At 40.4% G+C, this 70,740-nt stretch overlaps 2 protein-coding genes and 7 gene segments (V, D, J or C); all 9 read right to left on the minus strand.

The window, feature by feature from the left end:
• Positions 1–1,746: 1,746 nt before the first annotated feature.
• Positions 1,747–3,165, minus strand: LOC115078063 (olfactory receptor 1509-like). The gene is made up of 2 exons (XM_029580673.1): positions 3,046–3,165; positions 1,747–2,713 (listed from the first exon to the last, which is right to left on the minus strand). Exon 2 carries the CDS (start codon positions 2,696–2,698, stop codon positions 1,751–1,753), a length of 948 nt encoding a protein of 315 aa, XP_029436533.1. The 5' UTR covers positions 2,699–2,713; positions 3,046–3,165; the 3' UTR covers positions 1,747–1,750.
• Positions 3,166–20,853: 17,688 nt separating this feature from the next.
• Positions 20,854–21,801, minus strand: LOC115078074 (olfactory receptor 1509-like). The gene has a single exon (XM_029580695.1). It carries the CDS (start codon positions 21,799–21,801, stop codon positions 20,854–20,856), a length of 948 nt encoding a protein of 315 aa, XP_029436555.1.
• Positions 21,802–34,081: 12,280 nt separating this feature from the next.
• LOC115078540 lies at positions 34,082–34,876 on the minus strand. The segment is given in 2 exon segments: positions 34,082–34,440; positions 34,777–34,876. Coding segments are annotated over 2 exon segments (405 nt in total).
• Positions 34,877–38,034: 3,158 nt separating this feature from the next.
• LOC115078740 lies at positions 38,035–39,353 on the minus strand. The segment is given in 2 exon segments: positions 38,035–38,919; positions 39,219–39,353. Coding segments are annotated over 2 exon segments (393 nt in total).
• A 544-nt stretch (positions 39,354–39,897) lies between these two features.
• LOC115078773 lies at positions 39,898–41,031 on the minus strand. The segment is given in 2 exon segments: positions 39,898–40,394; positions 40,740–41,031. Coding segments are annotated over 2 exon segments (396 nt in total).
• Positions 41,032–47,182: 6,151 nt separating this feature from the next.
• On the minus strand, positions 47,183–47,993 carry LOC115078906. The segment is given in 2 exon segments: positions 47,183–47,607; positions 47,907–47,993. Coding segments are annotated over 2 exon segments (423 nt in total).
• An 856-nt stretch (positions 47,994–48,849) lies between these two features.
• Positions 48,850–49,871, minus strand: LOC115078851. The segment is given in 2 exon segments: positions 48,850–49,344; positions 49,685–49,871. Coding segments are annotated over 2 exon segments (396 nt in total).
• A 3,754-nt stretch (positions 49,872–53,625) lies between these two features.
• On the minus strand, positions 53,626–54,792 carry LOC115078802. The segment is given in 2 exon segments: positions 53,626–54,109; positions 54,409–54,792. Coding segments are annotated over 2 exon segments (387 nt in total).
• Positions 54,793–56,042: 1,250 nt separating this feature from the next.
• Positions 56,043–57,276, minus strand: LOC115077147. The segment is given in 2 exon segments: positions 56,043–56,869; positions 57,185–57,276. Coding segments are annotated over 2 exon segments (432 nt in total).
• Between the last annotated feature and the right edge of the window lie 13,464 nt (positions 57,277–70,740).

Consider the following 70,740-nt stretch of genomic DNA (forward strand, 5'->3'; position numbering starts at 1 on the left):
AAAACGCTAAGAAACTTAAGAGGCCCAGTTTTATAAATCCCATCCTAACTCCAAGAAGGCATTAGAGTGATTCACTGACTTTTTAAAGACTCAGCGACTCAGGTTAGACTTTGCAGTATCTTTACATCTGCATAGGCTCTTTATTGCGACACCACCGTTTGATGTGCCGGTCCCATTCTGCAGTACTTCTTTAACACATATGCAGTATATTCCATGCAGGGGGCATTGGGATAATTCTTATAGTGAAGGTTTCAAAAATCCTCCTTTGTCCCATGTCGCTAATAATGCAAGTCCGCATCCTTATTCTTCAAGCAAGGATATTGCTGCAGCTCTCCCAGCGCGTCAGCTTTACCTCAGCTGATACCAAGTCATCATTTTCTCAATTTACCAAGCTGTAACCAGGCAGCGCAAATATTTATTTTTTTAAAATAATTTGTTCCCGCTCTATCCAGCGTTCAGACGGGGTCACATAAAACACATGCATAATTCGGAAAATATAAAACCCACAAACATTATCAGCGCACACCAAACCTGCATCAATAACCAGGAGAATAAAAAGCATGATATGTGTGTGGAGCGATTTTGCCTCTCACATTTCAGAGCGTTGGACTGCCTCCTTCTAGTTATCAAAGCAACAAAAGTTCAACTCTGAAAAAAATAAGTTGTTCTTGTTATGATTACCCATCCTCATAACGCCTATCTTTTCGCTAATACAGCTAATAGGGAAGTATTTCTACCGGCATATGAGAGGGTTGTTTCTCGGGTCTCGCGATTCCCCTATCAAATTCTCATTTAATCACCTTTTGAAAGTGTCCTTTAAAATAAAATAAAAATAAAAAATCATTCACAATTTTGAAGGTTGCAAAAGCACCGAAAAAAACATTCACACATCTACAGAGAGAAAAACGGGTTGTTCATTCATTGAGGTAGCATTAGCAATCATTTGCCAAGCATAACGTTTGTGATATCAGGTTCTCAAATTGGCATATTTTCTATAAATCGCTGAGCAAAACTGAATGACAATAAAACAGGATTTTAGTTTATGGGTAGGACAAAATCCACAAAATGTTCTCTGCTGATAACACAATCGAGGTCAAGGATTCATTATAAGCAATAAACCAAAGAGGTCAGCTTTAGAAATTGATAAATAGGAAGGAATAAGGGGAGTTTGTGAGGCTGAGTAGGATTCACTTAAGGGTGGAGGGAAATCAAGTTCCAATAAAGGTCAAGTCTCACATCCAGAGAATGAAATTAAAGACACATTTGTTCAAGGGTTACCAAACTGGGATGATGGTGCCATATCTACACTATAATGCCACACAAAACCGGAAATTGCTTAAATACTGGAAATGAGAAAAGTTAATATGGAACAATAACAGCTTATTTACTCAAAAGATATTTAATGTCTCTCAGGAAAAAAAAAGGCTCCTGAGTCTCAAAAATGATTTTAAGGAATCAAGAAAAAAACTTTACAAAAGTCATATCTAATAGTGGTATAATATTTGCAAAATCAGAATTTGTGGATTCTGTGTGGCATGTGGCAAGAGATATAGCTCCCAGTTTGGGTGAATGATCAGGTAATTCACTCAGGTTTACTGTACCTTTCAAAGGAAATCCTATGAAGACAAGTTAATCAAGGGGAAAAGATCTTCAGAGCTTTACGCAGTAGAGTCAAGGACGGACATTAATCAGTCAGTGGGAGAAAGTGGTTTACACGATGCAGACTTTATTTACAAGACAAGAAATGAGTTTAGGTGCCTCCCTGGAAAAGAGACTTTCCTTTCAGCCTCCTCATGGCTTTTTTCACCTCCTCGTTTCTCAGGGTGTATATGAGGGGATTTAATAAAGGCGTGAGGAACGTGTAAAACACAGAGACCGTTTTATCTGCTGAAAACGTCACCGAGGGTCTCATGTAAATGAAGACACAGGGGCCAAAAAATAGAGTGACTACCAGGAGATGGGAGGCGCAGGTAGAGAAAGCTTTCTGCCTTCCCTCTGCAGAACGAATTTTTAAGATAGTGGAGATGATATATATGTAAGAAATGAATACCACCAAGAAACAACCCAGGGTTATCGATCCATTATTGGCCATAGCCACAGCTTCATTGAAATCGATGCTGGAGCAAGCCAACAGAGATAAGGGGTGGACGTCGCAAAAAAAATGGTTTATCTCTTTGGGACCACAGAAAGGTAACTGTAATGTAAGTAATGTCTGAGTTAGGGAATGAATGAAACCAGCTACCCACGTAGAGACTACTGAATAGAGACATGCTCTTCTGCTCATGATTGTGGTATAACGCAAAGGATTGCGTATGGCAACGTAGCGGTCATAAGCCATTAAACTCAGGTGAAAGCATTCTGTACCCCCAATGAAGTGGAAGAAAAACAACTGAGCCATGCATTCGTTGAAAGAGATGGTTTTGCTCTGCGAGAGAGAGTTAACAAGGGCTTTGGGGATAGTGACTGTTGAATGACCTAAATCTAAAAAAGACAGGTTGCTGAGGAAGAAGTACATTGGAGAGTGCAGATTTGAGTTCACATGTATGGTGACCATGATGAGAACATTCCCAGCTATGGTTAACAGGTAGACAATTAGAAACACCACAAAGAATACTATCTGTAACTCTGGAGTGTTGGAAAGTCCTAGAAGGATGAATTCCGAGACTCTGCTTTCATTCTTGACTGCCATATATTCCATTTCATTAAATTATACCTAAACAGAAACATAAGTGGGAATCAGGAGAATTAAAAAAAATGATAACGATGCAAACAGAACACCTTAACTAATATTCTGTATTAAGGTGCTAGATGATCTTGATCGGTCATGTTCGGCCTTCTATATGTTCAAGACACATTCATTAGCCCATATGAACCCGCTGAATCAAGTCCTTTCCAGGCCAACCCCTACAGATAAGACCTCTCTGCCCCTTACTTCCCGCCCTCCTATACAAAGTAGCTAAACTATGTCTATGTTTGATTTTGCAAGTAAAAGTGGAATCAAAATTCGAGCCATCTGCTAAGTAAAAGAAAACAAAAAGAACTTACCATTCTTTGCTTTCTCAAGTATAAGTCCAAATATTGCTTCTCACCAAACTCTGACATGTACTGGTGAAATGAAAAGGGTTCAGGAGGAAATAAAGTAGAACACATAGGCGAGGAGATGTGAGGCTTTCATTATTCCGCCTGATAACGCAGCTCCTTTTCCCTTAGCTGTGAAGGCTCCGTCACAGAATCCATTCTTTGCCTCTGGAACCCAGAAAGATTGATAGTCCTGGCTTCTAAGGATCACAGTACTCAACACGCTGACCTATTTATGCTGCTTCTGGGGTCCTCGGGGACTAACCTCTGAGATCCACACACCCACAGCTTCCTGCTCCAAGCATCCTCAGTCACAACACTGAAGCTTTCTTTGCAGACTCTGTGCCAGGTAGAAATGTAGAGCAAAGTCTGCTCCACTTCCACCCCAGCTCGACTCAACAGAGTCTGCAGCCTCCTACCCAGCATACCCCCAGCATAGTTTAGGACTCCCTTCCCCAACCCAACCCCAACACTTTGTACTCCCCCAGCACATTCTGGATCCCAGTACAGTCTGTTCTCCTTCCCCAACCACTAACCCCTAATTTAAAAAAAATGTTCCTGTTCCCAGCCTTCTCCACCTTCTGCCATGAAAACAAGTTTGAGCTGCCTGGGCAGTCCCTGCCCCTGTACATCCTTCCGCTTAATTTCTTTACCTACAGTAGAATTGGTTATATTAGGAGCAGGCAGTTGGGGTGCACATGCATAGAGACCAGCTGACAAAAAGAGAAGGACAGACTGTGCTGTAGTTGGGTTCAGGGGCGGATTGCTCTATCGGGGGATCGGGCATCTGCCGGTGGGCCGGTCGCTCTAGTCATGTGGTCTGCCGAGCACGGCTCTGTCACAGCCGCACTCAGCAGACCACATGACTAGAGCGACCGCACTCAGCAGACCACATGACTAGAGCGACCGGCCCACCGGCAGATGCCCGATCCCCCGATAGAGCAATCCACCCCTGAACCCGACTACAGCACAGTCTGTCCTTCCCTTTTTGCCAGCTGGTCTCTATGCATGTGCACCCCAACAGTTCCCTGCCTCTGAACCTGTGGTACCTGAAGTTGTTTGCTCATCAGTGTGTGCATGTGCCCTCCACCAGCCAGTGACAGACAGTCAGTTTCTGGCTAAGCACCAAGCTCAGATTTAGGCATAGGCGAGATAGGCAACTGCCTCCAGTACAAAAGTTTTATAGGCGATGGAGCGCCATTACCCCTGTCAATGTCTAAATCCTATGTGTGCTGCTGTCCCACCACTTCTGCTCTCCTGCAGTACCAGCTGTGATGGCTGCAGCAGCACAGAACATGAGGAAAAATCAGTGTGGGGCCTCCCATAGCCCTTTCACATTGACGGAGCCACGTGTCCAGGCTTCCCTGGTAACAGAAAGCCCATGTGGCTGACGGGGTCAGATCATTAGGGAGAAAGGGCACTAATTTTTTTTTCTTGGTCTGTGCTACTGCCATCGGAGTCAGCACCACAACTAAAAGATGAGGTGAAGGTTACATCCCAGGCAGAGGATTTGGGCAGGATTTCAGAGTGATCATATTAAGAGCTTCTCGCTGGCTTCCCTTTGAACAAAGAGTGAAATTGAAGATTTTAATCTTGGTTCACAAATCTGTCTATGGCATTGCTCCTTTGAGTTTATCAAATGTATGTATTCATCATGTCCCCTCTTTGGCACTTCAGTCAGTGACTCAAGGTCTGTTATTTGTACCGTCAGTAAGACAGCCTCACTTGCCCATGACTCTAAGTAGTCATTTTTCAGCCATAGGTCCTGTTTTTTTGGAATGCTTTAACCTCAGACCTTTGCACTCTTTCTGATTTTAAAGATTTTCAAAAGCTTTTGAAAGCACATCTTTTTAAGGAAGCATTAAATTAATTTTAAATTAAATTTAAATGTTAAAGTGCACTGTACAATGATTTATGTTGTTTTTAGAGATTTTTTTATATTTTAGAAATACATATTATTTATTTATTTATTTATTTGTTTCCTAATTTTTCTAAACCGATGTTGGTATAAACCTTCACACCGGTTTATATATATTAGTTTTGTCTGTCTGTCTATCTGGATGTTAATATTATTCGATTTTGGAATTTTCTGAGCACAGTCATCTATTATGTGAGGGATAGAACTATTTGAAATAAATAAAGGAATGGAGTAGCAGGCTATTGGTTAGAGAGGTAGGTTACAAACCAGAGTTCAAATCCCACTGATGCTCCTTGTGATCTTGGGGCAAATCATGTCAACTTCCACTGCCTCAGATACAAACTAACCCCTAGAGTCATCGTTCTGCTATCTTTATAGCAGAATAATGAGATGTGAAATAAAGGGGCAGGAGGGTGATAGTGGGCAGTGTGGTGCAGTTTTGTGCACTATCACCCCCATAGCGCCACAGGAAAAGGTGTAGTTATTGCCCGCAGCGCTGCCGGGCGATAACTCTACTCAAACCCCACCCCCACTCCTCCCCTTCCCCTAATTAGAATAATACTGCCGCGATGCAGCCGGTACCCTGCGCGATAAGGCTGTAGCACCCGTTATACCGGCACATTGCAGAATAAAGAATGACCCTGTTGGACTGTGAACCCTCTGGGGACAGTACCTGAATGTAATCCCACTTTGAGATGCTAAAAAAAAAGAGGAATGTAAATACATTTAAAAATAAATACCCTCCCCCTCCCCACCACAGGGACGAAGGGGAGGATAACGTCCCCTGCCCTCATTGCCAATGGGCAGACACTGGCTTAATCCAGCCCTGCTAAACACATTTTCTAGAGAGATAGAGACTGAAAAAGTGCCAGTAATGAAGTGATTCATGAACTCCATCTAAAAGAGAGAAACAGTTTTTGTTTTGATTATACATCGTTTAAAAATTGTTTATGTATGTTCCTTTGTCAGCCGCTTAGGGTCCTTGAGATAAGAGGCATAGAAATAAAGAATAATATTACATAATATTACATTTCATTTTGCCACTTTACACAAGCCAAGCGGAAAGGATTTTCCCAAGGAAAGATTAAAAGAATAGCAAAAAGAAAAGCCAGCCTGGTTTCCCTGTATAGAACTTTTTCTTTCACCTCAGATGCACCTGACATGACAAATTAAATTTTGACTGATTTTATTTTGCAATTCAAGTATGATTTGCAACAGAATAGCTTACAGCTAACCCTGGTGTGGCAGGCCATCTATTATTTTTTTTTAACACTAGAAGCCCTCCTGTTGAAATTTTACTCAAAAAATCCTAAAGCAAAGTAAAGTTTTAATATTTGACCTTGATATTCAAATAACTCCTTAAGAGTTTTCAGTCAGAATACCCAATCCTTTTTGAGCCTAACATGAAATGAGTTAGTGTAGCTTGTCACTTTAAAGAGATTTTTTCCAGTGGATTTTTGAAAAGTAATTAAATTATGAATGTGTAGGAAAAATGCACAGATCGGCAGCAGCCAGGGTGGATGTCATAAGATTTCCAAGCCCCAGAGAGCTTGAGTTGCAGTGGTTAGTGATCGCTGCCCTACCAGTGATGTCATCATCATGCACTTAGTACTCTGACCAGATTTCCGCATTTCATGTACTCCCTGGTGCACTTAAATCTCAAGGGGCATCATTAAAGGGAGACTATTTTTTTTCCACTTTTATACTCTTGGGAAATCCACTGTTCACAGAGAAGGGCAGGAAAGAAATCTAAGGCCACCTGTGCTCGCTTTACATGTGCTTATTTTAATTTCAGATGACAACATAGTAATGGGCAGGAAATTAAAAGTCTGGAGAGGAGAAAATACAGAAATGACAATCCCCACACTTTGAAACTTTTCTGAATGTTGAAGAAAGTTTTGTCTTTCCTCATGAATTTTATAGCTCAAATTGCAATATTAAGTAGGAGGAAAAACTAAAGTAATTTAATTTAAAAAAAAATTATAAAAAAAAAAAGTGCAGGCAGTCGTGCGCAGGAAACGGATGCTCAATCGAGAAGCGTCCATTTCCCGAACCCCTGGCTGTGAGATGTTTAGGAAATCTGACGCCGATAAACTCGGCGTCAGTTTCCCTAACCGGCAGAGGGCCGACACACTCAGGCTCTCCTTAGCAAGGAGGCGCTAGGGTGTTGGGGAGATACCTATTCCAGGAATGGTTTTCAAGGGTGAGGATTCAAATGAATTCAACCAAATCGTAGTGAATCTGGAAGCTGTAGTAGAGCAGATTGATGTACTGAAGAGTAGCGAATCACCCAGGCCAGAAAGTATACGCCTCAGGGTTCTGAAAGAACTAAAAAATGAAATATCCGATCTATTACTAGTAATTTATAACCTATCAGTACCGGAACACCGGAGCATGGCCAATAATTTAAAAAGGCTCTAGAAGTGATCCAGGAAGCTACAGACAAGTAGGCCTGATTTTAGTGCTGGGAAAAATCATGGAAACTATTCTAAAGAACAAAATCACAGAACATTTAAATAGTTTGGGGGTAATTTTCAAAAGGAGTTACATGCGTAAATGTAGCTACTATTGTAGCAATTTTCAAAAGCCATTTACTCAAGTAAAGTGCACTTATGTGAGTAAATCCTATAGACAAGTCAATGGCATATATTGTAGCAATTTTCAAAAACCCACTTACTCAAGTAAAGTGAATTTACTCCAGTAAACCTGGTTTTTACTCGAGTAAATGCTTTTTAAAATCAGGCCCATATTTTTTAATCGGACACAGACAGCATTAATTTACCTAAGGGAAGTCTTGACTCACAAATCTACTATTTTTTTTTTAAGGGATTAATAAACATTTGGATAAAGGTGGGCCACTAGATTTAGTGTATTTGAATTTTCAGGAGGTTTTTGACAAAATCCCCCATAAGAGACTCCTAAGAAAATTAAAAAGTTCATGGGATAGGAGGTAATGACTTTTGTGGATTCAGACTGGCTAAAAGAAAGGAAACAGAGAGTAGGATTAAATAATCATTTTTTTCAATGGAGAAGTTAAACAGTGGAGTGCCTTAGGGATCTGAACTGGGACCAGTGTTTTTTAATATATTTATAAATGATCTGGAAAGAAGATAATGAGTGAGGTAATCAAATTTGTAGATGACACAAAATTATTCAGAACTGTTAAATCACAAGCGGATTATGACAAATTGCAGGAGGACCTTGTTAGACTGGAAGACTGGGCATCCAAATGGCAGATGAAATTTCATGTGGACAAGTGTAATGTGATGCACATAAGGGAAAGTAACCCATGCTGTAGTTATATGATTACCACCCAGGAAAAAAATCTAACCCCTAGGGGTGGGGGACGATACTGGGCAGCCGGCTGCACCGTGGTGGTGTGGTATGGCCTGCGGTGATGCAGCTGCACTGCACACTATTGCCCCCATAGCACCATGGGAAATGGTGTAGTTATTTCTACCAACAATAATATGAAAAACATTATCGCCCGCAGCGCTGCCGGGAGATAACTCCGCCCAAACCCAACCTTCACTCCTCCCCTTCCCCTAATTAGAATAATACAATTGCGATGTGGCTGGTATTGAGTACAATACCGGCACATCACAGCATAAAAAATGATCCTGTTAGTTTCCTAATGGACAATACATTGAGGCCATCAGCTCAATGTGCTGCAGTGGACAAAAAGGCAAACAGAATGTTAGAAATTATTAGGAAAGGAATAGTAAATAAAATGGAGAATGTCATAATAACTGGTGAGAATGTCATAATACCATGGTGAGACCATAACTTAAGTACTGCATGCAATTCTGGTCCCCACATCTCAAAAATGATATAGTTGCACTGGAAATATTACAGAGAAGGTTGACCAAAATGATATGGCTCACTTATGAGGAAAGGCTAAAGAGATTAAGGCTGTTGAGCTTGGAGAAGAGATGGCTGAGGGGGGATATGATAGATGTCTATAAAATCATGAGAGTACAAGAATGGACAGATGTGAATCAGTTGTTTACTCTTTCAAATAATAGAAGGATTAGGGGGGCACTCCATGAAGTTAGCAAGTAGCACATTTAAAACAAATCAGAAAACATTCACTCAATGCACAATTAAATTCTGGAATTCATTGCCTTCCCTTCTCCTCAGCCCCTGACCAGCACACTCTGAACCACTTCCCAAGATACTCGGATCCCCTCCCACTTCACCAGCTGAGTCCCAGCACACTCTGCCCTCCCCCACCCCCACATATGCTGACCCCCTCTAACCCCTGCACTCTTTTCCTCCTCACCAGCCTGACCCAGCAATTTATGCCCCTCTCACCAGTCCAGCATCTGCACAATCTGACCCCTTCCACAGCCGAACTCCAGCACACTGACCCACCTTCCCCTGCTCCACCCATGCACATTGTGAACCCCCTCACTGACCTGATCTAGGATACAGTGACCACCACTCCCCCACTGGCCCAGCCTCAGCATTTTCTTTCCCAATCTGAACCTTGACCATAGCACACTGGGATCCACTCTCCTCAGCTCTGCCCAGCAAACTGTGGCCACCTGCACAGTCTAGCCCCTTCCTTCCCCAGCCTAACCTCAGCACTGTCTGCCTCCACTCCGCAGCTTGACCGCAACACAGTCAGTGCCACCCCCATGCCAGCTGGACTGAAGTACAGTAGGTTGGACCCCCTTCCCAAGCTCAAATCCAACACAGTCTTCTCTACTCCTATTGCAGCTTGACCCAGCACAGTTTGTCCCCCTGCTCCACCAGGGACCACTTCTGTGTTGTCACCCACAGTGAGGATGGGTCACTTGAATCATACCCTTCAACCCAACATTAAATCAGTTGCTAGTTCCCTCCACGTGGGCAGATGCATGGTTGGTGACACTGCTGCTCAGGCAGACTCACTTCAGGCTCAGTCTTGCAGGTAGACAACCTTTGTGAATGGCAGCTGGGATGTATCCTCCGCACCATGGACAGAATAACTGACCATATTGGATAAACCAGATTATTATCTAGTATGTTGCTGTAAATTTATTACATGTGTGGGGTTTTTTTATTTGTGTTTGTTTGTAACTCAATTAGGATGTAAGACAAGTTATTCATAAATAGAAATAAATATTTATTTAAAAGCATTTCCACCCCACCAATCTGAATGGCTTGTTCTCAGCAGGGTACAGCTTTGCAAACATAAATATAAGTGACTAGTAGTAAAATCCCATCCAAGGATGGGGAAATACTGTGACGTGTAGGAGATGCATAATTGAAATGTGGGACAGTAAAACTGCACCCCATTCCCTCTTTCCTTTATCTTTTTTTCCAAAACCCCTTTGATCCTCTCACTCTCCCTCTTTTATTTCCTCCCCTATCCAATCCCTTCACTTAGCCTGGTTCCCTCCCCTCCCATGAACTCTTTAGTCACCCTGGTTTCCCTCAGGAACTCCTCACTTACTCTGGTTTACTTCTCCCTTCCAATCCCTCACTCTCCCTGGTTCACTCCCTATCCCATTCACCCTGATTCACTCATTCCGGTTCATTCCCCTTCCCGTCCCCAGTTCACTTACTCACTCCCCCTGGTCCACTCCCCACCTCCAATCCCTTGTCAGTTCATTTTCTTTCCCCCAATTTGTGATCCCCGGCTCACTTTCCCTGACTCCACCTCCAGACCCCCTTAATCACAAGCTCCTATTGGCCAAACAGGAGGAGGAGGACGGAGCCCTGCAATGTCCTTAGCGTGTCCTCCCTTCTCCCGTTCCGGGGCCCAAGATTCATGATTTGAACAGGTAGTTCAAAGCATGGCATTCACGCCCTAGCAGGGAAAAAGGAAGATGCGTTGGAGGCTCTGCATTAACTCTACCTCCTCCACCTCCTCTTTGGTTGATTGGAGTCAGAGAGTGACAGGGTCCAGCTGGGAGGGTAAATTGCATGGTCCACTGCCCCTGAGGGCCAGCTCTAGGGCAAATGGTACCCTGGGTGGAAGTCATTGCTGGCTTTCCCTCCTCATTGTCTGTGTTTAGGCTATGGCAGGATATCATTCACGATGGCCATGCCAGGTCTCTCATTGGCCATGGTGTTATAGGGTTTGCCACTCCCTAACCCCATGGCAATCCATGGTGATCCATGTTTCATTAATTCCCACCCTCCCTTCATTTACTCCCTTACACATATGGTGCATTCTACTACTCCATGGGGAACATCTTTAGCTAAACTTGCAACCTGTTGAATGCATATGCCTTCTGAATTTCTCTAATTTCATTCTAATGGAGCGGTGTCTCAAGAAAGGTAGATTTGGTGCTATACAGATATCAGATACATGTATTAATCCAGGTAGGCCTTCATCTCTGAGGGGTAAGAAAGTGTTCTGTTCTTTTCATTGACCTCCGCAGCTTTTGGGACATTGGAGTGACTTTGTGGACCTGTCAATAAATATATTCTGCAGCTGTGAAAAACGAGTCTGAAGACATAGTCCAATGGCTTCCTCATATGAACGTTTCTAGTCAAACAAACCCTCTTTGTATAGAAGTAAAGAATTATAACATATGTCCTGCTAAATCCATAAGGGAATCCTCATTTTCAAAAGATTGAGATTTTAAAAATCCTACTTTCAAATAGAACCAGGACCTTTTTAAATTCCTTAAAAGTCCTAATATAATTTTATTAACTTTCTAAAGGTATTCCATGTGATCCACACAATATAAAGCCAACTATTGGGTTTTTGTTTTTTTTTTACAGATGATCAGCATTGCCACTAAACTGAAAATCAAACTAGGCAAACCAAACTCTATCTGTCTGTGTGTTTGTGTTCAGTGGATGCTTCTGCTTCCGGATATGAACTAGAGATGACTAAAGCACTGCGAATGCCCTCTAAAGGATATTTGCTGCTATGACTCGTTATAATATACAGGGCTGAAGAATTTGGAACCCTGTTTTAGAAAGTAGTTTAGACTGACAAATATTCTCTATCAGCTCATAGGCCCTTTGGTGCTATTTTTTATTGTCACTTAAAAGGCACACAGAGACAGAACCACACTTTAAGACATAAAACGTCATCAGCAATCATACCTCACTTTCTCAACTAGAATTTAAATATAGATAGATAGATCCAAATTCATGATAAATTATTTTCTTCTATTATCTTTATACTTCAGGTCTTCGTCTTGTTTTTAGTTTTCTTTTTATATTTCCTTTGAACTTATAAATGGAAAAAAAAGAATTTATCTTTTTTCTGGGTAAATATCATTTTTGTTCTTATTGCAATAAACAATACATTTCCAAGAAAATATAATAAAAACTGAAAAGGAAGTTCCCTATTTAAGCTGCTATGCTTAGATACTGCCAGTATAATTCTTTGATCCTTGTAATAAATTTTCTTGGTAATTAGGTCATGAATAACTGATTTCATTGCTTCCTCTATTATTAAAATATAATTTATTTTTGTGAGTTGACACATTGGTATTACTGCTTCCACCGGGTTAGCACATTCAAAAACCTGTTTTTAAACCCAACAAAGATTTAGATAAATCTCCTTTTTTCCCCTCCTACCTCTCATGCACGATATTCACAGAAGATGAGAGTAAAACCAGGTGACTTTTGATGTGTGTGCAAAGTGTCAATGGGAAATGTTGCACCATCAACTAGTTGCTTTACAGTAACTTGTGAGCATAAAAGTAAAGGCTATAAACTGAAACATTGTATATTTATAAAATTACTTTTAGAGGCCTGAGAGCATTAGGAAAGCAGGTAGGTTTTTGTTAAGCAGAGGAAGTCCTTCCAATCGCTGTGTCACTCAGAGCACAGTAATATTTAGCAGTGTCTGTTAATTGAGTCCTTTCCAGATGAAGACGACTTTCTTTTCCCGTGGTGTTCAAGAAGGATTTGAAGCCTCCAGCCTTTGAATTCCCTGGTCCATCTAGTGCTTGAAATGAAATAAACTGCAAGGTATCGCCAGGGAATTGCCTGTACCAATGTATACCATTAAAACCCACAGCTTTGTAGGTGCATGAAAGCTGGGCAGCATCTCCTTCTTTCACTGTGATTATGTTCCCAGACTGGAACACTTCGGTCTGAGCCAGGACGTCTGCAACAAGATAGAAACTATGAAATGTCTGTATTCTTACAAAGAAGCCCACTGAAGCGTCCGTGGCGTGGAAAACACAGCTTTTTATCCAACAGTGAAACAGTCCAAACACCGGGAGCGCATCTCAGACATCCCAAATTATTTGCTAACACTTGTGCATACAATTAAAATACATTGTGTAAAGAGACTACCAGTAAATACTACAAAATCATAATTAAGATCCTAACAAGTGTTTCTGTTACTGAGTCATTTAATATTCTGAACCAAAAGCATATCAATCCTGACAAATGAATCCCCTAACCCTATTATTTTCAAGACATCGATATTTATTCAAAAACAAATCACAGCATTTCTTTAATACTAACCCAAAGGAAATTCATTGATCAGTATTTTATTTACCTAATATCCCACAGATCCCCCAGATCATCCATAGTCTGATTATTCTACCCATTCTAACAGACGAATGGTTCAGTTACGAGTTAAACACAGAAGCAGCAAACAACCTTAAACCTTTTTAAAAATCAGGGGGCGTGGATTCAAATTCTGCATTTACATTCAAGGAGGTGAGGGCGGAGAAGGGAAGTATGAGTAAAACTTTGTGATATCACAGCTCCTGTTCGTGCACAGTGGGATCCATAAAATGATAAATTCTGTCTTTTACATCAAAGGAAATGTCCCAGCTTTCTCTGTTTCTAGCTCCTAAAACAGTTTGGTGTTTTGTTCTCTCTCTTGTTCTCAAGTTGTTGTAAGTGTTCCTTCTTGGTTTGTAAACAAATGTGTGTTCTAGTTATCTTAATTCCACTGATGTCCCTTTCTCACACATACAGGCAAATGACAGAAGATAAAAGGAAAAAAAAAGGAGGTAAAAAGAGGAAGGGCAAAGGAACTAGAAAAAAAAAGATAAAGTAGGTATGAAAGGCAGAGATTTTCTAATGAGACTACTTTCACTAAATCCAATCCAATTATTTCTTTTTAGGAATAAAGTCCATTTTTTTAGTAGCATTAAGTAATTTTCTCAGAGGAAGAAACAGCGATATCACAGGATGAGTCGGTATATATAACCCCCAGGCTGGCTAAATGGAACTACTAGTTTTTCTGGCAAAGATTTTGGGCGCCCTCTACTGGATGTAATGTTTTCATTCACAAAATAAGTGGTGCCTTTGAAGGAAAACACAGCAAGTAAAGCACCTCAAAGCACGCAGTATTTCTTAAAAAATTCTATCAAGCTCTGGAATTTGTTGCCTGAGGATGTGATTGGTGCAGTTAGTGTAGCTGGGTTCAAAAAAGGTTTGGATAAGTTCTTGGAGGAGAAGTCCATTAATGGCTATTAATCAAGTTGACTTAGGGAATAGCCACTGCTATTAATTGCATCAATAGTGTGGGATCTATTTAGTTTTTGGGTACTTGCCAGGTTCTTATGGCCTGGTTTGGTCTCTGTTGGAAACAGGATGCTGGGCTTGATGGACCCTTGCTCTGACCCAGCATGGCAATTTCTTATTTTCTTATGTTCTTATATGGGGTACACATTAAGATGCATTTACATGAACTACTTGAAATATTTTTGTCCTTAATCTTACCACTACTGCATAATGGGGCAGATTTTAAATGTTACGTGCGTGGGGTACATTTGTGCGCGCTACCCAGCACGCACAAATGTACACCCAATTTTATAACATGCGCACACTGCTGTGCGCATGTTATAAAATCTGGGGTCGGCGCACGCAAGGGGGTGCACACTTGTGCACCCCTTGCGTGCGCCGAGCCCAAGAGGAGCCCCGATGGCTTTCCCCATTCCATCCAAGGCCGCTCCGAAATTGGAGCGGCCTTGGAGGGAAATTTTTTTTCAATCCCCCCCTACCTTTCCCCCCCTTCCCCTATCTAACCCACCCCCCAGCCCTAACTAAATCCCCCTCTACCTTTCTTTCAGGAATTACGCCTGCCCAAGGCAGATGTAACTTGCCATGCCCCGGCACAACCGCTGTGCCAGAGCACTCGGGACCACCCCCAGACTGCCCATTTTGGAAAGCCCCAGGACAAACGCACGTCCCGGGGCTTGCACGCGCTGCCGAGCCTATGCAAAATAGGTTTGGCGTGTGCAGGGTAGGTTTTTGGGGGTTACGCACATAACCCTTTGAAAATGTACCCCAATCTGCATAGGCTTTTCCTAGTTTCATTCCCCTACTTTTCAATATATTTATAAATGATCTGAAAAGAAATACGACAAGTGAGTTAATCAAATTTGCGGATGATACAAAAACTGTTCAGAGTAGTTAAATCACAAGCAGATTGTGATAAATTGCAGGAAGACCTTGTGAGGCTGGAAAATTGGGCATCAAAATGGCAGATGAAATTTAATGTGGATAATGTGGATAAGTGCAAGGTGAGGCATATAGGGAAAAATAACCCATGCTATAGTTACACAATGTTAGGTTCCATATTAGAAGCTACTACCCAAGAAAGAGATCATAAGAACATAAGAACATAAGATCTAGGCATCATAGTGGATAACATTGAAATCGTCGGTTCAGTGTGCTGCGGCAGTCAAAAAAGCAAACAGAATGCTGGGAATTATTAGAAAGGGAATGGGGAATAAAACGGAAAATGTCATAATGCCTCTGTATCGCTCCATGGTGAGACCGCACCTTGAATATTGTGTACAATTCTGGTCGCCGCATCTCAAAAAAGATATAATTGCGATGAATAAGGTACAGAGAAGGGCAATCAAAATGATAAGGGGAATGGAACAGTTCTCCTATGAGGAAAGACTAAAGAGGTTAGGACTTTTCAGCTTGGAGAAGAGACAGCTGAGGGGCGATATGATAGAGGTGTTTAAAATCATGAGAGGTCTAGAACCTTATGTGAATCGGTTTTTTACTCTTTCAGATAATAGAAAGACTAGGGGGCACTCAATGAAGTTAGCATATGGCACATTTAAAACTAATCAGTGAAAATTCTTTTTCACTCAACGCACAATTAAACTCTGGAATTTGTTGCCAGAAGATGTGGTTAGTGCAGTTAGTATAGCTGTGTTTAAAAAAGGATTGGATAAGTTCTTTGAGGAGAAGTCCATTACCTGCTATTAATTAAGTTGACTTAGATAATAACCACCGCTATTACTAGCAACGGTAACATGGAATAGACTTAGTTTTTGGGTACTTGCCAGGTTCTTGTGGCCTGGATTGGCCACTGTTGGAAGCAGGATGCTGGGCTTGATGGACCCTTGGTCTGACCCGGTATGGAATGTTCTTATGTTCTTATTAAAATAATTAAACAGATGTGTAATAGCTGTGACATCTGGTGTACTAGTAATAATTTATTACTAGGACAAACGAGTAATGAATTCTTAAATTAACAATTAATTTCCTTGTTTTTGAGAAACATTATTGTTTATATGTACAATACCACATCCTAGAAGAGAGATCAAGTCAATGCTTTGACCCAATGAAAGGCACATAGCTCTCGAAAGCTAATGGCAAATGTATTGTTTGTCCAATATAAAAAAAATCATCAACTACAAAATTATTTCTTGACCTTTACATCTAGATATCACAGTGAAATAATAAAATAGCTGCTTAACAAAGGAACATAAGACTTGCCATACCAGGACAGACCAAGGGTCCATCAAGCCCAGTATCCTGATTCCAAAGGTGTCCAAATCCAGGTCACAAGTACCTGGCAGGATCCCAAGGGGTAGAGAGATTCCAAGCAGCTTATCCCAAGAATAAGCAGTAGATATCTGCAACTCCACCTAAATAATGGTTTATGGACTTTTCCTCCAGGAACTTATCCAAACTGGTTTTAAAGGCAGCTACAATAATAGCTTTCACCACATCCTCTGGCAACACATTCCAGAGTTTAATTATGCATTGAGTAAAACAATATTTTCTCTTATTAGTTTTAAATGTATTACCCAGTAACTTCATTTTGTGTCCCCTGGTCTTTGTACTTTTTGAAACTGTAAACAACTGATTAATGTTTCCCCATTCCATTCCATTCCACTCATTATTTTATAAGCCTCTATCATATCTCCCTTCAGCCATCTCTTCTTCAAGCTGGAATCCTAACCTCTTTAGCCTTTCCTCATAGGGGAGCCATTCCATCCCCTTTATCATTTTGGTCACTAATTCTGCTATATCTTTTTTTAAATGTGATGACCAGAAATTTATTTTATTTTTATTTCAAAACTCTTTTATACCGTCGTTAAGTTGGAAACCATCACAACGGTTTACATATAGGCACGATAAAATTATGAGTGGTATAGATTACAAATTAATCATGTGCCATCATAGTACGGTAACAGTAAAGTACAATAAGCTATTTGTTTAAGTTAAGCTAATCAGTTTGGTATGACATTTTATCAGCAGTACAAAATTAACATTATCATGAGTTTGTTCAGTGCATCCATATCACCTTGGAGCAATACAGAGGCATTATGATATTCTCTGTTTTATTCTCCAGTCTTTTCCTAATAATCCCTAGCATTCTATTTGCTTTCTTAGCTGTTGCTGCTGCTGCAAACTGAGCAAATGATTTCTATCTAGATCCTTTTTTGAATGGTGATTCCTAATGTGAAATCTTTCATTAAACAGCTATAATTTAGGTTACTCTTCCCTAAGTGCATCACTTTGCACTTGTCCACATTAAATTTCATTTTCCATTTGCATGCGCAGTCTCCCAGTTTTGCAAAGTCCTCTTGCAATTTCTCACAATCTTAATGTGATTTAATAACTTTGAATAATTTTATGTCATTGGCAGATTTGATCACCTCACTTATTGTTCCCATTTCCAGGTCATTTATGAATATATTAAAAAGCATTGGTCCCAGAACAGATCCCTGGTGCTCTCCACTATTCACCTTTCTCCATTGGGAAAATTTACCATTCAGCCTTACACTCTGTTTTCTATCTTTTAACCAGTTCCCAATCCACAATAGGACACTGCCCCATTCCATGTTTGGGTTTTTTTTAATTTCGTAAGAAGTCTCTCATGAGAGACTTTGTTAAATGCTTTCTGGAAATGCAGATTATACTATATCAACTGGCTTACCTTTATCCACATGTTTATTTATGCTCTCAAAAAAATGTAGCAAATTGGTGAGACAAGTCTTCCCTGGACTAAATCCATTTTGATTTTGTCCCATTAAACCATGCCTATCTATATCTTCAGCAATTTCATTCTTTAACATAGTTTCTACCATTTTGTTTGGCACAGACATCAGACTCACTGTTCTGTAGTTTCTGGCTCACCACTTGATCCCTTTTTAAAAATTGGCATTACATTGGCAACCCTCCAGTCTTCAGGTACTACAATGTTAATGACAGTTTACAAATTTCCAATAGCAGGCCTGAAATTTAATTTCTCAGTTCTTTTAGCACTCTGGAATGTATATCATCTGGTCCAGGTGATTTTCATAGTAACAAAGTAACATAGTAATGATGGCAGAAAAGGACCAAATGGTTCATCCAGTCTGCCCAGCAAGCTTCTCATGGTAATATCTACCACACCGTGTAGGTCACCTCAGGTTTCTCTTAAGGATGCTCCATTCAGTTACCCCCAATTCTTATGATAAGGGTAGAACTATTTACAATAAAAAAACTAAGCACCCATAAAACATTACTGCTAGCAACATTTTTAGAGGGTGAGGAGTCTTCCAGAAAATTGTAGCAATGCTGACTAGCTTTGCTTTTGGACTTGGCTGTAGAAGCAGTTCTGTGCTTTTCCCCTTATGTCTGCATATCAGTACCCCAGACTATAAAAGTCTGGGCCTTTGTATCAAATTCCCCTCCATACCCCCTGTCAAAATGGAGAGTGATATTGCAGTTGCTGGAAAGGATAATTTTCCAAGAAGGGGAATTATTGATCTTTGGGGAAGGAGAGAGATGGGGGGGGGATCAATAACCACTATGGATTGGGTGTGAGACATGGAGGCTCTAGGACCACATGGGGGGAGATGAGTATCACTGGAGAAATCAGAGGAAGGAGCTTGCTTGAGATAGAAAAAACAGGATCACCATAGCAGAGAAGAGGAGGAGAAAGGGGGCCACTCTCTCTACCCTCCATCCACAAAACCCAACAGTGTTTAACCTTCAGTTGTCATTCACCCGCCAGAGCTTACTGAGCACATGTGGGTTAAGAATGGCTGGGGGGGATTGAACACTGTTGGGGGCTGGATATGAAGAATCACTGGGATGATGAATAAAAGTGTGAAGAGTGTGTTTGTATATCTGTGTGTTTAGGAGAGAGATTTTACAACCTGTCCTGATCCTATTCCCCTCACACTCAGTTCCTTTTTGTCTACAGGTTAAGCATTCTTGTTATGTTTACCCATTCTCCTCATAAGAGACAACTCTCAGCTGATAATGCACCAAAAAGAACTGCACATGAGAAGGGAGAGAGAGACTTTTGGTGTCTTAGGGTTTGCTCTCCTTTACTTTTAACTAAAAGTAGCAAATTGAGTTCATGTTTTAAGAGGGAAACTACAAATTCTTCTAGAATTTTTTTTTTATTTTTCAATAAGAGCACAAATGATTTGCTTTGAGAAAGGTGATGCTTATATCCTACAAATAATATTTTCTGTGATCTCTTGAACGCTCTGTTAATTTATCATTTAATCACCTTTTGAAAGCTTCCTTTGAAATAAAAAAAAATCATCATTCACAATTTTGAAGGAAGCAAAAGCACAGAAAGAAACAAATTCACATCTTCAGAGAGAAAAACATGTTATTTATTCATTAGCGTAAAATTAGTAATCATTTGTCAAGCATAACGTTTGTGCTATTAGTTACTCTAAAATAGTCACACATTCTTTTTTGGATTGCTGATCAAACCTAAATGTCAATAAAACAGGATATTTTCATTTATAGGTAGGACAAAATGCACAAATGTTCAAAGTATTAGATTAAATATTATACAAAAGTAACCAAGAGGCCAACTTTAGAAAAAAATGAATAGGAGGGAGATGGTGCTTAGGAAGCAGTCAGAGAGAGTAAAAAGTGGTACTGGTAGCAGTAGGATTTACATAAGGATGAGGAGAAACCATGGTCCAGTAATAGTAAAGGTAAATTCTCACATCCAGAGACTGAAATTAAAGGCATATTTGTTTAAGGGTTATGAAATTATGATGACCATGCCATATTTACACTGTAATGCATTACATAACTTGAGCTTTCTTAAAGATTGGAAAATGACAAAAATTTACATGGGATAACACATTTTGTTTGCTTAATAGATATTTAATTTCTTTTAGGGACAAAATATGCTCTTAAATCTCCAAAAAACAAAAAAAAAGAGTATACTAAGCACATATTCGCATAAATCAGACTTCCTGCATTCTATGATGCATGAAACAAAATATGTAATTCCCAGTTTGGTTCAACGATCAGCTTATTCACTCAAGTCTGTTATATCTTTGAAAGGAAATCCTGTTTTAAAAAGAAATCAAAGAGAAAAAAATCACCAGAAATTTATATATCAGATTCAAGATCGAACACTAATCCCCTCTCCCTGACCAAGCACCATCACTGTTCCCTCTAAGCTTTATATGTGCCTGCAAGGACAGAAGTCATGAACCCACACACACAGCGAACATAGCATGCAGAAGATATCCCCACATTTGCACTATACAGGATCATAGCGCACACATTTGAACCTGGCTTATTAAAAGTTGCACAAAAAGAAAAATTTTGAAGACACAGTCTGTCAAAAAATGAGGGCTCATTGGACCCCAGTACTCAGCCCAATCAGTGAGAGAAGATGCTTTACACGATGGTGACTTTATTTGGAACTCAATACGTTATTTTATGTGCATCTCTGGAAGAGAGGTTTTCCTACCTCTCAGTCTCCTCATGGCTTTTTTCACTTCCTCGTTTCTCATAGTGTATATGATGGGATTTAACGAAGGGGTGAAAAGTGTGTAAAAGACGGAGACCGTTTTGTCCGCGGAAAATGCCACCGAGGGTCTCATGTAAATGAAGATACAGGGGCCAAAAAATAACGTGACTACCATTAGGTGGGAGGCACAGGTAGAGAAAGCTTTCTGCCTTCCCTCAGCTGAGCGAATCTTTAAAATGGTAAAGATGATGTAGATGTAAGATATGAACACCACCAAGAAACAAATCACAACGATCATTCCACTGTTGGCCATAACCAAGATTTCATTAATGAATACACTGGAGCAAGCCAACGCCGATACCGGATGGACGTCGCAAAAGAAGTGATTTATCTCATTGGGACCACAGAAGGGTAACTGAAGTGTAAGTAATGTTTGAGAGAGGGAATGAACGAAACCGGCTACCCACGTAGAGTTTATCAAAAGGAGACAGGTTCTTCTGCTCATGATGGCGGTATAACGCAGAGGATTGCAGATGGCAACGTAGCGGTCATAAGCCATTAAGGTCAGATTAAAGGCTTCTGCTCCCCCAAAGAAATGCAGGCAAAACACCTGAGCAAAGCAATCCTGGAAAGAGATGGCTTTGCTCTCCGAAAGGAAGTTAATAATGGCTTTGGGGATAATGACTGTTGAATGGCATAAGTCTAAGAAGGACAGGTTGCTGAGGAAGTAGTACATTGGAGAGTGCAGCTTTGAGTGCGTATGTATGGCTGCCATGATGAGAAGATTCCCAGCTATGGTGAACAGGTAGACAATTAGAAACACCACAAAGAATACTATCTCTAGCTCTGGAGTGTTGGAAAGTCCTAGAAGGATGAATTCCGTGACTCTACTTTCATTCCTGACCGCCATTTATTCCACTTCATGAAATTACACCTAAAGAGAAACACAAGAGACACGAGAATGAATGAAATGAGGGAGATGTAAGTAGAACAGGAATAACATTAATATTCTGTAGTAGGGACTTAAGGTGCCAGGCAACTTCGATCTGTCAGGTTCAGCCTTCTGTGCCAGCAAGAATCATTCCTTAGCGCATGAAACCTGCTGCCAATATTCATACAAACAACTCACAGTCATACTTCAGTTGTCCCTGAGAGCACATCATTCACGAGTTGGATTACAGTGTCATAAGGTACTTTTTTTATATTTTAAATTTACTTTTAATACCCAAATTGGATGGTTAAAGCTGTATCCAATCTGTTATCTAACTGATCCCCCTATCCCACTCCTACCCCTAGAGCTGGCTGTACAAAGTGATCCTGAAATTTGTGAATAAACACCTTCCCATCAGTAACTATTTTAAAAGAAATCCTAACTCCATGCATTTAAATCTTTATAAATCCTTGGATGGATACTTTTTCCACATGAAACCTATTCACACTTTGCTACCGCGTCAATGTTAGCAAGCGCTGCATCCTTACCCTGCAGGTGAGGCACAGAAGGACAGCAGGACAGCGAACCTCTGTCTCAGGTGTAAAACAAACCGAATATATTTTACATTTGCTGGGAAGCAATTTGCCTTCCCATAGTTTGACGTAGCTATAACTCATAAAGCCACTTGCAGACGGCTTTAGATATTTCATTCTTAGGCATCACATGGAGGGGGGAGGGGTGTATGAGGGCGTCCGCCCCGAATGTTCCCAAATAGTGGTGTTGAATTGGGCCCCTCTATCCCACCCCCATACCTTTAACATCTCCCTACCCTCCCCCCCCCAAACTAAGTAGGAAAACTGCCTATGCTCTGATTTTGCAAGTAAAGGAGGAATCCAAATGCAAACACAATCCGGCATATCTGCTAACTAAAAGCAAACAAAACGTATTTACCAGGCTGGGCTTTCTTAAGTATAAATATTGCTTCTCTCTAAACGCTGACGTGTACTGGTAAAATGAAAAGTGTTCAGATCAAAATAAAATACAACACATAGGCATGAATATGTATGGCTTGGCTTGCATCATTCAGGCCGATAACGCAGCTCCTTTTCCCTTAGCTGGGAAGGCTCCGTCACAGAATCCATTCTTTGCCTCTGGAACCCAGAAAGATTGATGGTCCTGGCTTCTAAGGATCACAGTACTCATCACGCTGACCTATTTATACTGCTTCTGGGGTCCTCGGGGACTAACCTCTGAGATCCACACCCACAGCTTCCTGCTCCAAGCATCCTCAGGCACAACACAGAAGCTTCCTTTACAGACTCTGTGCCAGGTAGAAATGTGCAGCAAAATCGCTAAAGATTCATTTTAGTAATCATTCAGGGCGTTTGTGCTCCATCATCTCTTTTATTTATTCGTTCAGCATCATAAGAAAGGTCATTCATATTAATGAGGTAGGTTAGAAGGGAGCAGACCCCTCACGCCTTTACCTTAGGTGCTATACAAACAGAATACAAATCTATATCAGTGCAGCATTTTATGCTAAAAGGTGTCTATTAGTGGAGAGTGATAATGTCTCATAATAACATTATTTTTTTTCACCATTATCCAGTAATTCCAAGAGGAGACCTGAGTGAGTGTGAGTGCATGAAGAAAGTAAAATGTGGCAAATAATATAGGGATACTGTGGCTGATACCCATTGATAATTCAAGGGAGGGCATGTACAGTCCAAATGAGAGTGTGCATTACTTACATTCTCTCTCTCTCTCCCTAGGCTCATCCCAGCACTCCCTGCCATGCCTCTTCATCTGAACCCTGGCACCCTTATCTCCCCCTCTTCCTGACCAATCACCAATCCCATCACTGTTCCCTCTAAGCTTTATATGAGCCTGCTAGGACAGAAGTCATGAACCCACACACACAGCAAACATAGCATGCACAAGATATCCCCATATTTGCACTATACAGGATCGTAGCGCACACATTTCAACCTGGCTTATTAAAAGCTGCACAAAAAGAAAACTTTTGAGCACACAGTCTCTCAGGAAACGAGGGCTCATTGGACACCAGTACTCTATCCCCCACCCAGCCCAATCCCAAGTCTCTATGACTACAAAACTGCCTGAACCTTCTCCCCAGTCTGTCCCAGGGTTCCCGCCCCTTCCCCCCTGGCTTGACCCCAGTACTCTGAACCTCCACTACTGCCCAGTCCATTCCTGACAGACTTCTTCTCCCCAATGTTTGCACATTCTGACCCCCACCTCTGTAGTATTCTCTGAAACCCAGGGAAATTCCTCTGAGGCCCATTTATTATTTCCAAATTTTTATAAACTGTACATCCAGTATAGGACTAACCAGAATGGTGTATAGCAAATAATCAAAATCACACAAAAGCAATCATACATAAAAATTAATACAATTAATACAATGAAATTTTAAAAAACAGTAAAACAATATAAAATAGCCAAGACTTGGAGAGTAGTGCTTGCTTATATCTGCAAGTGTTCCTGCTTTCCCCCTGCCAGCCCTCCGGCTGTTGTCACTATCCTTCTCCCCAGTCCAGACTCAGCACTGACTTCAATGCTCTTTAGCCTGACCCCAGAACATTCTACCCTTCTCCTTAACCCACAACTAGCACCCTCTATTCCTCCCCCTTTCAGTATTCCCTTCTCCCTTCACCAGACTGACTATAGCAGTTTATGCCCCCCTCACCAGCTCAGCCCCAACACACTCTGACCTTTTTTGCAGCCTGATCCCAGTATACTGAACCGAACTCCCCAGCTCCATGCCGATATACTGTGAACCCCTACACTAGCTCGATCCCCAAACATTGGAATCACTCCACCATCCCCACCATAGCAGTCCAGCATCAACACTCTGTGCCCCCCACTCGGCAGCCTGGGACCCACCTTTCCCAGTTCTATTCTGCAAATGGTGACCCCCCCCCCTCATTTGCATGATGTCACATAGCATGCCCCCACTCCCCAGCTTGACTGCAGCATGGTTTGCCTCCCCGTTTGCCAGCTAGATTTCAGCACAGTCTGCCCCCTTCCTATTCCATCATGCTCCACATTATCTGGGCCCCCTTCCCCAACCTGACCCCACACAAACCAGGCCCCTGGCCCCAGAACAACACCAGCACAATATGAGGTCCCTATAGCTGATTCAACCCCTTTTTTTTCAGTATTTGACTCAGAAATTAAACTTTCAATCAATAAAGACTTGGTAAAGTTTTAGCTTCGGCTTTTCAGTCATTACACTTCCAAGCCCTGGAGAGCTTGGGTTCCTGTCATTGGTGATTACTCTCCCGACGCTATAGTGTACCGTTGATGTCATCATCTTGGAAGTGCACACTGACCAGTTTTCTTCCTTACAGAGAGTCCCTGGTGTACATAAATCTCAAAAGGCATCATTAAAGGGAAGGTTTCTTTTACCACTCTTATACTCTTGGGAATGTTCACAGAGAAGCTCAGGGAAGAAATCTCAGGCCATCTGTGCTCTCTTTACTTGTACTTGTTTTAATTTCAGGTGACAACACACTAATAGGCAGGACACATTTTGGAGAGGAGAAAACAGAGAAGTGGGAGCCCCTACATTTTGAAACTTTTCAGAATCCCTAGTGTCTCCTTTTTGGCAGAAGCAGTGGCTGTCAGCGGGTCTGACAGCCGACGCTTAATTTTACCGGCGTCGGTTGTCAAATCCGCTGACAGCCACGGGTCCAGAAAACGGACGCCAGCAAAATTGAACGTCCATTTTGGAACCTGCCAACTGATGGGCAGATTTTTGTTTTTAAGAAGTTTTTTTTGCGGGAAGGCCTCCAACTTAATATCGCTATGATATTAAGTGGGAGGGTGTACAGAAAAGCAGTTGTTTCTGCTTTTCTGTACACTTACCCAGTGCCTTTGGGCAGGCATTAATTTCTGAGAGTAAAATGTGTGGCGTTCTGTATTTCAGGTGACTAACTAATAGGCTCAGCAACATGCATTTGCATGAAATGAGCACTATTAGCTTCAGGGGGGTTGGCTGCACGTTTTCCATGCGCTATTACCCCTTACGGTATCAGGGGTAATAATAGTGCATCTAAAACGCATGGCCAAACAGGGGCTAAATGGTGCACTCAGCCGAGCACACCATTCTGTATCAGCCTGTTGGTCAGCCAGCTCCGGGCCTTCCTAGGCAGGCCCGGGCACATGCACCACCAGCCTCTCCTATTAAGACCCAAGGGCGGGAACCTCAGGGGCGTCCCCAGCTGATGATGTCACCAGGCCCCTTGCTAGCCGACTTGGCAATGAGTTCCTTCACTACTGATACCTGCTCCTTGCTCCTCGGACCCGTGGTTCCTGTATCGGTTCTACCTGCCTCGGGACTCTGCTCGGGTACCCGCTCCTCGGGGGCCCTGCTGCACTCTTTGGTGAGACCTCATATCCTGGCTTCCCCCACTCCTCGAGGCAGGTGTAACTTGCGCGCGCCGGCTCGCCATCCCCCAGCACAGGCCGCTGTGCCGGAGGATTCGGCTCTGCCCCCGGACCACCCCCGAACCGCTGCCATGCCCCCGGACCGCCCATCTTTGAAAGCCCCAGGACATACGCGTATCCTGGGGCTTGCGTGTGCCGCCGAGCCTATGCAAGATAGGCTCGGTGGCACACGCACACAGAGGCAGGCAGGCAGGGGCAGCTTTTTGGGGGTTAAGCATGTAACCCTTTGAAAATCTGCCCCAGTGGGTTCCCCTTGAACTATGTCTTTCCCCCACTCCTCGGGATCCCCCACAGTACTCCCTTCACTGCACCTACGATCACGTGGCTGCGATGCAGGACGCTCCATTCCTCTACACTACTGAATCTCCTATCACAGCCGACCTCGCCTCCCAACGGTGGGGACCTGTGGGGCTCCTCCCTCACCTCGGGCCAAGGACCCACAAACCCATGAATCCTAACACCTATTAAGCACCACCAAGATTTATAAGACATAGGGGTAGATTTTAAAAATTTGCGCGATCGCATACTTTTGTTCGCACACCAGGTGTGAACAAAAGTACGCTGGATTTTATAAGATATGGGGTCAGCGCGCGCAAGGGGGTGCACATTTGTGCAACCTGCGCGTGCCGAGCCCAGCGCGCTGCCTGTTCCCTCCGAGGCCGCTCCGATTTCGGAGCAGCCTCGGAGGGAACTTTCCTTTGCCCTCCCCCCACCTTCCCCTCCCTTCCCCTACCTAACCCACCCCTCCGGCCCTATCTAAACACCCCCCCCCCTTACCTTTGTTGGCAGATTTACGCCTGCTAAAAGCAGACGTAAATCTGCGCGCACCAGCGGGCTGCTGGCGCGCCATCACCCGACCCCGGGGGCTGGTCCGGAGGCCTCGACCACGCCCCCAGGCCGGTGCCACACCCCCGGGCCCGCCCCCGAAACGCCACAGCACGCATTTCTTATATTCCGCAGATATCCACTTGTGTTTAACATGGAATACAAATAACACTCATGAAATACATTAAAACAAAACATAATACAGCAAAGGAATCAAACAAAACATTTACAAAAAAATTATATATATAAATAAAACAAAATTCTTCTAACACAAAACAAGGTAACTTAGCTAAATGCTTCATGAAAACATAATTATAAACAAGGCTGCTGAAAAGTCCATATGAAACACTTTTCTTATTTATTTATTTATTTTATTTATTTATTGTTTTTGTTATACCGAGTTTCATGACCCGGTTTACAATTAACAGAGTGTGTAAAGCATAACGTAACGTAAACAATGTTCTCAATAAGAACCTTGAACTTTAGATACAGTGAATCAGATAAAGGATGTTAGAAAGTTACAATAAAACAGGGAAATTAACTTGGAGCTGGAAGAAGGGAGAGATTGAGCAGAGCAATATTTACATTTCAGCCTATTAATGTAATAGAGTAGCAGAGTGAGTAAATAAAAATATGTGAGTAACTGTGGCAGTAAATCACTATGAAACGGTACATAAATAACCAAATGCATAAATACGACAATGGTATGATAAAAGCTCAGCAGGTATTGATGAGTGTCAATTTAAAGTTGGTTAATTCGTATTTAGGTCCAGTTATTGGATAAGAGTTTGTGCTATTGAGTGGAGGTTTTATTCAAAGCTTGGAAATGCTTTTTTGAAAAGCCAAGTTTTTAGTCTTTTCCTAAATGTTAGAGAGCATGGCTCCTGTCTCAAATCTGGTGGGATAGAGTTCCAGAGAGCTGGACCTGCTGAAGAGAAGGCTCTGAGACTCAATGATTTATGTTGGTAGGTTTTGGCCTTTGGAATTTGGAGTGACTCTTTGTAGTATTCCCTGATGGGTCTGTCGGAAGTGTATTTTTTAAGCGGTATTTGTAGGTCGAGGTGCGTGTGTTGGTTAATAGTTTTGTATATGATGTTGATGGTTTTGTACATGATTCTGTAGTGGATCGGTAGCCAATGGAGGTTTTTGAGGATAGGTGAAATGTGGTCCATTTTCCTGGAGTTTGTAAGGACTCTGGCTGCAGAGTTCTGAACCATTTGTAGAGGTTTGGTATAGGAAGCTGGGAGGCCTAATAGTAATGAGTTGCAATAATCTAATTTGGAAAAGATTATTGCTTGCAGTATTGTTCTAAAGTCCTGGGCATGGAAAAGTGGTTTAATTCTTTTCAGTGTTAATCAAGTCTATCTGGGTGCTGACACCATGTTTCAGACCAAATTATGTATTGCATGGGCCACCTGTGAAGAAAGAATAGGCCAATGACTGAGATCTCAATTTTTCTGGAATTGCATTGTTTCTTTAATATTAACTTAAACGGAAATACATTAAGTGGTATTTTATTTATCTATTATCCCATAGATCCCCCACATCACCCATCATTTTGGGAGACAAATGGTTTTGCTGTGAATTTCTCTAAGAGCAGAACTCATGAATGTAGCAAGAAAACTCCGTCCCCTCAGAAGGTGGGGATTAGGAGTGCGCAGGAAATTCAAGTGCAGGGGGTGGATAGATATAGCTTGGTGACATCACACCTCCATTCTGGTGCAGAGATCTAGCACAGTTATTCCTTTCTCATATTGGCAAATGGTGAGGAGGAAAGGGAAAACAAAGGAAATAAAAATGGATTTTGGGAAAGGCAGAGAAATGTTCTTAATAAGCTACCTTAATTCTGAATTCAATGAAATTATTTTTAGGTAGAATCTTCTTATGCTGTAGCATGAATTATTTTTATTGAGTAAAGATATTTCAAATAGTGGCATAGCTATCTAAATAACAGAACACTTCCAAAGGACAAATCACTGTGTAAATGTGTATAGTGTATGCACAAGACTGACCTTGCTACTGAGTTACTGATTCTTCACCTAAAAGCTTTGAGCAGTGTTGAGGGGTCATGATAAAAAGGAGGCGCTAGGGACAATTGCGCACCCCTGGCGCCTTCTTGGTAGCAGATGCCCAGGCGAGGTGGCTATCAGCATTTTAGGAAAATGGATGCTCAATTTTATGAGAATCTGTTTTCATAACCTGGTCATAGCCACAGGTTAGGAAATGGACGGTCATTAATTGAGCACCCCTTTTCCTAACCTGACTGCCAGCACACTTTTTTTGCCTTTTTTTTTTTTTTTTTTTTAATCTTTTGGTTCCTCTGACTTAATATCACCACGATATTAAGTCAGAGGAGGTACACAAAACTATTTTCTGCTTTTCTGTACACTTTTTTGGGTTGCTTAGAATTAACACCTGCTCTGGGCTGGCGTTAATTTCTGAGCATTAAAATGTGCAGATCGGGCCCACATTTTTTTTTTATCTGGGGCAAATAGCTAATAGCCTCCTCAATATGCATTTGCATGTGATGAGGCTAGTTTCGGGGGGGGGGGGGGGGGGGGTGGTATAAGGGGTTGTGGTTGTGCGTCCAAAAGGTGTGTTCAACCGCAGGTTAAACACTGCGCTCAGCTGAGCTCCCTGTATTGTATTGGCCTGAAAGTGATATAAGCACCACTGAAAAAAGGCATTGGGATATTCATTTACACTGTGAAACATGACCTGGGATTTCCCACAACTACAATTTGGATCATTAATATCTTGGCAGCAAGCTTGCTGATGGTCAACAAGGTCTGTATGGAGGGGTAAACTGATTTTAACAGACCTTTCTTATAAGTTTAACAGTAGCTTCTTTATGGTATAAATGAGAGGGAACTATGCTGCTGAGCACAGGCAGCCATGGTAATTGGGCTGGATGCAGTGTCCCAATATAATATGAATGGATATTAATCTCAACATCAAAAATAGATGTATCATCTGCCTTTGAATTATTGCTGCATAAGGCAGAATATAAATAGTTTAATTAATTAAGCTATTAGTGCATATAGAAAAACAAATGATTTCACAATTCAATTCAATATATTTCCTGTTTATTTTTAAATATTGTTGTTTATTATTATATTCAAAGAAATATTAATTTACACAATACTGCATATGAGAAGAGATGAAGTCAATGAATTGATCAGATGAAGGGAGCATTAATTTAAAAAATGTTACATAGTAGTAAAAATGTATCACTTATAATCTATTTGTGGCCTCTATATATTTGTATATATCCAAGTGGTAAATTGCGTTCTTGCATTTACCAGCATATGGGATCATATACTGAAGAGAAGAGCACTGGTTATTTAGAATTTATTTATTTTAGGTAGTGCATTAATAGTCATAGAACTCAGCGTTGTTTGGCATTTTTATAGTTATCTGCACTTCTAAAAATGTAATGGAGTTTTATTTCATATTTGCATTTTTAAAATAGTTACAGTTCTTCATATTGCCAACCTTTTAGTACTTGGATGTGAAAAAAATCATGATTCCAAGTGGCCATGCAGGATAAACACATCCACTGCATAGGAAATAAGAGTTGCAATCACTCCATTCTCAGAAGACAAGTGAAATCGGGAGAATGACTGCTGTCAGATCAAACCAAAAGCAATGTACTCTCAAATAACACAAAAATGCATCGTTTATTTCTGAAACAAATATATAGGCCTCAGCTTTATTAGTATTACAGCATAAATACAATTACCTGAGCCAATAATTTGTAAGCATACATTAGCATTGTACAGCTACTTGTTACCATTCTAACGCATTTGCCAATCACCAACCACTTCTTATCCTACCCCCAAATATTTTACCTCACTTAAACTACTAGAAAATCCTTCTCATGGTCCCCCCATGTACCACTGTTAAATGTGTCAGGCAAGATAAAGCTGCCTTAGTATTTAATTTTTTATCTTTCATAGAGACTATAAATCTGTTCCTGGTTTTCTCTTCTGAAATCTTTATGCTGTATACAATTTTGCTTCAAAACGTTTACTGTAAATTTGCAGACATTGATTTAATTCAGTTAAATAGTCTGTGATCCACTTTGACGTGACTAACCAGTCACCAAAGGCAGAACAGAAATCTTATATTCCAATTAAATTAATGTTATCTTCAAGTGAAAACGTAAATGCTACTGAAACTGCATGTCAATATTTTTCAATTAAAGTCAATTTCACAACAATTTTTTGATATCAACTCTGAAATTTGAAATTGGCCATCATAACTAAAGGGAAGGCAGTTTGCGGGCTTTTTCCTGTTCAAGGGAAGAATATTTTTTATTTTTTACAGAAAAATCTAATGTTCATTTGTATAATTATCCCACTCCCAAAGAATCACCCAGAGTGGTTTATAACACTCCAAATACTCAATTTTCAGAAATACATAAAACATAATTAATAAAAGTATAAGCAATTTTAAAAAATCATAAATAATACAACAACATTAATCTTTTACAAATAACACCAAGCAATCACCTTTAGGTCCTAGTGACTCAGAAAGACCAGAAATAGCCTATTTACATCACATAAGGAATCAAGAGCAAAATGATAGGAAGAATGGGTGGGAGGTTCTTGTGTGAGTGAGTAGAGGATGCAGTCACTGTGGGCCTTAGAGCACAGTAATACACTCCAGAGTCCGAGATCCTCACATCCCATATCCTCAGGGGAACCGTCTTATTATCCTTGTCCAGAACCGATGAATATCTCGATCCAGGTTCCTGCACTTCCTTGCTGAAGCTGTCCCTGCGAAGTAAGAGCTCTGGGGCTGTGTTGCCATACTGGACATACCAGAAGAGATAAGGAGCTCCGTATTTATTGTCATATTCATAGACACAGCTCAGTGTGACAGACTTCCCTTCAGAAATGAGCTCCTGCCGAGACAACTGGTCCACAGAATCCCCATGGGTGCTTTCTGATTTAAAAAAACAAACAAACAGGGCTAGCATTGAATAATGAGGAGTACAGAAGCTTCTCAAAAAGTTTGGTGACCCCATATTTAGTAGGGATTTAAGGATATTCATAAAGAATGTGCATTAGATACATTTACAGACATTTGAAATCCAGTATATTCAGTCTATCAGAAGAATATCCATTGCGGATATCAGGAAAAGCAGGACAGGGTCAGGAAGCTCTGCTCCACTTTTAGAAATGGACCCTTTCATGTTTACATTTAGAATTTTTTTTCTTCATGTTATAATGCCACAATCCCCCCCCATAGCAAAGTCTTACATGTTGTCCATAGAATAAAACTTGTTAAAATAAAAGCAACAAAGTAGCTGGGCGGAAATTCTCTTTCTATGTTTAAGGACCTGTTAAAGATGTAAGGAGCTGCTAAGGTCCATTTCCCCAGCAACCTCCGTTCCATCCATGGAGCAAACCTTATCCCTAAAAGCACAAACTCTTTATAATAAATAGGTTTGTTCTCAGTTCATTTATTATAACGTGGACCGCTCTATTTGCATTCTTATATCTCCAAAAATGTTTTCAAATGTTTCTTCTCATTTTGGACTTAGAATGGGATTTTAATTGTAATATTTGTAGACATGTCTACACTTTAAATTTGCTGTAACATGCATGCTTAATGCATAAAACAGTTTAACTTATCTTGCTTAGATCTTTAAGTTTTCAGTTTTTAATTGTGAACTCCTTAGTTCTGCGATAATATTTTATGAAGGCAGGCAAAGATGAAAACCATTATTTAGCAGTTTAAAGAGCTAGGGTCCTAAAGTCTGCAGATATTACTTACCCAGGAAAGGGCATAAAACGGCAAATAGGAACACACACCCAGTCTTCATGAGTCTTCCCGCTTTGGATATGAATAGCACAACTTTAACCTTCTGAACAGCCAGAGAGGAAACAAACTCGGACATAAAGAAAGTGGGAACGTGGAAGAGAAGCACCAGACAGCCATAAATGACTTATGGGACTGATGAGTTCATAAGATTATAGAAGGCAAAGCAGATATTGCACGTCAAATTTAACGCCACCTTGTGGGGAAAACTGGAAACATTAAAAAATGTTTGACAAAATGGAGGGAGAGATGTGCAGGCAGAATACAGAGTGTTTGTAAGTCTGAGCTCGTCTGGATGAATTAACTGATGGAGTGTGCAGCTTTCATTGAGGATAAGTATTTTTCGGTGGAAAAAATGTCATTCACGCAGCTGTACCACCGTTTTCTAGACGCAAATTATATTTCAACCCATTTTTTTTCGAGGGCAGGGGAAGGCAAATTCTGTACTGGAGTGCCACAGCAAGATTTAGTCTTCAGGATATCCACAAAAAAATATATATATTCATGATATGGATGCAACGTAGGCGAATATACCTCATGCATATTCATTCTGTTCCGGATATCCTGAAAACCACATTTAGTTCTGTTACTCCAGGACTGAGCTTGCCTACCCCTGTTCTAAGGTTAGAATTCCGATTTGAAATTTTAATTAGACAACAATTGCTGATCCATCTTGCTCTTGCTCTATCTTTGCTACAGTGAAAACAAATCTAGTAGAATTACTTACATAGTGATTACCAAAATGAGGGTGTAAGATGTTCTTGGTTAAGTCATTTTCACCATTAGCATCCACGCTCTGTGTCATAAAAGTTAGGCTTGAGATTTTTAAAAGATTTATATTTCACAGCTAATTAAACCCCTTGCACATCTCTTCCTGTAAAAAAATATATTTAGGGAAAGCAAAATTTGACAGTCAACTTACATGGACTAAAAAAACAATTCAGTCTGGAATTCATTTGAATTTCCTCATGAAGGATCTTTGCAATACTTTCTTAGCGCCTCATAGACATGGGGGGGGGGGGGGGAGAGGGAGAACATTTGACCCTTAGTTAGAAGATATGAAGTGGGAGCCCCCAGGATGCTTCATGTAATTCTCTGGAGGTAAAAGGTGCTGTCAGGGGCTTGTCTGCATTTAGAGAACGCGTCCGGTAAGTTTGTGTAGCAGGGGTGAGGGGCCCTGTGCCAGTGTGGGCCTCAGAGCGCAGTAATACCGAGCAGTGTCCTGAATAGAAACGCTGGAGATCCTCAGCAGAACGGTTTTCTTCTCTTTGCTTAAAGCAGCTGAAAACCTTCCCTTCTGGCTCTTCTCCCTGCCATAGCTATTAACTGCAAGAAGAAGCCGGAGCGACTGTTTCGGGCTCTGCTGGTACCAGAAGAGATCCAGCTGAGCACTGCTCGTAGTGGAAAAGTTACAGCTTAATGTTGTATCCTGTCCAGCAGCCACTGTCAGCTCAGAAGACGATTGAAACACGGAATCTCCATAAATCAGACCTGAAAAACCATAAAAACATTTTTGCAAACATCAGTGCAAGTTTAGTTTTTTTGTTGCAGGTTATTAAAAAAAAACAATTATTATTGGAAGGTATTCTTTTATTGATGAATAATCATTTACATTTATTCATCCGGTAATTAGCAGCTTTTGGTATAAAAGATTTTTATGTGCATTTGATCACTGACAAGGGCTCTCGCTACTCACTATTTCACTATTTTCCTTGTCTAAAGCACTGACGCTGATGTTTTCAACTGGCTCAGGTGTGTTTCCAGCAATTTTCAAGGAGGTTTTCTTAATTAGATTTCTCTTGACTGAATGTATGCACCGCTTCTCACCTAGCAATGTAAGTCCTATAGTGAGCTCTAGGGTAAAAAGGATCATTGTGCATTCCTCGAAAAGCTGCTTCTCAGGATCCTCAGAGGGTTCTCCTCTCCCTCTCCTGACAGCGAGCGTCTGAGGTTCTCCTTTTACGTATGAGGAGATGCCTTGCTGATTCTCCTCCTCCCTTCATTGCTGGCACAGGCTCGCATAGGTTCCACTAACTATAGGAATGGTTCATACCGCCCTCTAGCGGACTTCTCTTAATATGACACCCAGATAGTTACACAAAAAGAACATTTTATGAAAACAAATAATTGTGTTATAGCCAGAGTCCAAAGAGAAACATGACAGCAGACGGGCTGTGTTTAGCTTCAGATGATGATAGTACTGGTGATGTTCTGATGTTGGTGTCCATTGGAGGATGGGAGGATAACTGATGTCATTGCCTATAAGGTGTCGCATCCTTTGGAAAGCTTAAATCTGATATTTGCTTGATTTGTAATAGCCTGGAAGACAAAGCTTATGAGGACAGTGCTGTGGAAATACGACGGTGCAGTAAATAATGACGTCCATATGACTGAAGCAGGGACTACTTGAATTAAGTCACTGCGCGTCAATGTCAAACTGTTTCGATTCTATCATTTCTCCATTATTCACTTTATTTGTTCCAGAAACAGTTTTGGTAATTATGTAAACCTATGACTTAATGCGAATGTGCATCTTTGCGTTAGGAAGAAATCTTAAACGTCCCCTGGTATTTGTGATCCTAATCAAAATGTCACCTCTGTTCAACTGCTTTGTTGTTTTGTTGGTTGTAACAAATATTCAGGATGGGCTATGTTTCTGAATTCTGCTCCTATGGACTCGGTAACGGTGTTTGGGATGGAGACAGGGAGTTAGAAGAGTCCTGGGCAGTGATATAAATAACTGAAGAGATGCTCTGTAAGGGTTGTTTCCATGCAAAGATCATCGGCTGAAGAGTGTTCTGCACAGTTTTGTACAGGGGATGGTGGGGCTGTGTCTCACTGTGGGCTCCAGAGCACAGAAATACACTGCAGCGTCCTGGGGACAAACCGAGGAGATCCTCATTGCCACCGTCTTCTCAGTAGCGTTCAGTACTGCTGTGAACCTTTCTCCAGCCAAATGCTTCACCCCGGAATAGCTACTGATCCACAGAAGAGGCTGGGGAGACTGGTTGGAAAGCTGGCGGTACCAGTAGAGTTCAAGCTGAGCTCTGCTTGTAGTAAAATTACACCTTAACCATGTATTCTGTCCCTCAGTGACTCTCAGTTCGGGAGGAAACTGGAACACAGAATCTCCAGAAATGAGACCTGGAAAGGAAAATACAAGCACCTTATTTAATACCGAGTAACAGCTCTCCTGCTTCATTTTCCGACTATTGCTCTTCTTTTATAACATATTTTATATTTGAGATTCAGAATAAATTATATTTTTCCATATTCTCTCTATATGATTTTTCTATAAAATACTTATTTTACTATCTATGACAAGTGGTCAATAATATACATCTCTGAATATATTTAAATTATGACTTTTCCATTCCTGTAGTTATTGATTCTAATTTTCTAATGTCTGCAGTGGTTAGACAAAGTCTTCAAGAAGTGTTTTCTGAATAGTTATTTCTTAAATAAGATGAAAGGGAAAGCGGGATATTATATCTAAATAAATAAACGGCCCTCACCTAGTAGGGACAGTTCAATGATGACATTTAGTTTAACAAGAACCATGTTTTTCATCCTGTAGAACCTCTCTTTCTCTTTCTCTCTTTCTCGCTATCTCTTGGAAGGTTATTTCTCTGTCTCTTAAAAGACTGGAAAGTGAGTGAACCACGCCTACTGCAAGGTGATTTCTCTCAGACTCTCCCCTGCCTGCCAGCCCCACCCATCTGATAGAGACAGGGCTGAGAAAGGGCACAGAGCTCGCCCTCTGAATCAAGTTATATTTCACTGCGCCCTCTACCGGAATCTCTTTAGCGTGACATCCAGCTGAAGAGGACCGAAGCAAGAACCTTTTTTTATTGAACGTTTCTGGAGGAAATCAAAATGAGAGCAGTGATGGGGCAGAATCCCCCGTTCCTGAGTAAATGACTGACTACAGAGTCCAAGAGCTGAGGTGGAGATTTTTAGATGGAGAAATGTGTTCTAAAAATGATCTGAACCTTTTGGTACAGGAGGTTGTGGGGCTGAAGCTCAGTGTCCTGAAAGGGAAGAGCGGACAACCTCAGTGAAGCAGTTTGTACCTCAAACATCCTCCCATTATCCAGATTGTGATCCCTCTGAAATCTATGCACAATAAGGAGATGCTGAGACCTCGGTTCCGATTTCTTTGGTACCAGGAGGTATATGGTACCACACTATCGCGAAAACGCCTTAACGCATGCGAAAACGCCATATATCACTTTGATAAATGACCCCCTTAGACTGTAAGCCCTCTGGGGATAGGGAAGTACCTTCAGTACCTGAATGTAATCCACTTTGAAGTGCTGAAAAAAAGTGCAAAAAGCAGAATATAAATCTACATAAATAAAATAAATAAATGCTCAATTTTACTGGCATCCATTTTCCTAAGCTCACTGTCAATGTTCCCATCTCAAAATGTGAGAGGCAAATGAGTCAGGAAATTCAATAGAGAACATGTTCTGATTTTCTGCACAGTGGAAGGCCTAAGTCATGGTTACAGAAATGACTGACTGTGTTTAATGAAAAAGATGGCTGAGTGGTGGTTTAGTGACAAGTGGTGTTGACAATAAATAACCAATAGAACAATATCAGACAAAATGATTCACATTTCCCTATATTCCTTCACTGTGTTCATGCCACATGTTCCACTAAAATGTTAATTTTATGTTATCCATTATGGAACGTGAACTCATTGTGAATATTTTGGAATATAAGCAAACATTTGTGATTTTAATGATTAATGCAATGATTGCTCTGTTTGAACTTAGAAATGTATGTTATTGCTTGTGGAAGAGATCTTAGTAGCTCTTTTTGGATTTTTGTTACTTTATTAATAGCATAATCCTCCTGCATTCTATGTAAGATTATTTTTCACTATTGTATTTTGGTGGGGTATATTTTTAATGTTATTTTTATGGATATTAGCAATTTCTAAGATGGGGAGAGTGAATAAAAATTTCTCTTGCATTTTAAAATTCATTTTTTTTTATTTAAAATCTTAAGTTACATTGCAAACAGTAGAGTCATTTTATACAGTTTCAAAGATAAGCAAAAATGCTGTTCAATAAAGACACCACATAAGAGCATAAACCACAGATTTTAGATTTTGCTTTTAAACCCTTAAAACATTTCTAATCCCATACACCCATCATCATATTTATATCAATTATTGGAAAAGAAATCAAGAATAAATCTCAATCGGAACCCAAACATTCACTCATTGATGAACCCTTCTGGATTGTAAATCACTCCCTCTCTCTCTTCTATAGATCAAAATGTCAATGTGGTATAATAAACATTCATAACATACATAAAACAAAAAATGTTAAACTAGAGAGCAAAATACATAAAATAAAATAAAATAAAACAAATTGCACAATATTCTTCTACTTATAATAAAAGCAACTAGGCAGTGAATATATTCTGTCAGAAAAAAAAGTGGGAATCCTTTATTTTCAATTCATGTAGCATTGCTAAACAGATACAGATTTGCTTTATTTTGCAGTTGTTCAAATTAAACAAGTACTTTTTTTTTTTTAAATGAGCCCTGGATTACTAAAGAAGTGATTGCAGAGTCAAGGATAGCTGCAGGTGGAGATCGGTGTTTGGTTTAAGCTTTTTGTACAGGGGTGAGGGGGCTGTCTCTCAGTGTGGGCCTCAGAGCACAGTAATACACGGCAGCGTCCTGGAGAGAAGCAGCTGAAATCCTCAGGGGAACGCTCTTATCTTCTTTATTTAGCGAGGCTGAAAACCTTCCTTTATGGCTCTCCGCGGTTCCATAGCTGTTTACTGCAAGGAGCATCCGAGGGGATTGGTTCAGATACTGCTGATACCAGAAGAGAGTCAGCTGAGTGATACCGATAAGAGTAGAAAAGTTACAACTTAAAGTTATGTCTTCTCCTTCTGTCACGCTCAGTTCAAGAGGAGACTGGAACACGGAATCTGCACAAACCAGACCTGAAAACAAGAAAAAAGCATCTCAGGAACCAGAAATTAGCATCACTGCGTCCTCAATTCATACCACTCCTCATTGCTTTTTCTAGGACGTATTTTCCCTGATATTCCTTCATTCTGTCACTGTCAGATATCACTACAACAATCTGATGTTATGTGAATATTGACCAATGCTTGCTCTTCCTGCCTGGCTACTTTCCAGATTAGAACTGATAAATTAAACCCATTTGCATCAGTTTAAGGACATTTTCTCGAATATTTGCTTAATTAGATTTCACCTGACTGGATGAACCGCTTCTCACCTATAAATGTAAGCCCTATGGTGAGTTTTAGGAGAAAGAGGCTCATTCTGCTGTCCCGGAGCAGCTCTGTCCGCACTTCTCTCTCCCGCTTCAGGTGGGATCTGTGGCTTCTCGCCCTCCCCTGATTTCTGGCGCTCTCGCTGGTTTTGAGGGAGTTTAGCTCGAGTTAAGGTTCGGTGCGCCCTCCAGTGGACGTTCAGTAATACAAACCTCAGATCGGTAACTGCTAAAATAATAAGATTTTCCTGTAAATGATATTATTCCTACTTGCCCTAAGGAAAAATTTAACTTTTTCTGTTCTTAGTTGAGAAATCGTGTCTGCTTATACTTCAGTTAGCTTGATAACAGTACTATTTCTGCCCATGTACTTTGTCAGATTTCTATTTTGGGTTTATTTATTTATTTATTTATTTATGGTTTTTATATACCGGAAGTTCCTGTATACAATACATATCACTCCGGTTCACATTTAACAGAAATAACTATCGCCGGGGAGGCGGTTTACATGGATTTACATGGTTTAGTGGATTACATGGATTTACATGGATTTACATGGTTTAGTGGGCTATTTTGTTCAAACTTTTTATATATATATAAATTGTGTAACTATTAAACTGGAAAGTATGAATCAGAAAGCCCCTGGTTTAATGAAATATTTATTCAAGGTGAAAATAATTTGAATTTCAGTTTCATGGCACCAGAAAAAAATATATATCTCCAATAAAATAATTGAAATACAGATGCCCAGACCTCCTGCACTAATAGCTGCAAAGTCAAGATATAGTGAGAATCGTAATTTTGGATGCGGTGATAAATGTCTGGTGGGTGTTCAGCACGTTTTTGTACAGGGGATGGTGGGGCTGTGTCTCACTGTGGGCTCCAGAGCACAGAAATACACTGCAGCGTCCTGGGGAGAAACCGAGGGGATCATCATTGCCACCGTCTTCTCAGTAGCGTTCAGTACTGCTGTGAACCTTTCTCCAACCAAATGCTTCACCCCAGAATATTTATTAATCCGCAGAAGAGGCTGCGGAGATTGGTTCGGATATTGTCGGTACCAATAGAGCTCAGGCTGATTGCTACTAGTAGTAAAATTACACCATAAAGTTATGTTTTGGCCATCACTGACTGTCAGCTGGGAAGGAACCTGGAACACAGAATCTCCAAAAATAAAACCTAGAAAAAAATACCAACATCTTATTAATATCAAGTGTCAGGTTTGCTCTTCCATTTTCTAACTAATCCATTTCTCTTATGATTGTACAGACATTAAGACATTAATATTCAGAATAAAATGATGTTTGTTCCATACACTTACAGGAGAATATCTTACAAAATATTATCTATGACAAGTGATGGTAAATACACAAACATGCATGTGCGACGTACGTTGTTATGAATGTTTTTTATTTCTATTGATATTTATTCGGATGTTTTTATGGCTGAGCAATGTTTACATAAAGATTCCAATAAGTGCTTTTTAAATGACTTTTTCCCCTAAGTGATTAAACAAATCCTCACCTAGTAGCGATATTTCGATGACGACTTTTAATATAACGGGAGGAGACATTTTTTTTGTCCTAGCAAAGTTGTCTCTCTCGATCTTTCTCCGTCTCTTTGTGTGTGTTTCTCTCTTCCGATAAAAGTAATTGAATGTCCCTGAGCTACTGCGAGTTGGATGAGTTGCCTCTGTATCACCGCTTCCGACTGACGCAGGACTAAGAAAGTCGCAAGATGATCCCACGGTTCCAGGAAAATGACCAACATGAAAGCGCCCTCTAGCGGAAGATCATATACTTGACATCCTGATGAATACAAGAAACTTTCAGGCTGATTCAATAAAAGGTGTGGGAGAGCCGGGACTCTCAATTGAGTGCCCACTCTCCTGATACACCCAGGCGCCTCTCTTGGACGCACGATTCTATATTTCAATGAGGCCAGGCACTAATGAGGAGGCGCTAGGGTCAATAGTGCATCCCTTGCGTCTCCTTATTGGCGGAAGAGACAGCTGTCAGTGGGTCCCACAACCAATGCTTAATTTTACTGGTGTCGTTTTCAAACCCACTGACAGCCACAGGTTAGAAAAACGGATGCTGGCAAAATTGAGCATCTGTTTTTCTAACCCGCTGACTGGCAGGTAGATTTAAAAAAAAAAAATTAGTATCTTTTTTTTTTTGGTGTGTCCAACTTAATATTGCTAGGATATTAGGTCAGAGGGTGTACAGAAAAGTAGTATTTTCTGCTTTTCTGTACACTTTTCAGGGTTGCTTATAACCTAATGCCTGCCCTTAGCAGGCATTACTTTCTGAGAGTAAAATGTGCGCTTGGCCACTCATTTTACTTTCTGCATTTCTGGACTAACTAATAGGCTCATCAACATGTATTTGCATGTGATGAGCGCTATTAGGGTATTTTTTTGGGGGGAGGGGGTTGACCGCATATTTTCCATGCGCAATTACCCCTTACATACAGTATAAGGGTAATAATAGTGTGTCTAAAACGTGTGGCCATACGAGGGATAAATGAATGCACCATTCTGTATGGTCCTGCTAGTATTTAAATTTTGGCTGCCACAGTGTAGGGATTTTTTTTTGTACCATCGCTGATGAACATATATTATGCTGATGATTAACAGATGATCAAATGGTAGGGGGAATGGTTATCAACTGCCAGTTAACCATGCTGATCTCATTGTGTTTGTACTGCATTCTCAGCGTTTCCAAGTAAATTCATAAACTCTATTTTAATTTCCTTCTTCATCAGCATGTTTATAACATATTACCAAAAATGTTTATATAAAACCATTTTTCCAGCTTCACTCTTTATGAGAATAATGTCCATGTTACAGAGCTTGATATAAAACTCCTTTAATGACTACAGATTACAAGGACTATGGTGAATGGGGGTGTTTAGATGTGAACATGTGGGCAAAATGTTATGTACTATTTTTGTACTGGGGGTGGTAGAACTGTCTCTCGGTGTGGACCTCAGCGCACAGTAATACACATCAGCGCCCCAATATGAAACAGCAAGATCATTAGGAGAACAGACTTCCCAGGAACATTCAGCACTGCAGAAAGCTTCCCCCATTCCAACTGCTGCAAACAAGGCCATCGTTATAAATCTCTTAACATTTACAGAGGCAAATTTATTTATTTACAATTATTTTTAGCCTGTGCCCTCCAAGGTTCAAAGTGGGTTATAATGATATAAGCATGAAAGCAAGTATATGCAAACACAATCAATTAAAACAAACTACAAAATAAGACTTAAAACAAGGATCGCATAATGATACAAATAAATACAAAAAATGTTAATATTCTCTCATAATTTGCAAGGTGAGAGCTCAACAAACTGAGGTCTCACGATGATATAAAGCTGCTGCATCTATGGGAGAGAAGGAATTGTGGAAAAGGCAATTATGAAAAAAATATGTTTTTAAAGCTGTTTTAGAATCTTTTTAATTTATTAGGAGTTGCATGTTCTACAGGAAGGTATTCCAGCAAATAAAAATGCTTTCTCCCATGTAGATGCCAATCTTACTGTTCAGACAGAGGGAGTTTCTAACAATCACTAACAATAGGTCTAGACTATGTATAAAGTAACACATAAAATTTAAAAATAAAACATGATAAAAAGGAAATTAAATTACATTAAAATAAAATACAAAAGTAAAATGTATAATAAAACAAATAAATTAACAATATACAATCATATTAAATTAAAAGAGCTAAATAAAATTGAAAAAACTTAGTAATAAGATAATTTAAACAAAAAGGTCTTTAGAAGTCATCTAGAATATTTTTTACTGAGTCAGACTGATGAAGCTCAATTGGGAAAGACTTCAGAGGACTGGTCCAGCAACTGAAAAAGAGAGATCCCAGGTAAATGACAAAGTAGGAGTAGTTTATAAAATAAAGACTTTGTAACTGTTTTTATATGAGTTTGCATAGATAATGTCGCATCTAAAACACCAAGGGCTGGATTTTCAAAAGGTTACGTGCACCGGGCCTATTTTCATTTGCCACTGTGTCAGAGGTCATGTGTCGGCAATCGGCTGGCAGGCTCAAAAGATAAAACAAATATTTTGGAGGGGGTTAGAGTAGGGCTAGGGGAAGGGGAGGTCAGGCTGCGTGGCTCGGCACACACAAGGTGCACAATTGGGCATCCCCTTACGTGTTAGCAAACAGACCCCCTCATTTATCAAAATGTGCTATCGTGTGACCCCATTCCCCAGTTGTCACTCCCTGTTAACATGTAAGAACATAAGAACATAAGAAAATGCCATACTGGGTCAGACCAAGGGTCCATCAAGCCCAGCATCCTGTTTCCAACAGTGGCCAATCCAGGCCATAAGAACCTGGCAAGTACCCAAAAACTAACTCTATTCCATGTAACCATTGCTAAAGGCAGTGGCTATTCTCTAAGTGAACTTAATAGCAGGTAATGGACTTCTCCTCCAAGAACTTATCCAATCCTTTTTTAAACACAGCTATACTAACTGCACTAACCACATTCTCTGGCAACAAATTCCAGAGTTTAATTGTGCGTTGAGTAAAAAAGAACTTTCGCCGATTAGTTTTAAATGTGCCCCATGCTAACTTCATGGAGTGCCCCCTAGTCTTTCTACTATCCGAAAGAGTAAATAACCGATTCACATCTACCCGTTCTAGACCTCTCATGATTTTAAACACCTCTATCATATCCCCCCTCAGTCGTCTCTTCTCCAAGCTGAAAAGTCCTAACCTCTTTAGTCTTTCCTCATAGGGGAGTTGTTCCATTCCCCTTATCATTTTGGTAGCCCTTCTCTGTACCTTCTCCATCGCAATTATATCTTTTTTGAGATGCGGCGACCAGAATTGTACACAGTATTCCAGGAGCAGTCTCACCATGGAGCGATATAGAGGCATTATGACATTTTCCGTTCTATTAACCATTTCCTTCCTAATAATTCCCAACATTCTGTTTGCTTTTTTGACTGCCGCAGCACACTGCACCGACGATTTCAATGTGTTATCCACTATGACACCTAGATCTCTTTCTTGGGTTGTAGCACCTAATATGGAACCCAACATTGTGTAATTATAGCATGGGTTATTTTTCCCTATATGCATCACCTTGCACTTATCCACATTAAATTTCATCTGCCATTTGGATGCCCAATTTTCCAGTCTCACAAGGTCTTCCCGCAATTTATCACAATCTGCTTGTGATTTAACTACTCTGAACAATTTTGTGTCATTTGCAAATTTGATTATCTCACTCTTCGTATTTCGTTCCAGATCATTTATAAATATATTGAACAGTAAGGGTCCCAATACAGATCCCTGAGGCACTCCACTGTCCACTCCCTTCCACTGAGAAAATTGCCCATTTAATCCTACTCTCTGTTTCCTGTCTTTTAGCCAATTTGCAATCCATGAAAGGACATCGCCACCTATCCCATGACATTTTACTTTTCCTAGAAGCCTCTCATGAGGAACTTTGTCAAACGCCTTCTGAAAATCCAAGTATACTATATCTACCGGTTCACCTTTATCCACATGTTTATTAACTCCTTCACAAAAGTGAAGCAGATTTGTGAGGCAAGACTTGCCCTTGGTAAAGCCATGCTGACTTTGTTCCATTAAACCATGTCTTTCTATATGTTCTGTGATTTTGATGTTTAGAACACTTTCCATTATTTTTCCTGGCACTGAAGTCAGGCTAACCAGTCTGTAGTTTCCCGAATCGCCCCTGGAGCCCTTTTTAAATATTGGGGTTACATTTGCTATCCTCCAGTCTTCAGGTACAATGGATGATTTTAATGATAAGTTACAAATTTTTACTAATAGGTCTGAAATTTCATTTTTTAGTTCCTTCAGAACTCTGGGGTGCATACCATCCGGTCCAGGTGATTTACTACTCTTCAGTTTGTCAATCAGGCCTACCACATCTTCTAGGTTCACCGTGATTTGATTCAGTCCATCTGAATCATTACCCATGAAAACCTTCTCCATTACGGGTACCTCCCCAACATCCTCTTCAGTAAACACCGAAGCAAAGAAATCATTTAATCTTTCCGCGATGGCCTTATCTTCTCTAAGTGCCCCTTTAACCCCTCGATCATCTAACGGTCCAACTGACTCCCTCACAGGCTTTCTGCTTCGGATATATTTTAAAAAGTTTTTACTGTGAGTTTTTGCCTCTACAGCCAACTTCTTTTCAAATTCTCTCTTAGCCTGTCTTATCAATGTCTTACATTTAACTTGCCAATGTTTATGCTTTATCCTATTTTCTTCTGTTGGATCCTTCTTCCAATTTTTGAATGAAGATCTTTTGGCTAAAATAGCTTCTTTCACCTCCCCTTTTAACCATGCCGGTAATCGTTTTGCCTTCTTTCCACCTTTCTTAATGTGTGAAATACATCTGGACTGTGCTTCCAGAATGGTATTTTTTAACAATGACCACGCCTCTTGGACCTTTTTTTTACTTTTGTAGCTGCTCCTTTCAGTTTTTTTCTAACAATGTTTCTCATTTTATCAAAGTTTCCCTTTTGAAAGTTTAGCACGAGAGCCTTGGATTTGCACACTGTTCCTTTTCCAGTCATTAAATCAAATTTGATCATATTATGATCACTATTGCCAAGCGGCCCCACCACCGTTACCTCTCTCACCAAGTCCTGTGCTCCACTGAGAATTAGATCTAAAATTGCTCCCTCTCTCGTCGGTTCCTGAACCAATTGCTCCATAAAGCTATCATTTATTCCATCCAGGAACGTTATCTCTCTAGCGTGACCCGATGATACATTTACCCAGTCTATATTGGGGTAATTGAAGTCTCCCATTATTACTGCACTACCAATTTGGTTAGCTTCCCTAATTTCTCTTAGCATTTCACTGTCCATCTCACCATCTTGACCAGGTGGACGGTAGTATACCCCTATCGCTGTAGTCTTCCCTGACACACAAGGGATTTCTACCCATAAAGATTCAATTTTGTATTTAGTCTCATGCAGGATGTTTATCCTGCTGTTCATATGTAAACCGGTATGATATCCCCACTAATACTGGTATATAAAAGGTTTGAAATAAATAAATGTTGAGTGAAAAGGAATTAAATACAGTTGAGATATTAGTAGACCATGTGTTAAGGGCTCATTGCATGCGAAAAGCACCATTAATGCCGATTTGAGCTACAACGTTCTCAGGAGTGTTAAGCCATGCAATAGCTTGTGTTATGGCTGTATCACCCTTTGTGATGTTTTTCCCACATGCTGCTTTTGGTAGTTTGAAGCTCCCAGAGTGTCCATGTAGCTATCAGGAAAGAAAGAGAGGGAGAGAGAGTGAGTGAGGGAGAGAGACTAGCCATAATGCCATCACCCTAGATACATATTTATATCTCTATGGGAGGCCCACCTAGTAACTCGAGGTGAGGTTTAGGTATTAGTGTAGGGGTTAGGGGCCACTTTGACATTTAATGTGAGACGTACGAACAGAACAGTGGTCTCTTGTGAATATTTGATGACTCAGGCAGAGAGTCCATCAAGCTAGGTTGAGAGAACATTGCACAAATCTAATCTTTGGGTGAGTTTCCTCACTCTGAGGGTCATCAAATCTTCACTAGAGAGCACTGTTCTGTTCATACATCTCACATTGAATGTCAAAGTGGCCCCTAACCCTACACTAATACCTAAACCTCACCTCGAGTTGCTAGGTGGGCCTCCCATAGAGATATAAATACCAATCTAGTGTGAAGGCATTATAGCGCTAGTCTCTCTCTCTCTCCCTCCCTAAGAAAAGAGATGAATTGGTAATCAAGGTTACCTATTTAATGTTCCATCTCCAAGAAGGTGAAACACGCTCTGTCAAAAAAAAGGTGATAATCCTTTCAGTTTTCAAATTATGTCTCATTTCTAAACAGGTACAGAATTTTTTTTTCTCTATCTCAAATTTATTATGGAGTTGTTCTAATTAAACAAGTACTTTTTTTTTTAAGATGAGCCCTGGATTACTAAAGTAGGGGTTGCAGAGTCAAGGATGGATGCGGGTGGAGATCGGTGCTTGGTTTAAGCTTTTTGTACAGGGGGTGAGGGGGCTGTCTCTCAGTGTGGGCCTCAGAGCACAGTAATACACGGCAGCGTCCTGGAGAGAAGCAGCTGAAATCCTCAGGGGAACGCTCTTATCTTCTTTATTTAGCGAGGCTAAAAACCTTCCTTTATGGCTCTCCGCGGTTCCATAGCTGTTTACTGCAAGGAGCATCCGAGGGGATTGGTTCGGATACTGCTGATACCAGAAGAGATTCAGCTGAGTTGTAAGAGCAGAAAAGTTACAACTTAAAGTTATGTCTTCTCCTTCTGTCACGCTCAGTTCAAGAGGAGACTGGAACACGGAATCTGCACAAACCAGACCTGAAAACAAGAAAAAAGCATCTCAGGAACCAGAAATTAGCATCACTGCGTCCTCAATTCATACCACTCCTCATTGCTTTTTCTAGGACCTATTTTCCCTGATATTCCTTCATTCTGTCACTGTCAGATATCACTACAACGATCTGATGTTATGTGAATATTGACCAATGCTTGCTCTTCCTGCCTGGCTACTTTCCAGATTAGAACTGATAAATTAAACCCATTTGCATCAGTTTAAGGACATTTTCTCGAATATTTGCTTAATTAGATTTCACCTGACTGGATGAACCGCTTCTCACCTATGAATGTAAGCCCTAAGGTGAGTTTTAGGAGAAAAAGGCTCATTCTGCTGTCCCGGAGCAGCTCTGTCCGCACTTCTCTCTCCCGCTTCAGGAGGGATCTGTGGCTTCTCGCCCTCCCCTGATTTCTGGCGCTCTCGCTGGTTTGAGGAAGTTTAGCTCTAGTTACGGTTCGGTGCGCCCTCCAGTGGTCGTTCAGTAATACAAACCTCAGATCGGTAACTGCTAAAATAATAAGGTTTTCCAGTAAATGATTTCATTATTCCTACTTGCCCTAAGGAAAAATTTAACTTTTTCTGTTCTTAGTTGAGAAATCGTGTCTGCTTATACTTCAATTAGCTTGATAACAGTATTATTTCTGCCCATGTACTTTGTCAGATTTCTATTTGGGGTTTATTGGGCTATTATGTTCAAAACCTTACATATGTATATTGTGTAATTATTTAAACTGGAAAGTATGAATCAGAAAGCCCCTGGTTTAATGAAAGATTTGGCCGCATAGTCTAAAGATTTAGAGTGCTGGATTAATCCTGGTGGAGATCGTGAGTTTGGTTAATCTTCTCCATGGCTTTCTAGAGGAGGTGATGGGACTCGTCGACCCCTGTGCCCCAGAGCAGAAGAAATGCACAGCAATGGCCTTGAGAGAAGCGGCTGAAATCCTCTTGAATGGATGAATATCTGAGGCAATGAGACCTAATTGATTGGAAGGGCTGTAGTGATCTTTGCATTGTGAAAAGGAATATTAGAAATCAAATGAATCCTTACTCGGTATTTATTCGTTTATTTGTCCTTAGAGTGAGGTTACTAACAATTCATCTACAGCCACCAAGGCAAACCTATTGTAGGAAAACCCTACATGGAACATCTGGTGCTCAAAACTAAGCAAAGACCAAACATTGATTTTTAGTATTGAAATATTTATTCAAGGTGAAAATAATTTGAATTTCAGTTTCATGGCGCCAGAAAAAAATATATATCTCCAATAAAATGCTTGAAATACAGATGCCCAGACCTCCTGCACTAATAGCTGCAAAGTCAAGATATAGTGAGAATCGTAATTTTGGATGCGGTGATAAATGTCTGGTGGGTGTTCAGCACGTTTTTGTACAGGGGATGGTGGGGCTGTGTCTCACTGTGGGCTCCAGAGCACAGAAATACACGGCAGCGTCCTGGAGAGAAACCGAGGAGATCCTCATTGCCACCGTCTTCTCAGTAGCGTTCAGTACTGCTGTGAACCTTTCTCCAACCAAATGCTTCACCCCGGAATATTTATTAATCCGCAGAAGAGGCTGCGGAGATTGGTTCGGATATTGTCGGTACCAATAGAGCTCAGGCCGACTGCTACTCGTAGTAAAATTACACCATAAAGTTATGTTTTGGCCATCACTGACTGTCAGCTGGGGAGGAGCCTGGAACACAGAATCTCCAAAAATAAAACCTAGAATAAAAAAAATACCAACATCTTATTAATATCAAGTGCTCTTCCATTTTCTAACTATTCCATTCCTCTTATGATTGTACAGACATCAAGAAATTAATATTCAGAATAAAATTATGTTTGTTCCATACACTTACAGGAGAATATCTTACAAAATATTATCTATGACAAGTGATGGTAAATACACAAACATGCATGTGCGACGTACGTTGTTATGAATGTTTTTTATTTCTATTGATATTTATTCGGATGTTTTTATGGCTGAGCAATGTTTACATAAAGATTCCGATAAGTGCTTTTTAAATGACTTTTTCCCCTAAGGGATTAAACAAATCCTCACCTAGTAGCGATATTTCGATGACGACTTTTAATATAACGGGAGGAGACATTTTTTTTGTCCTAGCAAAGCTGTCTCTCTCGATCTTTCTCCGTCTCTTTGTGTGTGTTTCTCTCTTCCGATAAAAGTAATTGAAAGTCCCTGAGCTACTGCGAGTTGGATGAGTTGCCTCTGTCTCACCGCTTCCGATTAACGCAGGACTAAGAAAGGGAAAGGCGGGATATTATATCTAAATAAATAAACGGCCCTCACCTAGTAGGGACAGTTCAAGGATGACATTTAGTTTAACAAGAGCCATATTTTTCATCCTGTAGAACCTCTCTCTCTCTCTCTCTCTTGGAAGGTTATTTCTCTGTCTCTTAAAAGACTGGAAAGTGAGTGAACCACGCCTACTGCAAGGTGATTTATCTCAGAGTCTCCCCTGCCTGCCAGCCCCACCCATCTGATAGAGACAGGGCTGAGAAAGGGCACAGAGCTCGCCCTCTGAATCAAGTTATATTTCACTGCGCCCTCTACCGGAATCTCTTTAGCGTGACATCCAGCTGAAGATGACCAAAGCAAGAACCTTTTTTTATTGAACGCTTCTGGAGGAAATCAAAATGAGAGCAGTGATGGGGCAGAATCCCCCGTTCCTGAGTAAATGACTGACTACAGAGTCCAAGAGCTGAAGTGGAGATTTTTAGATGGAGAAATGTGTTCTAAAAATGATCTGAACCTTTTGGTACAGGAGGTTGTGGGGCTGAAGTTCAGTGTCCTGAAAGGGAAGAGCGGACAACCTCAGTGAAGCAGTTTGTACCTCAAACATCCTCCCATTATCCAGATTGTGATCCCTCTGAAATCTATGCACAATAAGGAGATGCTGAGACCTCGGTTCCGATTTCTTTGGTACCAGGAGGTATATGGTACCACACTATCGCGAAAACGCCTTAACGCATGCGAAAACGCCATATATCACTTTGATAAATGACCCCCTTAGATTGTAAGCCCTCTGGGGTACCTACAGTACCTGAATGTAATCCACTTTGAAGTGCTGAAAAAAAGTGCAAAAAGCAGAATATAAATCTACATAAATAAAATAAATAAATGCTCAATTTTACTGGCATCCATTTTCCTAAGCTCACTGTCAATGTTCCCATCTCAAAATGTGAGAGGCAAATGAGTCAGGAAATTCAATAGAGAACATGTTCTGATTTTCTGCACAGTGGAAGGCCTAAGTCATGGTTACAGAAATGACTGACTGTGTTTAATGAAAAAGATGGCTGAGTGGTGGTTTAGTGACACGTGGTGTTGACAATAAATAACCAATAGAACAATATCAGACAAAATGATTCAAATTTCCCTATATTCCTTCACTGTGTTCATGCCACATGTTCCACTAAAATGTTAATTTTATGATATCCATTATGGAACGTGAACTCATTGTGAATATTTTGGAATATAAGCAAACATTTGTGATTTTAATGATTAATGCAATGATTGCTCTGTTTGAACTTAGAAATCTATGTTATTGCTTGTGGAAGAGATCTTAGTAGCTCTTTTTGGATTTTTGTTACTTTATTAATAGCATAATCCTCCTGCATTCTATGTAAGATTATTTTTCACTATTGTATTTTGGTGGGGTATATTTTTAATGTTATTTTTATGGATATTAGCAATTTCTAAGATGGGGAGAGTGAATAAAAATCTCTTGCATTTTAAAATTCATTTTTTTATTTAAAATCTTAAGTTACATTGCAAACAGTAGAGTCATTTTATACAGTTTCAAATATAAGCAAAAATGCTGTTTAATAAAGACACCACATAAGAGCATAAACCACAGATTTTAGATTTTGCTTTTAAACCCTTAAAACATTTCTAATCCCATACACCCATCATCATATTTATATCAATTATTGGAAAAGAAATCAAGAATAAATCTCAATGGGAACCCAAACATTCACTCATTGATGAACCCTTCTGGATTGTAAATCACTCCCTCTCTCTCTTCTACAGATCAAAATGTCAATGTGGTATACAATAAACATTCATAACATACATAAAACAAAAAATGTTAAACTAGAAGGCAAAATACATAAAATAAAATAAAATAAAATACAACAAATTGCACAATATTCTTCTACTTATAATAAAAGCAACTAGGCAGTGAATATATTCTGTCAGAAAAAAAGTGGGAATCCTTTATTTTCAATTCATGTAGTATTGCTAAACAGATACAGATTGCTTTATTTTGCAGTTGTTCAAATTAAACAAGTACTTTTTTTTTTTTTTTTTTAAATGAGCCCTGGATTACTAAAGAAGTGATTGCAGAGTCAAGGATCGATGCAGGTGGAGATCGGTGCTTGGTTTAAGTTTTTTGTACAGGGGTGAGGGGGCTGTCTCTCAGTGTGGGCCTCAGAGCACAGTAATACACGGCAGCGTCCTGGAGAGAAGCAGCTGAAATCCTCAGGGGAACGCTCTTATCTTCTGTATTTAGCGAGGCTGAAAACCTTCCTTTATGGCTCTCCGCGGTTCCATAGCTGTTTACTGCAAGGAGCATCCGAGGGGATTGGTTCAGATACTGCTGATACCAGAAGAGATTCAGCTGAGTGATACCGATAAGAGTAGAAAAGTTACAACTTAAAGTTATGTCTTCTCCTTCTGTCACGCTCAGTTCAAGAGGAGACTGGAACACGGAATCTGCACAAACCAGACCTGAAAACAAGAAAAAAGCATCTCAGGAACCAGAAATTAGCATCACTGCGTCCTCATTTCATACCACTCCTCATTGCTTTTTCTAGGACCTATTTTCCCTGATATTCCTTCATTCTGTCACTGTCAGATATCACTACAACAATCTGATGTTATGTGAATATTGACCAATGCTTGCTCTTCCTGCCTGGCTACTTTCCAGATTAGAACTGATAAATTAAACCCATTTGCATCAGTTTAAGGACATTTTCTCGAATATTTGCTTAATTAGATTTCACCTGACTGGATGAACCGCTTCTCACCTATGAATGTAAGCCCTAAGGTGAGTTTTAGGAGAAAAAGGCTCATTCTGCTGTCCCGGAGCAGCTCTGTCCGCACTTCTCTCTCCCGCTTCAGGTGGGATCTGTGGCTTCTCGCCCTCCCCTGATTTCTGGCGCTCTCGCTGGTTTGAGGGAGTTTAGCTCGAGTTAAGGTTCGGTGCGCCCTCCAGTGGTCGTTCAGTAATACAAACCTCAAATCGGTAACTGCTAAAATAATAAGATTTTCCAGTAAATGATTATCATTTCATTATTCCTACTTGCCCTAAGGAAAAATTTAACTTTTTCTGTTCTTAGTTGAGAAATCGTGTCTGTTTATACTTCAATTAGCTTGATAACAGTATTATTTCTGCCCATGTACTTTGTCAGATTTCTATTTGGGGTTTATTGGGCTATTATGTTCAAAACCTTACATATGTATATTGTGTAATTATTTAAACTGGAAAGTATGAATCAGAAAGCCCCTGGTTTAATGAAAGATTTGGCCGCATAGTCTAAAGATTTAGAGTGCTGGATGAATCCTGGTGGAGATCGTGAGTTTGGTTAATCTTCTCCATGGCTTTCTAGAGGAGGTGATGGGACTCGTCGACCCCTGTGCCCCAGAGCAGAAGAAATGCACAGCAATGGCCTTGAGAGAAGCGGCTGAAATCCTCTTGAATGGATGAATATCTGAGGCAATGAGACCTAATTGATTGGAAGGGCTGTAGTGATCTTTGCATTGTGAAAAGGAATATTAGAAATCAAATGAATCCTTACCCGGTATTTATTCGTTTATTTGTCCTTAGCGTGAGGTTACTAACAATTCATCTACAGCCACCAAGGCAAACCTATTGTAGGAAAACCCTACATGGAACATCTAGTGCTCAAAACTAAGCAAAGACCAAACATTGATTTTTAGTATTGAAATATTTATTCAAGGTGAAAATAATTTGAATTTCAGTTTCATGGCGCCAGAAAAAAATATATATCTCCAATAAAATACTTGAAATACAGATGCCCAGACCTCCTGCACTAATAGCTGCAAAGTCAAGATATAGTGAGAATCGTAAGTTTGGATGCGGTGCTAAATGTCTGGTGGGTGTTCAGCACGTTTTTGTACAGGGGATGGAGGGGCTGTGTCTCACTGTGGGCTCCAGAGCACAGTAATACACGGCAGCGTCCTGGAGAGAAGCAGCTGAAATCCTCAGGGGAACGCTCTTATCTTTATTTAGCGAGGCTGAAAACCTTCCTTTATGGCTCTCCGCGGTTCCATAGCTGTTTACTGCAAGGAGCATCCGAGGTGATTGGTTCGGATACTGCTGATACCAGAAGAGAGTCAGCTGAGTTGTAAGAGCAGAAAAGTTACAACTTAAAGTTATGTCTTCTCCTTCTGTCACGCTCAGGTCAAGAGGAGACTGGAACACGGAATCTGCACAAACCAGACCTGAAAACAAGAAAAAAGCATCTCAGGAACCAGAAATTAGCATCACTGCGTCCTCATTTCATACCACTCCTCATTGCTTTTTCTAGGACCTATTTTCCCTGATATTCCTTCATTCTGTCACTGTCAGATATCACTACAACAATCTGATGTTATGTGAATATTGACCAATGCTTGCTCTTCCTGCCTGGCTACTTCCCAGATTAGAACTGATAAATTAAACCCATTTGCATCAGTTTAAGGACATTTTCTCGAATATTTGCTTAATGAGATTTCACCTGACTGGATGAACCGCTTCTCACCTATGAATGTAAGCCCTAAGGTGAGTTTTAGGAGAAAAAGGCTCATTCTGCTGTCCCGGAGCAGCTCTGTCCGCACTTCTCTCTCCCGCTTCAGGTGGCATCTGTGGCTTCTCGCCCTCCCCTGATTTCTGGCGCTCTCGCTGGTTTGAGGAAGTTTAGCTCGAGTTAAGGTTCGGTGCGCCCTCCAGTGGTCGTTCAGTAATACAAACCTCAGATCGGTAACTGCTAAAATAATAAGATTTTCCAGTAAATGATTTCATTATTCCGGATGATAATGGTGCTGGTGACTACGGTGATATAGTCAGATGGAGAATGCAAAGACGAATAACTCATTCTAATTACTTATAATCAGCTCCAAAAATGCCTTGCCATTAAAATTATTCAAAGTCTAATGATACCTTAAATTGTATTCTGCTTTGTTTTTTCAACCAAAAGTTGAACAAAATGTAATTACGGGCACAAAGTAATTCATTAACAGAGAAATAATCCATACTATATGTAATGCCCAAAGCTTACCAAAATTAATTTACAGTTAAACGATTATTGAGCTATTTGTTCAGTATGAAAACCATTTTAATTCTAGCCTGGACTCTTGTGAAAATAAATAAACATCTCAGCTATATTACTTGAAATAAAAGCGTCCAGAGTTCCTGCACAAATATTTGTAAAGTCAAGCGACAAGTGAGGTGACAAGTGATGGGTTTTCTGCACTTTTTTTTATACAAAATATAATTGCATAGTTTTTCATCTTGGGCTTCAGAGCAACGTCCTGGGGAGGAAACTGCGAAGATCTACTTTGGCGCCATCTTCTCAGTAATGCCCAGCCCTGCTCTAAACCTTTCTGCAACCACATTCTTCTCTCCAGAATAGTTATTAATCCATAGAAGAGGGCTGGGAGACTGGCTCGGATACTGCTAGCACCAATAAAGATCAAGCTGAGCTGAACTTCTAAAATTGCAGCTTATATATTTACATTTTGACCGTCAGTAACTCTCAGTTCGACGGTAGACTGGGACACAACATCTCCAAATATAAGATCTGGGAAAGCAAACTAAGATATCTTGGTTCCTCCATTCTATAAATATAATGTGTTATTTATTTATTTATTTATTTATTAGCTTTTATATATGGACATTCGTGGGTACATCATGCCGGTTTACAATATAACTGAAGGAGGAAATTACAAAAGGACATGAATCTTATGATTGTTGAAACATGTTTTGAATTTCACAATCAAAATAAATGTTTCATGCTCTTACCAGAGAATTCTCTAGAAAATTCATTTTTGCTTGACGAGTGTGTGTGTATAAAGTGTGTTTTCTGGCTTGGGTTTTTTGTCCATGCCTATTTTTTCTGCTGCTTTTTCATGACTGAGCTCTGCACACAGAAAGTTTTCAAGCCATGTTCTCTGAATTCTTTTTCCTTAAATGGTGACTGGATCCTCACCTAACACAGGCACAATTGAAAGACGACATTTAGTATGACCTGAGCCATTTCATTGCACTGGGATGCTGGCTCTCTCCTAGTCTCTCTCCCAAGCAAAACGTCAAAGTAATTAAATGTCAGGTGGGTAGAAGTAAGAATCGGGAGTCTGGTTCCTCGGCCAACCCAGAAGCGAGAGATCTAACATTTCATGTGCCTTATAGTGGGCATTGAGATGAACGGAGCTAATACAAGAACCTTTCTGTGAAATGATTCTGATTCAGTGCAGGGTCATGAAAAGTAAAATGAGAGCACTGATGTGTTGATGTTTAGCGGAAGGGACACCACTGATCACTGTATTGCAAGCAGAATATTTCTAAGTCTACTAATATCTCAACCGAGTTTAATTCCTTTTCACTCAACATCTTAATGATAGGAAAGTTACCTGTAACTGCGATATAAAACCAATCACAGAGAAAGCATTCATTTTAAAGTTCATGATCAGGATACAACTAAACACTCAAATTAATTACAAGATTTTTTCAGTTTGCAAATAATTGGAGTTTCAGATTCACTGATCGTGGGATCCATGTCTGAGTTGGAGAGCTTAACCTTGAGCTCTCAAGAAGCCTATTGAATGAGATGTTTATTGTTCAATGACTATATAAATGTGTAAAACTATAATGAAAATGCCCTGCAGCTTTATGTACAGTGCGTGCTGGGCCCTGCACCAGTGTGGGCCTCAGAGCACAGTAATACACAGCAGCGTCCCGGAGCGAAACAGCCCAGATCCTCAGGAGAAGCAGCTTCGCTGACACATTCAAAGCTGCTATGACCCTCTTGTTATCCAAGTCACTCTCAGCACGATATGGATACACCGTAAGAAGATGCTGAGGCGAATGGTTGGGATCTTGTCGGTACCAAGAGAGATAGGGATCCGGTCTGGTTGTATTAAAAATGCATCCCAATGTTATGTTTTGTTCTTCCTTGACTCTCAGCTCCGGAGGATCCTGGAAAACTGAATCTGCAAATACCAGACCTGAATAAAACAAGATAAAAATTATCTGAGTAAATATGAACAGATTATATCCTCTATTCTTTTACTCTTCAGCATTTAACAAAAAAAAATCAATTTCTTTATAGAATAAATATGTTTTTCCTGTAATAACCGAAGTCTCTATGCAATGCTGACAGTAACTGCCTGTGATCAGTGGTCAATGTATTGCTTCATGCTGGTTTCACTTATTTCCCTATCTCGAAAACTGAACTTGGTGTGTTTAACTGTCTTACCCGTTTCCAGATAAACTTTTATGAGTGAGATTAGTTTCCATTGACTGATAAAACGAATCCTCACCCAATAATGACAGCCCCACTGCAAGTTGTATGGTGAAGAATGTCATTGTCTGTCCTGGAGAAGGTCCGCACTTGGACCTCAAGGGAGCTGAGTGTTCGCTCTCTCCCTCTCTCTCTCTCTCCAGTGGTGTCTCAGTGCTAAATTCTCTTTTCCTCCTCCACCCTTCTCAGAGACACAAGCTTCAGAGGTTTCGAGAAGTTCCTGGAATGATTCTCAGCGCACCCCAGCGGAGGCTGCCTATGGTGGCACCCGAGTGGTCACATCTCAGACTGAAAGAAGGAAGCCTTGGAAAGCTTTAATTCACATGCTTGTGTGATATTCTACACACTGGGCAGTTCAGCTCTTGGATGGCTGTGTTTAATGGAAAGACATGATTATGGGATAGTGGTTTGGCCACTAATGTATCGACGCTAACGTTCAGTACCGCTGTAAACCTTTCTGCAACAAAATTCGTCTGCCCAGAATAGTTATTAACTCACAGAAGAGGCTGAGGAGACAGATTCGGATACTGTCGGTACCAACACAGCTCAGGCTGACCCCTACTCCTAGGAAAATGTCATCTTAAAGTTATATTATAGCCATCCCTGACTCCCAGCAAGGAAGGAACCTGCAACACAGATTCTCCAGAAATAAAACCTAGGCTAGAAAAATACCAACATCAAGTGCATTCACTCCGAGTGCGACGTCGGAGCGCGGGTTATACAGTGCGCTCGGCTGAGCGCACCGTATTGCATCGGCCCCTCAGTGTCTTGGCAGCAAGCTTCTGATGGTCAACAAGGTCTGCATGGAGGGGTGAACTGATTTTAGCAGACCTTTCTTATAAGTTTAACAGTAGCTTCTTTATGGTATAAATGAGAGGGAACTGTGCTGCTGAGCACAGGCAGTCATAATAATTGGGCTGGATGCAGTGTCCCAATATAATATGAATGGATATTAATCTCAACATCAAAAATAGATGTATCATCTGCCTTTGAACTATTGCTGCATAAAGTGGAATACAAATGATTTTAAATTAGTTAAGCTATTAGGCATACACAAAAACAAATGATTTCACAAATTCAATTTATTTTCAATTTCAATTTATTTCCTGTTTTTTTTAATATATTGTTTATTATTAAGGTCAAAGAACCATCAATATACACAATTCTGCACCTGAGAAGAGATAAAATCAATGCATTGATCTGAAGAAGGGAGCATTGTTTCAAATATATATTACATAATAGTAGTAAAAATGTATCACCGACAAACTATTGGTGGCCTCTATATATTTGTATATATCCAAGTGGTTAACTACTTTCTTTCATTTACCAGCATATGGGACCATATACTGAAGAGAAGAGCACTGGTTATTTAGAATTTATTTATTTATTCTAGTTGGTGCATAAATAGACAATGAGCATTGTTTGGCATTTTTATAGTTAATTGTTAACAAATATGCACTTCTAAAAATATAACTGAGCTTTACTTCATATTGCCACCCTACTAGTACTTGGATGGGAAACTCATGATTCCAAGTGGCCATGCAGGATAAACACATCCACTCCATAGGAAATAAGTGTTGTAATCACCACACTGTCAGAATATTCTTTCATGTTTTTATCTTTCATATTATAGTCTGTAAATCGGTTCCTGTTTTTCTCTTGTGAAACCTTTATACTGCATATAATTTTGCTTCAATACATTTATAGGAAATGTACAGCTTTTGCTTTTTATCTTGGTTAAATACTCTGTGATCCACTTTGAAGTGACTGACCAATCACCAAAGGCAGAATAGAATTTTTTATTCAAATTAAACTAATTTTATCTTCCAAGTGAAAAGGACAACATATTTTTAAACTAAAGTCAGTTCCACAATCTCTTAAGTCTGAAATTTGAAACTGTCCATCATAACCGATGGGAAGGCAGCTTCCAGGCTGTTTCCTGTTCAAGGGAAGAATTTTTTTTATTTTTTACAGAAATATCTAATTTACTCTAATCTTGGATTTCCATGCTACCCCTTACTTCCTAGTGACTACTCTGAGTGGCTTACAACACTCAAAATACATAATTTCATAAATGCAAGTATATTAAAACATAATTAATAAATACATAAGCAATTCAAACAAAATCATAAATGCAATAACATTAATCTTTTACAAATTATGAACTGTTCCTTAACATCAAACAATCACCTTTAATGTCATAGTGACTCAGAAAGACCAGAAATAGCCTATTTACATCACATAAGGAATCAAGAGCAAAATGATAGGAAGAATGGGTGGGAGGTTCTTGTGTGAGTGAGTAGAGGATGCAGTCACTGTGGGCCTCAGAGCACAGTAATACACTCCAGAGTCCGAGATCCTCACATCCCATATCCTCAGGGGAACCCTCTTATTATCCTTGTCCCGAACCGATGAATATCTCGATCCAGGTTCCTGCACTTCCTTGCTGAAGCTGTCCCTGCGAAGTAAGAGCTCTGGGGCTGTGTTGCCATACTGGACATACCAGAAGAGATAAGGAGCTCCATATTTATTGTCATATTCATAGACACAGCTCAGTGTGACAGACTTCCCTTCAGAAATGAGCTCCTGCCGAGACAACTGGTCCACAGAATCCCCATGGGTGCTTTCTGATTAAAAAAAATCAAACAAACAGGGCTAGTAGTGAAGTGTAGAAAAATGAGGAGTCAGAGCGTCGCAAAAATGTTTGGTGACCCCATATTTAGTAGGGATTTAAGGATATTCATAAAGAATGTGCATTAGATACATTTACATACATTTGAAATCCAATATATTCAGTCTATCAGAAGAATATCCATTGTGGATATCAGGAAAAGCAGACTGGTTGTGGGATCCCCAGGACAGGGTCAGGAAGCTCTGCTCCACTTTTAGAAATGGATAAAACTCTTGATACAAACACTCTTTATAACAAATATGTTTGCACTCAGTTCATTTATTATAACATAGACCACTCTACTTGCATTGTTACATCTCCAAAAATGTTCCAAACTTTTTATGTCATTATGGATTTAGAACAGGATTTTAATTATAATATTTGCAGAAATGTCTATATTTTAATCTGCTGCAATATGCATGCTTTTTGAAAATATATTTAAAGTAGTTTTATTCTGGGTTCTGAAGAAAGTTATCTTTTTCTATCTAAGTTTTTTGTCATCCATTGTGAATTCCTTAGCTTTGAAATATTATTTTATGAAGGAAGACAAAGGTGAAACCATTATTTAGAAGTTTAAACAGCTAGTTTCCTAAAGTCTACAGACATTACTTACCCAGGCAAGACCACAAAAAGGCAAGTTGGATGACTAACATAGCTTTCATGGTTCTTTCCTCTTTGGATGTGAACAGCATAAATGTAATTTTCTGAATAACCAGTTCGGAAACAAATTCGAACATGAAAGTGAGAGAGAGAAGGATCAGAGCCATAAATGACATACGGTACTGGTGAGTTTATAAGGTTGTAACAGGTGAAGCTGATGTGGTGTCTCAAGTATAATGCCACCTTGTGGAGAAAAATGGAAAGATGAAAAAATGTCAAACAGAACAGAGAACCTAAAAATGAAAGCCAATAATGAGCAGGGACAACATAGAATACTTTTAAGAGGTGAGCTAGCCTGGACTAAATTAACTGGTGGGGTGGGGTGCTTTCATTAAAGTTAAGTATTTTTTCAGTGGAAGAAAGAATCTCTCATTCACACGGCCATACTAACATCGCCTGGATGCACATTCTATTTCAACCCTTTATTTTGTAGGGGTAGAACTTTTATTTGAAATATTCATTAGATTGCAATTGCTAGTCCATCTTGCCCCATCCTTGCTTCAGTGAAGACAAATCACATAGAATTACTTACTTTAGTGATTAGCAAAATTAGAGTGCACTAAGATTCACTTGGCTCAGCTCTTTTCACCATCACCACTTTGAAGGCTGAAGCAATATCATGCACACAAAAAAATGTGCATCTAACCTGGAGGCATGCCCTCTCTTGGGTGCTCAATGCAATGCTCAAATGAGCTGACACACTAAAAGGGTTGTGCAATGGATACATTGGGTCCCTAGCATGTGTCCATGGCACCCAGAAGAGGTGGCTGTGCTCAGATAAGGAAAATGGACACTCAATTTTCTGAGCATCTGTTTTTCTAACCAGTAGATAACCATGGGTTAGGAAAATGGTCACACTAAATTGAGCTAACCTTTTCCTAACCTGACTACTGTCAAGATTTTTTTTTTCATGTTGCAGCTTTCTGTGGTTCTTCCTGCTTAATACTACAATGATATTAAGTAGGAGGAACCACAGAAAACCTGTATTTTTTTGTTTTCTAAGCATGGCTTGGGGGTGCCTCAAAACAACACCAGCTCTGAGCTGGCATTAATTTTTGAGGCTTAAAATGTGCACATCGAGTGCAATATTTTTTTTTTTCATAATGGGGTAATAGTTAATAGAATCATCAACATGGCTTTTGCATGTGATGAGTGTTATTAGCTGCGTGCCAGTATGGATGCACATTTTGGATGTGCTAATCCCAATATTGTATTGGGCACATGTCTAGCATGTCCAAAATGTGTGTCGAACCATGCATTTAGCAGCATTTAATATAGAACCCTTTGTATATTGCCTTTACTATAGAACCCATTGTATATAATCCATAGTTTAGAATTGTATATTGTATACATGCAATATTTATACTGCTTTAGTACATTGCATTAGTATATTACCGTTTTATATTGCCTTAATATAGATTCCAGTACATATAACAGAATACATTGTATTCAAGCCATAGTTTAGAAACCACTGGATCCCACTCCTCTAACTACTCAGTCAAACTACGCTTTTAGGGGGTCATTTATCAAACTGCGGTAAGGCGTTTTCGCATGCGATATGCCTCTTATCGCATGCGAAAACCGCATGCGATCGCACCATATCATATGGTGCGATGCAAATTACAAAAATGGGAGGAGTAGGGGCGGAGAGTGGGCTGGGTTAGGCTGGCTGCGAAGAGGTATCGCACAGCCATAACGCAAATTTTAACAACACCTCTTTCAGATGCGTTAGGCTGTGCGATACCAGCCGTGACCATGCGATGAAGTGTCTTTGCCATTTGCGATGTGTCCCATAAGGCTTATTTTATACAATTTGAAGGCTCCAGAGCCCCGGGGGGAGGGGGAGAGAGCGAGAGCCTGGCCAGAATAGCTGGTTGGATGCAGGAAATACTTGGCACTTATCGCAGAATATGAACTGTTATCGCACTAGCTCTTCACAGAGGTATTTATCGCCAATTGCGATAAATACTCAATTAGCATAAAATATGCCCCTTTTCCTATCGCATGCGGTATTTACCGCATTTTGATAAATCCAGGCCTTATTTAGTTATCCATGACTTCCTTACCACGTTAATATCTAATTCTCTTTGCCCTCCAAGTTACCCCACCCCTTGTTCTTTGTAACTTTGTTTCTTTTGATGCCTTAACCAAAGTTCTTTGTAAACCGATGTGATATTTTATATGAATGTCGATACAGAAAAGTTTTAAATAAATAAACAAATAATGCTGAGCTCAGCACCTGCTACTGCATCGGCTCCTTGGCGTCATAAAAGTTAGGCTTGACATTTTAAAATGGCTGATTTATATTTCACAGTGTATGTTAGGGTTAATTAAATTCAGAAGACAAAAGGACGTGGATATCTCTTCCTGCAGAAATAGGTATTTAGGGAAAACAAAATCTGAGAATCAGTGAGTAAAAAACTCAATGTGGAATTAATTTGAATGTCCTCATGAAGGATCTCAGTCTGTAACACTTTCAAGGGACCAGATGTACTAAGCATTTTCTCCAGGACACTACTTGGGAGAAGGAAAAAGAGAACGTTTGACCCTTAGTTAGAAGATATGAAGTGGGAGCCCCCAGGATGCTTCATGTAATTCTCTGGAGGTAAAAGGTGCTGTCAGGGGCTTGTCTGGATTTAGAGAACGCGTCCTGTAAGTTTGTGTAGCAGGGGTGAGGGGCCCTGTCCCAGTGTGGGCCTCAGAGCGCAGTAATACCGAGCAGTGTCCCGAATAGAAACGCTGGAGATCCTCAGCAGAACTGTTTTCTTCTCTTTGCTTAAAGCAGCTGAAAACCTTCCCTTCTGGCTCTTCTCCCTGCCATAGCCATTAACTGCAAGAAGAAGCCGGAGCGACTGTTTCGGGCTCTGCTGGTACCAGAAGAGATCCAGCTGAGCACTGCTCGTAGCAGAAAAGTTACAGCTTAATGTTGTATCCTGTCCAGCAGCCACTGCCAGCTCAGAAGACGATTGAAACACGGAATCTCCAGAAACCAGACCTGAAAAACCATAAAAACATTTTTGCAAACATCAGTGCAAGTTTAGTTCTTTTGTTGCAGTTTATTTTAAAAAAATTATTATTGGTAGGTATTCTTTTATTGAAGAATAATCATTTACATTTAATCATCCGGTAATTAGCAGCTTTTGGTATAAAACGTTTTTATGTGCATTTGATCACTGACAAGGGTTCTCGCTATTCACTATTTCACTATTTTCCTTATCTAAAGCGGCTGACGCTGATGTTTTCAACTGGCTCAGGTGTGTTTCCAGCAATTTTCAAGGAGGTTTTCTTAATTAGATTTCTCTTGACTGATTGTATGCACCGCTTCTCACCTAGCAATGTAAGTCCTATAGTGAGCTCTAGGGTAAAAAGGATCATTGTGCATTCCTCGAAAAGCTGCTTCTCGGGATCCTCAGAGGGTTCTCCTCTCCCTCTCCTGACACGCGAGCGACTGAGGGTCTCCTTTTGCGTATGAGGAGATGCCTCGCTGATTCTCCTCCTCCCTTCATTGCTGGCACAGGCTCGCATAGGTTCCACTAACTATAGGAATGGTTCATACCGCCCTCTAGCGGACTTTTCTTAATATGACACCCAGATAGTTACACAAAAAGAACACTTTGTGAAAACAAATAATTGTGTTATAGTTAGTGTCCAAAAAGAAACATGACAGCAGACGGGCTGTGTTTAGCTTCAGATGATGATAGTACTGGGAATGTCCTGATGTTGGTGTCCATTGGGGGATGGGAGGATAACTGATGTCATTGCCTATAAGGTGTCGCATCCTTTGGAAAGCTTAAATCTGATATTTGCTTGATTTGTAATAGCCTGGAAGGCAAAGCTTATGAGGACAGTGCTGTGGAAATACGACGGTGCAGTAAATAATGACGTCCATATGACTGAAGCAGGGACTACTTGAATTAAGTCACTGCGCGTCAATGTCAAACTGTTTCGATTCTATCATTTCTCCATTATTCACTTGTTCCAGAAACAGTTTTGGTAATTATGTACACCTATGACTTAATGCGAATGTGCATCTTTGCGTTAGGAAGAAATCTTAAAAGTCCCCTGGTATTTGTGATCCTAATCAAAATATCATTTCTGTTCAACTGCTTTGTTGTTTTGTTGGTTTTAACAAATATTCAGGATGGTAACGGTGTTTGGGATGGAGGCAGGGAGTTAGAAGAGTCCTGGGCAGCGATATAAATAACTGAAGAGATGTCAGCAAAAATCATCGGCTGAAGAGTGTTCTGCACAGTTTTGTACAGGGGATGGTGGGGCTGTGTCTCACTGTGGGCTCCAGAGCACAGAAATACACTGCAGCGTCCTGGGGAGAAACTGAGGAGATCCTCATTGCCATCGTCTTCTCAGTATCGTTCAGTACTGCTGTGAACCTTTCTCCAGCCAAATGCTTCACCCCGGAATATTTATTAATCCACAGAAGAGGCTGCGGAGATTGGTTCGGATATTGTCGGTACCAATAGAGCTCAGGCTGACCTCTGCTTGTAGTAAAATTACACCTTAACCATGTATTCTGTCCCTCAGTGACTCTCAGTTCGGGAGGAAACTGGAACACAGAATCTCCAGAAATGAGACCTGGAAAGGAAAATACAAGCACTTTGTTTAATACCGAGTAACAGCTCTCCTGCTTCATTTTCCGACTATTGCTCTTCTCTTATAACATATTTTGTATTTGAGATTCAGAATAAATTATATTTTTCCATATTCTCGCTAGAGGATTTTTCTATAAAATACTTATTTTACTATCTATGACAAGTGGTCAATAATATACATCTCTGAATATATTTAAATTATGACTATTTTCCATGCCTATAGTTATTGATTCTAATTTTCTAATGTCTGCAGTGGTTAGACAAAGTCTTCAAGAAGTGTTTTCTGAATAGTTATTTCTTAAATAAGATGAAAGGGAAAGCGGGATATTATATCTAAATAAATAAACGGCCCTCACCTAGTAGGGACAGTTCAATGATGACATTTAGTTTAACAAGAACCATATTTTTCATCCTGTAGAACCTCTCTTTCTCTCTCTCTCTCTCTCTCTCTCTCTCTCTCTCTTGGAAGGTTATTTCTCTGTCTCTTAAAAGACTGGAAAGTGAGTGGACCACGCCCACTGCAAGGTGATTTCTCTCAGACTCTCCCCTGCCTGCCAGCCCCACCCATCTGATAGAGACAGAGCTGAGAAAGGGCACAGAGCTCGCCCTCTGAATCAAGTTATATTTCACTGCGCCCTCTACCGGAATCTCTTTAGCGTGACATCCAGCTGAAGAGGACCAAAGCAAGACACTTTTTTGTTGAACGTTTCTGGTGGAAATCAAATTGAGAGCAGTGATGGAGCGATATAAAGAAGCAGGGCTGCGACTGCTGGCGCTCACAGAGATGATGGTGGTAACAATAATGGTTATTTCGTAGGGGAACGGGTGCCATCGGTCATGCTGTTGCTTGCTTTTGCACTGTAATTATCAGCTTTCTAAATTTATTAGTTTCTCAGCTGTACTCATCACTGAAGTATTCCCCCTGTTTACTTTACTCTGGCATTGACTGCTGGTTCGCTGCTTGAATAAAAAAAGGAAAAGAAAATGTTCCATCTCCAGGAAGGTGAAACATTCCTCCAGATTGCTAAAGCTTAGTAGAGGTCCAGTAGATAGTAATGTAGTGAAATCAGAGAGAGAGAAAGCAACCAGACTGAATACCTTCTGTCAAAAAAGGGGATAATCCTTTCAGTTTTCAAATCGTGGAATTTGAAATAAAGAACTCTCCTTTTAAGGTGAGCCCTGGGTTACTAAAGTAGGGGATTGCAGAGTCAAGGATGGATGCGGGTGGAGATCGGTGTTTGATTTAAAGCTTTTTGTACAGGGGTGAGGGGGCTGTCTCTCACTGTGGGCCTCAGAGCACAGTAATACACGGCAGCGTCCTGGGCAGAGACCGACGAGATCCTCAGTGCCGCCGTCTTTTCAGGAACGTTCAATGCTGCTGTAAACCTTTCCCCAACAAAGTTCTTCCCCCCAGAATAGTTATTAACCCAGAGGAGAGGGCGAGGAGACTGCTTGGCATGCTGTCGGTACCAGTAGAGCTCAGGCTGAGCTGTACTTGTAAAACTGCAGCTTAAAGTTACATTTTCACCCTCAGTAACTCTCAGTTCGATAGGAAACTGGGACACAGCATCTCCAAAAATAAGACCTGGGAAAGCAAAATAAAACATCTTACTGGATGAGTTTGGTTCCTCCGTTTTATAACTATTCTGTTATCTTATGATTGCTCAAACATGTTTTGTAATTCATTATCAAAATAAGTGTTTCATGCACTTATTAGAGAATTCTCTATAAAATTCCATGTAGTTTCACAAGTGATCGAAACATATACATATATATGTTTGTAAAATATGTATTATGGCTTTTTTTCCCCCATATCTATAGTATTTATTTTGCTGCTTTTTTTTAAAAATCTGGAGCACTGCATACAGAAAGTTTTCAAGCAGTGCTCTCTGGATAGTTTTTACATAAATAGTGTTTAAATCCTCACCTGACAAGGACAATTGAATGAGGACATTTAGTATGATAATGTCCATTCTGGCTCCTGGACTCTTAGGATGGCTCGCTCTCCGTCTCCGTGTTTGTGCCTGGCTCCCTTGCAACACGCCAAAGTAATTAAATGTCCCACGAGTTCTAGCACTCGGGTGGGTTGTTCCCCCCACCCACCCGCTCTGATTGCCGTAGGGTGGTCAAAGAAGCAAGACGACGACCTATCGATTTCCAGTAACTTTCAAGCGCCCCCTAGCGGACTTTCCTTTAGTGACATCCGGATGAATGGAGAAACTTTCTATGAAATAATTCGGATTCGCTGCAGGGTCATGGGAATTAAAATGAGAGCAGTGATGTGTTGAAGTGTAGCGGAAGGGACGCCACTCCTAGAGAATACAATTGTGTGTTGATGGTCAGATCGTGTGGAATCGGATCCCCTTGGCCATGCTGATCACTGTGTTTGCATTGCAAGCAGAATATGTCCATGTCTACTAATATCTCACTCGTATCCATTTCCTTTTCACCCATTGTGTTACTAACAAGTTACCTGTAACTGCGATATAAAACCAATAAAGAGAAAGCATTAATTTTAAAGCTCAGGATCGGAACAAACATAAACCAAAATATAAATCTTTAATATTCAAAAGTTTTTTTCAGTTTGCAAATAATCGGATTTTCAGTTAAACTCATCATGGGACTCACGTCTGAGTTGGGAAGCTAAACCCTTAGCTCTTGGATGAATGACTTTAGAGTCAAGAAACAAGTTGAAAGAATTATTTATTGTTTAAAAGTGTTAAACTATGTTGAAAATGCCCTGCAGCTTTATGTACAGTGAGTGCTGGGCCCTGCACCAGTGTGGGCCTCAGAGCACAGTAATACACAGCAGCGTCCCGGAGCGAAACAGCCCAGATCCTCAGGAGAAGCAGCTTCGCTGACACATTCAAAGCTGCTATGACCCTCTTACTATCCAAGTCACTCTCAGCACGATATCGATACACCGTAAGAAGATGCTGAGGCGAGTGGTTGGGATCTTGTCGGTACCAAAAGAGATAGGGATCCGTTCCGGTTGTATTAAAAGTGCATCCCAATGTTATGTTTTGTTCTTCCTTGACTTTCAGCTCCGGAGGATCCTGGAAAACTGAATCTGCAAATACCAGACCTGAATAAAACAAAATAAAATTATCTGAGTAAATATAAACTGATCACATCCTTCATTATCTTCCTATTCTTTTTCTCATTAACATCTAAAAAAAAAAAAGTCTCTATAGATTGCTGATAGTAACCTCATGTGATCACTGGTCAGTTGAATAGTCTGCCTCATTGTTGATTTCACTTATTTCCCTACCTCTAGAATTGAACTCCTTTAATGAGTGAGATTGGTTTCCCTTGACTGACGAAATGTACCCTCACCCAATAATGACAGTCCTGCTGCGAGATGTATGATGAAGAGGGTCATAATCTGTCCTGGAGAAGGTCAGCACTTGGACCTCAAGGGAGCTGAGTGTTTTCTTTCTTCTTACCCTCTCTCTCTCCAGTGACGAATCATAGTGGCAAGAAACGAGCATTTTCCGTGAGCACCAAATTCTCTTTTCCTCCTCAGTGTCAGAAGCTTCCGGGGTTTCAAGAAGCTCCTGGAATGATTCTCAGCGCGCCCCAGTCTGAGATGGTCACATCTCAGACTTGGGAAACTTTAAATCAGGTCCTGCACAGTGCACACAGCTCGTGGATGGCTGGGTTCAATGGCAAAATATGATGATGGTGATGGTGATGTTGATGGTGGGGCAGTGATTTGGTGACCAATAGTATTGACAGTAAATGACCATCAGCAACATTCAGCTTGTCCTACATCCTTGCATGATATTTGCTCCATGCGTTTCACTGAAAGGTTATAAACTATTTGTTACTGTTAATCATGGAGCGAGCACTGTGAGTTTTCTTCTTATAACAAAACATTTAGGAAACAACTGATTAACATAATCGCTTTTCTATTGGAAATAATTCTAAATGTATTTTGCTACCTGCGAAAGCATATATTTTTCTGTATGGAAAAATTTACAGTTTTATGCTCCCAATTCAGAAAACATTTCCTTGCACTTTGGTTAACTTGATAACAGTAAAATCTCTACCCACGTGCTTTGTCAGATTTCTTCTGACTAATTTGGTTTTGCCTGGGTATTTTGCTAAATGCTCTTGTCATTAAATAGTGGAAAGATCTAAGCTGGAACATCTGAATTAGTGGAGCCCTGGTTTATAAAAAGCTTTGGCCACAAGTGCAAGAGGTTTAGAATGGAAGATGAATGCGGGCGCTGGTTAATGTTGTGCACGTTTAATTTAGATTTAGAATGGAAGATGAATGCGGGCGCTGGTTAATGTTGTGCACGTTTAATTTAGATTTAGAATGGAAGATGAATGCGGGCGCTGGTTAACGCTGTACACGTTTAATTTAGATTTAGAATGGAAGATGAATGCGGGCGCTGGTTAACGTTGTACACGTTTAATTTAGATTTAAAATGGAAGATGAATGCGGGCGCTGGTTAATGTTGTACACGTTTAATTTAGATTTAGAATGGAAGATGAATGCGGGCGCTGGTTAACGTTGTACACGTTTAATTTAGATTTAGAATGGAAGATGAATGCGGGCGCTGGTTAATGTTGTACTGTTTCTAAGTTAATTCTTAAACCCTATTCACTTCCTTTTACATCAACATGTTAATGATAACATATTACCAATAACTGTGATGTAAAATAATTCCCCGCGAAAGAATGTTACAGCTCGTGTTCAGAGTACACCTAGATACCTGAAATATACATGAAAAATAAGCAAAAGATTATTCGGTTAGCGGATGAACGGGATCTTTTTCAGTTTTACTCATAATGGGAACGCTGTCCGTGTTATAGAGTTTAAAAGAGAGCTGCGGTCCGTGTTATAGAGTTTAAAAGAGAGCTGCGGTTTAGATGCGTCCATCTGTGGGCAAAATGTCCTGCACTATTTTCGTACAGGGTGTGGTGGGGCCTCCGAGCACAATAATACTACCCGCCAGCATCCAGAGGAGAAACCACCGAGATCCCAGAAATAGTCAGCACAGCAGAAATCCTGCCCCCGTCCAAACTGCGCTGGGCCTGAAACTGATGCACGGTGAGCAGACGGCGAGCAGGCCGCGCCGGTACCGAGAGAGGGTGGGATCCGTGCTGGGTGCACTAAAAGTACAGTTCAGTGACTCCAGACCTGAAAAAATAAAATGTGCAAAGTCTCTCAGACAATATAATCTGCTCACACTTCCTATTCTCTTCCTATTTCTTTCCTTTTTTTTTTTACCTAAAAAACGCATTTTCTTTTCTAGTTAACATAGAAACATAGAAATGACAGTAGAAGAAGACCAAACGGCCCATCCAGTCTGTCCAGCAAGCTTTGCATTTTTTTTTATGTCCTCATTTCAGCGGTATACAAGGCTGATAAACTTCATGCTATCCCCACTCAGATCGGCCTCAGTTACCTATCTCTACAATTGAAGCTGGGGTCTTTAGCTGTCTCCCACGTTGGAAAGGGACCCTCACCCATTAGTGCAATCCTGCCGTGAGCGTTAAGGTGAAGAGGGTCATTCTGTGTATGGAGAAGATAAGTATTTGAAGGTTAAAGGATCTCTCTCTCCCTGCTTCCCGCCCCCTCTAATGAAACGTCAACGTTTCAGAGACTCTCAGTGAGAAACCAAA

The sequence above is a fragment of the Rhinatrema bivittatum genome, chromosome 16 (assembly GCF_901001135.1).
Source record: "Rhinatrema bivittatum chromosome 16, aRhiBiv1.1, whole genome shotgun sequence".
Classification (NCBI taxonomy): Eukaryota; Metazoa; Chordata; class Amphibia; order Gymnophiona; family Rhinatrematidae; genus Rhinatrema; species Rhinatrema bivittatum.

Bases quoted from the DNA above. Each gene is read 5' to 3' on its own strand.
- LOC115078063 (XM_029580673.1), bottom strand. From the start codon at position 2,698: ATGGAATATATGGCAGTCAAGAATGAAAGCAGAGTCTCGGAATTCATC.
- LOC115078074 (XM_029580695.1), bottom strand. From the start codon at position 21,801: ATGGCGGTCAGGAATGAAAGTAGAGTCACGGAATTCATCCTTCTAGGA.